The sequence below is a fragment of the Equus asinus genome, chromosome 8, assembly GCF_041296235.1.
Source record: "Equus asinus isolate D_3611 breed Donkey chromosome 8, EquAss-T2T_v2, whole genome shotgun sequence".
Lineage (NCBI taxonomy): Eukaryota > Metazoa > Chordata > Mammalia > Perissodactyla > Equidae > Equus > Equus asinus.
In genome coordinates this window covers 15,412,621-15,484,709 of record NC_091797.1, presented here as the reverse complement: position 1 = coordinate 15,484,709, position 72,089 = coordinate 15,412,621, and positions in this window count along the sequence as shown.

Sequence of the window (72,089 nt, the reverse complement as noted above, 5' to 3'; positions counted from 1 at the left end):
CTCAGCTATAGGACCCTTGCCACTGACACCTGAAAGAAAACGTCATGCCATCTCGTGTCATGTCATGCCCTCATTTTAACAAACATTTATTTATTGATAGAAATTTTGCTGGTGGACTTTTCTTCTGCTGTGTTATCTCTTCTCTGTACATGAATATGGTTTCGTTTGGGCAGTGTGTTCTTCCAAATGTGTAGGTGCTTTAGACAGTGCCAGTTTGAACTTAGAAGCATGTAAGCTGTTGCTGGGTCTAGATAATTTGTTTTATGTGGGATCTTGAATGGGTCCTAATTGCATATGAGTGGTTGCCAAATAATATTTGATGATTTTCAGATATTAATTAATTTTTAAAGTATCTAAAGGTTGAATGGATTCTTACTGGGTTCTAGAATAAGACTGTAGCATGAGATAGTTGTATTAGATCAGTGGTTGTCAGATCTGCATTTCTTATGTCCCACTGAAGCCACTGAAAGCACATTTATTCATGTGCACATTTATAAGTGTTCTATTAATTTCTTCTAAATTTACAATAACATCGCAGTATTGTTGTGGAGTATTACTTCTGACTGCCCCTATTCATACACATGCCTCTGAACCAGGTAAGCTGATTATTTCAGTACAAGTTAAATTTTTTTCCGTGATCTAAATCATTGTCATATGTATAGATATATCAGAGGATATAGCTCCATGGGATGCAAATAAGGTCAGCTGGAATGTAGGGAGCACCTATTCATTAGATAAGAATTAATTTAGAATCCAACATGGGTTTAATATCTCTTACTAGGTGCCAAGGAGGATAAAAGATGGTAGATAGTGGTAAGATAAGCATATATTATTTACTGCCAAATTGAACAATATGTTAATAAGTACTGTAGAAGCTCAGAGAAGTGAGAGATTAATGGTTCCATAAAAACGTAAGATGTGAGTACAATTTGGTAAAACAGAAGGAAGGGAGAACGGGGTGCAACAGATGCAATGTTTGCTGTTGAAACTGAAAGTGGTGTGTTTGAAAGACCCCCGAGGAGATCAGCTTGATTGGAGCTCCTGGGGCTGGAGAGATGGGAGATACTGTTGTTCAAGTGGGTTTTGAAGAAATATGACTGTAGAGGAAATACCAAGGAGGCTGGATTTATCCTGGAAACCATAGTGAACCAAAGATCCACTTGCCCTGATGATAGTGTGTGTGTGTGTGTGTGTGTGTGTGTGTGTATAGGGGAAGGGAATTAATGTTTGTTGAGTGCTAATATGTGCTAAGTATCCTTCTAAGTGTTTTAAGTATATTTTCTCATTAAACCTCGGAATGATGAGGATAAAGTAGATATAATTATTTTAAGTGGATATAATTATTCCAGTTTTCCTGTGAAAGCTGAGGCTGAGAGAAAACATATACCTTCTCTAAAGGCTGTTCAGCAAGAAGGTTATAGAACCAAAAGCTGAATCTTGGACCACTTGGCACCAGTCTCCAGGGTCTTTGGGGAGATTCTATGGAGAGATTGCAACTCATCATTCAAATATTATGGCTCACTAGTTTGTAGAACAGCCCAGTTAGAACACACTGGGCAGATAATAGATTTCCCACATAACCTAGTGAGGGCCACTTGACATCTGCTTGCCAGTTTTAATGTAGCCATAGCTGATTAAAATGATAGATCAAGGAAAGGAGCATGGTTCTTTAGTTCCAAATAATGTTTCATTTATACTCTTATCTCTTGACTTTAAACACTTTTGAAATTTTTCCTTCAATGCTTCATTATTACTTTCTAGTTACTACGAAACATTCAGGATAGGCAGACTGATTTTGAAGTATTGTTGTATGGGTAATTTTCTTTAAACTGTGGTTGGACACCACAACGGCCCTGAGAATGTGCCTGGCAGACCTCCTGTTAGAGGGAGGTAATTGACCAAGGGCCCCAGATGCTGAGCTTTGAAATCCAGAGCCATGTTTGCCCCGAGGCCACACTCCTGGGCTACTCCTGCCAAAGATGGAGTGCTGCAGGCATACTAAGGTTCCTGGAAGACACCAGACTTGTCAGCTGATTTTGCCTGAAGGACTTGCCCAGGGTTTTGCCCTTCTTTTCTGAGATGCAGGGCAGTCTAGGTCACTTCCATCCAAGAATCTCTCACTCTCTCCTTCCCTCACGGTCTGATGGCTCCCCTGACCTTTTCTGACTCCCTCCCTATTTCCTTTCACACAAGCATTTCCCCTAATAAAATTCTTACACATTTAATCTCGTTTTGAGTCTGCTTCTCAAAGGACACAGACTAACAGAGACATATTAACACAACTGTTCATTTTCTCAAACATCTGAAATGTGGGAAATAAGATAAAATAAATGAAAGATATAAGAAATCAATAAAAGGATTAGAATGAAGTTTACACAAGAATATTTTAAGAGGGAAATTTTAGATTTTTTTCTTGGTTTGCACATGGGTCTCTTATTTTTGGAAAAAAATTATGTAAAACTATAAAAAATATTTTGAAAGAAAGGAAAATGTCTATGATCTCATAACTATAAAATCTATTCTTGTTTTTGCATGTAACTTATTAGCTCTTGACTTTCTATATATTGTATGCCTATGTAATTGGCTAATATATGCATGTCATTTTATTGTCTGCTTTTTTACTTAATAAACATTTTCTTTGTGTCCACATGGTTTAAATATGTTTAATGACTGCATGATACCAGAATAATTCCAAATTCCAAATTTGTTATTGAACTTTTATATTGTTTCCACCTTTTTCGTTCCTATTATAAATATTCTGCTAGATCTTATTTATGTACGAGGCAGGAATCACTTGGGGCTGGCTTAGAGGCTTCCTACTGCTAGGAAACTGAAGCACAGAGAGGGAAGTGACTTGTGACTAAATCACACAGTGGGTATATCTGACTCTAGGGGAACCCAGAAAAAGTCTTACAAATTCAGGCTATTGCTGGGAATATTAAATAGTACAGTAAATCCCAGAAAAGTTTTTTTTTTTTGTAACAGAGTCCTTTTAGGGGGCATAAAGATCATACCAGGCCAGTAGCTTGCTTTTATAGATAATGTTATCTCTTAACTGAGGAGCCACCTTTGGAGTAGAGAAATTATGTAAAGAGATAAAAATTGGACCTTTTGATGACCCTTTAAATCTTATGATTGTATCATTACAAAAATTTATTGTAAAATTTTAGCCAACTCTGATAGCATCAGCTATGAAAGAAGCATTTTAAAACATGAATTCGAGTCTTGTACGTTAGCTCAGAGAGCAGTTAATTTTTATGAACGTGATATTGCTTCAAGCTTTCTTTTAAGCTTGATGTCTTTAAGTATATACTATAAGAGAACCTCCTCAAACATGTACTTTTACAAAATCTATTTTACCTGCAAATCTTGCCAAATATCTATCACTTCTGTAAATTGCTCTATTTTTGTACTCAGAAAGGTATTTGGCTCCATCTCAAAATTTGAAAATCATTAAAGGAAAATAGTAAGTGATTACAATAATTCTTTAAGCTTTCAATTAATGTGTGGTTCGATTTGACAGAATGCGATAGAGGAATTTCGTTTTGTAGATTTGCTTGTTGGAGAGAAGTTAATGTTGTACAAATGGTAAAAGATGGTTTAAAAGGATTAAATAAAACAAGAACCGTTTGAGGATGCAGTTCATACTTTTATGTGTAGAAAGATTTTCTAGTTCCTATGATATTTTAAAAGAATTTGCCTTCCATGGAGAAGTACCAAATAAATGGCATAATTCTGTAAATTACTTATAGGAAAAGACAGTACATAGAGAATCAGCACACTAGTGTTGGTTTTGGCGTATATCTGTAACTAAATATTTTAGATCCCCGTTTTTTCAACTATAATGTAAGAGAAGTTGAACTGGATCTTTTCTCCAAGATATATTTTGACATTAATATTCTCTGCTGTATATTTTTTCCAGCATAGACAGATGATTGTTTCAAAGCCTGAATTAACTGCAGTTAACAAAAGTCCTGAGAACTAGACTAGATGAAGCCAAGAGTTAGCAATATCTGAGGAAGTCCAACCTAATTAGAAGGTGTCCCTTTGGTCCCCTTGGGTCACCACAGCTCCTCCACAGTGTTGCCTCATACAATGGGGTCCAGGTACTCCTGTTGCAGTGATATATGTTCTATTACTGTGGTGTCTGGGGATTCAGACCTGGATAGTTCTGATGTTGTTTTAGACTGGAGAGGGAGGCCCAGAAATAAGCCAGCTAGTGACAGATCTAATGAGGTCAATTGCATGACTTTATGTGAGGCTAAGCAAAGGCAAGTTTGTGAAACACTGGGTTTGCACTGCTGTCTCCATCTTTCACTTCCATATGAATTCAATAATAAGCTGTAAGCACTAGAAAAAACAGTGCTCTGAACAAAATCCTTTCAAAGAGATCATCTCTGGAAAAATTTCATGAAGCAGCAACAGCTATTTGAAGCAGCATATATGTCATTTTCCTGAGAAAACTGAGCCAAAGAAATATACTTTTCCAATGCTGTTATCTTCCAAAATTCTAGAGATCTTTATAGATGTACTCTAGCTAGATCCCGAATATTCATATTCCAAATGAGGTTTTAAGAGATTCTATCCTTGTTATCCCAAACCCAGATTTCAATAAAAACAGTTTGGACTAGCTAGCGTAATTTTATGGTTCATATCATCAGAGACCAAATATAAAACTTGAGGAATGTGTTTTCCAGGAGAATTATATCTCTTTCCACATATTACCATTTTAAAAGCCTAGCACTTCAATATTTTTTCTCAGTCATCATGATGGCAAATTGCTTACATGAATAACTGTCCAACTGAAATTAATGATCACTAGCAACGAGAATACGAATAGTCAATTTGGAATATATGAGCATGTCTCTTTCTGTTTGGTGCCGTAGAACAAGAAGGACAATTAAGAAAACAACAACACCACCTGGTTTCCATTTAAAAAAGAAAAATCGGACTGGAGATTTGCAATGCTGACCTCCTGGGACGGAAAGGTGAATAAGAGGTATTGGTTTGTGAATGATGCAACCAATTTTCAGAGAAATGCAATGTTTGCTAATAAGGGCAAATTGTGTTTTAACCTCTTCTTAGGCTGTACTTGGAAGTTTTGAAGTGCCATTTGTCATGTACCGATGTGATATAGAGCAGAGAGGCTTGTGGCCCCCACGCAGGCCCAAGGACATAGGGATGAGTTCCAGCCCTGCCTCCGTTCAGCAAACAGTCATTCAGGGAACATGTTAGGATGCTTTGGGCTTTTCAGGAATTGGCAATGCCCATCTCAGGTGGCTTGAAATTTTCCCAGAGGATTTGTAAAAGAAAGACTGATGTACACTCAGAAATAACATTCTGAAAAGTGCAGTCAACATAGCAGCACCACTTTTCTCTTTGAAGGAATTTATCATTTTTGAAGATGGCATATTCCCCTGGATTAGAGCTATGTATCGTGTATTACTAGTGAGAACTTTGAAACTAAACTATCAGTCATTCTACTTTGAAATTCACTTAAATACAACACCTGCCTAAGTGTCAGGTATGTGCTCAGTGAGTGGCCTTGTGAGGCGGCATCTTTGTCCATCCTCTGTCTTAACCTGTCAGCTCCCTGGGGGCAGACACATCATCTTTAACTTCCCTCGTTACCAGATAAGTAGATAGCAAATGCTAAAAAGCTTGGCTGACTGACATGTGTTGGCCATTAAGAAAATGAAAATAAAAAGGTATTGTTTAATGAGTACAAAGTTTCAGTTTTGCAAGATGAAAAAGTCCTGGAGATGGATGGTGGTGATGGTTGCACAACAGTGTGAAACTCCCTAGTGCCTCAGAACTGTGCGTTAAACAGTGGTTACAACGGTAGATTTTATTCTGTATATTTGAACACAAAAATGATGGAGTTATTAAAGGGGAGGGAAAATGGAAAAAGGGGAAACTCAGACTTATTTTAATGTTTCAGTTCATAATCATAGACTCTTTTCTGTATTTTTCTTTGCTAACATCAAAGTGACTGATCACTAAGCAATGGGGCTGTTAAGATTGTCATCATATATAGCCTGAAAATGTTTCAAGTGTTCTTGATTGAATTGGAAGTTTCTTATTTTCTTATCTGATCTGATACAGTCAAAGAAAAAGAGAGAAAGACAGAAAAAGTGAGTGAGAGAGAGAACAGAAAAAGAGGAAGATTTTATTAATTGTGGCATTACCACGTGTAAGCCAGAGCATAGACCATTGATGCAGATGCCTGACTTGCTGATCCAGCCTGTGTGTCAGTACTGAGACCAACTTCATCTTTCTGAAATCACTCCGGGGTCATGTCCAGCTCTTAGTATTCTTTTTCTGATGTGGAGGCAGATGCCAAGAAGTTCTGAATTAACAAGAAAATCGTGACTAAAGGATGGGGAGCAGAACCAGTAAAGTTTACAAATGGATATTCTTAGACCCAGAAGAAAGAAAGGAGAAAAAAAACCCTTTAATATCTCCAGTGATGAATCCTTCTGATATGATTAATCTGTCATAGTTTAACTGTTCTGGCAAAACTACTCTGCACATGTTAACATTTTCCTCTGTGTGATTTAAGGCAATAGTTATATACATTTAATTTGCATAAGTGAATGTATTCATATAACTGTTTATGGAATGATAGATTAATATTCAAATACGTTCTTTTCGAAGTTTCTTTGGTATTCTTAAGATATAAAATTTTGACATGTTAAAATATAAAAGATGATTTTATGCTTTGTTGAAACTATTGGAATGAAATAAAAAAGCAATAACAAGTCATAGTTCTTGGCTTATAATGAAGAAAGTAAAGCTGGTTTTGAATAATTTACATTTTTACATAAAAGTCAAATGTTGTAATAATTATATTTGTTTCTTTTGTGAAAAATGCAACTAAATGAATATCCTCATTCAATTAGAACCCATCAAACACGTGAACTAAACTTGATGGCCTATTACTTGGTGTTCAAGTTTGTGGAATGCCTGAAGTTTGTCCTTGTGTAAACCAGCTATTAAATGCAAATTTAGGTCAGATTTATGAGAATACGTATTTCCTATAAAAAATAAAATATTTTAAAAATAGGGTATTTTATAAAACAAGAGAACTAGAATGAATGGATAGAAACTGGACATTCTTCTTTGAAAGCAGTTTTTGACCTGAACGTGTCCTATGGCAGGTGACAGGCACTGTCCTGATAGCCTGGCTTATTTGACAGTCCCTTTAATCAAAAGTTTAGTGCAGAATAGAGCATATGTACTGTTTCCTAGATGCAAGAACAGACATGCTGAGCTCCCTTCATAACCACTTGCTTATCACGGCTGTTAGGTAATAGGGTTAATGCGGTGAGGTTTTCTTCTCTCTCTCTGTTTGTGTTTACCTTTTAAAAAGTTTTAAAACATATTTATTGCCAAAAAGCTGTGGGCCCACTTATAACAATATCAAAATAGCAGATTTGTGTCATAGTTGAGTGGCAGTTACCCCCAAAATAGGAGTGGAATCTAGGCCCTTCCAATCTAGTCATAGAAAACCAGAAAACTACAGTCTGTGCTGTCTAATTTATATTTATGGGCGAGAGAAGAGAGAAATTTGGGATTGTGACCATGGATGTAAATTTCTACCCCTTGGCAAGAAATGGAATTGACATCTTACAAAACTGAGAGTGAATTATAGAAAGACAACGCCCTAAAGACACCTAGATTAAAGGAAATACTGTAGAGTCTATTCCCAGTTCTGCCAGTAATTATCTGCAACATCCATTATGTTAAGCATGTCATAATTAAGCAGTAGTGCCCAAGGTACTGTTATCTGGGAGATGTTGACACAGGAAATTTTATGATGAGGTACACATAAAGGCAACAGTTTTTTATTTTAAGATGTAATAGCTAAAATTTTGAGGCCTCAAACTGTGTTCAAAGCACTGTTCTTGTATTATTTCATTTAATCTTCACAACATGTCCATGGGGTTGCTATTGTAATTATCATCCCCTTTTGACAGAAAATAAAGGAATCAGAGGTTCACTGAGTTAGTTGCCTTAGTCCCTTGGTTAGCATGGCAGGGCTGGGATTTGAACCCAGGCAATGTGGCTCTGGAGCCACTCCTCTTAACCACTGCAGCTGTTCTTTCTACTTCTAGTCTGCCTATCTCAAGTGCCTTCTCATAACCATGGCACCAAAAGACATCAGCTTTCAGAAAAGCTTCAATCCTCAAAGAAAGAACTCAGATGCAGTATGCTCAGGTTAGAATGCCATCCTGAAGGCTAAAATGCTAAGGCAACTCATCACCAGGAGTCTGAATTGAAGGCCGGGCAGCAGGTAATGACCATCCCAGTTCAGGCCCCATGTATCTCCTCTTTCCAGTGAGAAGGCACTTGAGACCAACTTAGAACTTGTTGTTCTTCCATTGTGTTAAATATGGTTAGGGAGTTTATATAGTTCTTCCTAAGGAGCGTGGGCTCAGTTGGTTCCCACAAATCCTCCACTTCATAAGCTTGGTAATATCAATGTCAAGGTTTTGTTGTCCAAAATAACTAAAACTAGCTAGACACCATCTTTTAGATATTTGAATATTTTCTGTGTCATGTTAAATATGTCATGTCTCTGAGTGTCAGCTTCTTAACCCCTCTGATGAAGGAGTTCAAGCAGATAAGCCCTAAAAACCTCCTTTAACCATAAAAATTGTGAATTCCAAGGCATAATGGGGATTATAGCCTCTTCTGGTGGCCTGAAATGGCTCTTCTCGTCTTGGACATAGATAGTCACTTAGAGTTCTTTACCTGAAGCCCACAAAATGAGGTTCAGGTACATATGTGTACACATGCTCCATATTTGATGGCCATGGGAACATGGGCTAATTTTCCTGGCCAGTCTCCTCTCTATACCCTCTGCAGCTGGTGGTGTGGGAGGCTAGACTCTCTGTTGAGGAGGAAGACTCCCAGGTTTCTGGCTTTATCTTCCTTCCCCCAGCCCCACCCTTCACCCCAGGAAGAGAAGGTACACAGACGCCCGCATTGTCTCTAAACCACAGTAATAGCAGGAGTTAAGTGCCTGTAAGTTCTGTTGGACAGTATAGTACTTGTATGTTATGGCTTTTTGTCAATGCTAAGTAGCTGTGGCAGTAGTAATTGAAGATGACATGAAACCTGAGGAGTGCTGAGAAAGGTGCCATTTCTATATGATAATAGATAATTGAATATTGCTCCTTTCTGTTTTACAGTCTTGTGAACACCAGATCTGGCAGATTTGAGCCAAGGCCTGTAAGTTGAGTTGCCAATTTATTTCACTACAAGTGGCCCCTGCTGGGCTGATCTGTTCTTCCACTTGTTCCTCTGGCACCTGCCCACGAGGAGGGGACTCTTCAACATGGCACATCTGTTGTAGCCTCATAGATTCTTCTGCTGTTTCAGATCTGTGTGTGATGAAGAGTCCTTTTGTGTAGAAATCATCCAGCCTCGACCACACAGTTCAGCAATTTTGCTGAAAGGAGAACAGTCTTGGCTTCACTTGGTGAATCAGGATGTTATTAGCAATCTTGCCTTGTTTCTGCTTCGCAGAAGGAGTAATCACAGCATCTATCCTTAGCTGGTACTGTGGCCTTACGGATAAGTCATATGGTTTTTATGCTTGAGCTACATTGGGCCTTATCTATTTGACAACACCTTCTTTGTACAGTGTGACCTTTTTCTACATGGAAAGATCGTGCGAGTCTTATCTACAGCAATGCAAAACCCTTAAACTGTGTTGCTATAAATTTCCCATGTAGTCACTGATTGCAGTTAAAGTAAGGAGAATGTTTTTGTTGAATAGAACAAAACGTTGCTTGTTTGGTCCCTCAGTTTTTTGAGTTACTTGTTACCTCAGCTGCTGCTTCTTCTTTTTTTTTTTTTTTTGAGGAAGATTAGCCCTGAGCTAACTGCTGCCAATCCTCCTCTTTTTGCTGAGGAAGACTGACCGTGAGCTAACATCCATGCCCATCTTCCTCTACTTTTTATATATGGGATGCCTCCCACAGCATGAAGTGCCAAGTGGTGCCATGTCTGCACCGGGATCTGAACCAGCAGCCCTGGGCCGCTGGAGCAGAACATGCAAATTTAACTGCTGCACCACTGGGCCAGCCCCCCTCAGCTTCTTTTATTCAGGTTCTCTATCCTCTATTTGTTTACATTTGTCCATTGCTATTTGGCATATGTACAGGGGGACTAATAACTTGTCTTGGTGGAGCTGCCTCTGATTTTCACTGTACTGGGGATGAGTCAACATTTTGCAGGCTTTGTTGGCACCATTAACAAGCCCTAAGCCTGGAACTAGAGGGAATTCCATTTTCTCCTTTGAACTTCCTTTGTCCCTGGTGACTGTGCTATAGCAACTGAAGACTTTGGGGCTCTTTATTTGTATTTCTGACTCATATTGACAGGCTGAAAGCATTTTGAAGATGGAGACCACAAATCATTCTTGTTTTGAATTCCTGCTACTGGGCATTGTGCTTGTTTGAGTGGGTGAAATTGATGAATGAATGAATAGGAAATTTAGGCCTAATATTTAATGTTGATGTTGTTCATAAATGACATTTTATGTAGATAGCCTAATAATCTGAAGGGGTTTCCTTCATCTTGGGATGCTAAAAAAATGTACTTGTGATAGGTTTTATCCATGATGCAGCTCCAAGTTTTCCCCTCCATCACACCTGTGTTACCTTTATTTGCCTCTCCACCGAGGCTGGATGTCATGGATGCCCATACTCTCATGGGCACCATAAAACCTCTGATGTCTCCAACAGCTCCAACCCAACTGACCATCTCTTCTTCCTTGAAAGTCCCTCCTTCCTTGAAAGTTTCTCCTTCTTCTAAGTTACTCCTCTGAACTGCTTCTCTTCACTGCTTCTTTCAAAGGACTCTGTTCTTTCACCTCCCAAAATACTGTTTTTTTTCTAAATATTCTCTCTCTGCCTCTTTTCTCTTAATTTCTTTTCTCTCTCTTTTGGGCATGATCTGTCATCCATCATCTCTAGACACACCATGAATGTTGCCTTGCCATCTTCTTTCTTTTTTGGTTCGGGTCCACATTTCTAATTGCTTGTTTCACATCCCTAGTTTGGTATCCTACCAGCTCCTTAAACTGGATTTATTTGATTGAACCAGTTTTCAAAAACTGGCTGCTTCTCACTTGACTAGTTCTGTTGAGAGCATGTCTCTTTTCCTGATCCCTCAGCTCAAGGCCTTGATATCACCTTTGATTCTTATGTTCTCATTCCTTCTTTACTGGTGGGAAAGTCCTGCAGATTCTGTTCCCTACCTAAGTCTGTCCAATTTGCTCTGCCAATTTCATACCACGACAATGACTTTAGTTCCAGTTTTCGCACTCCCCTCAACAATTTTCAGACTTTACAGCTGTTCTTCCCACATCCAGCCCCTATGCCAATCTGTAAGTTGGGTTTCTCTGACTTCTGCCATAATCTGTTATTCCACAACACCCAGCCCCAGATAAATTGTAACCTTCATTTTCTGTCATGCGTCCACATTCTCCTAATGATGGAGACATTCTAAATTATTTTCTGTTATTTACGTCATCTTTCTACGGTTACCTGTCTTTGTACATGCTGTTCTCTTTGATTGGAATACCCTTTCTAACATATTTGCCTACCAAACTTACATTCATTTTTCAAGATTCAATTCAAGCATCGCTTCCTCTAAAAAAATTTTCATTACTCTTCTGGGGGAAGTTGTAACCAGACCAATAATTAGAGTTTTAAGGAAAAATGTCCAGGGCTGGCCCTGTGGCCAAGTGGTTAAGTTCACTCTCTCTGCTTCGGTGGCCCGGGGTTTCACCGGTTTGGATCTTGGGCGCAGACACGGCACCGCTCATCAGGCCACACTGAGGTGGTGTTCCACATGCCACAACTGGAAGGACCCACAGCTGAGATATACAGCTATGTACTGGGGGGATTTGGGGAGAAAAAGCAGAAAAGAAAAAAAAAAAAGAAGGTCGGCAACAGTTGTTAGCTCAGGTGCCGATCTTTAGAAAATAAAAAAAAAAAGAAAAGAAAACATCCTTTAAAAAAATGTCCACCATTCTCTCCTCTGCTTTCAGGGTACAGTAGTCCCCGCGATTCTCCCCCCACCCCCATTATCTGTGTTTTCAGTTACTTGCCATCAACCGTGGTCTGAAAATATTAAGTGGAAAATTCCAGAAATAAACAATTCATAAATTTTAAATTGTAGACCATTCTGAGTAGTATGATGAAATCTCATGCTCCATGCCACCATCCCTCCTGGGACATGAATCATCCCTTAGTCCAACGTGTCCACGGTGTATATGCTACCTACCCATTAGTCGCTTAGTAGATGTCTCGGTTATCAGATCAACTGTCACAGTATGGCAGTGCTTATGTTCAAGTAATCCATATTTTACTTAATAATGGCCCCAAAGTGCAAGAGTATTGATGCTGCCAATTTGGATATGCCAAAGAGAAGCCATAGAATGCTTCCTCTAAGTGAAAAGTTAAAAGTTCTCGACAATAAGGAAAGAAAAAATTCATATGCTGAGGTTGCTAACATCTATAAGTAAGAATGAATCTTCTATCTGTGAAATTATGAAGCAGGAAAAAGAACTTCATGCTAGTTTTGCTGTTGCACCTCAAACCGCAAAAATTACAGCCACAGTGCTTGATAAGTGTTTAGTTAAGGTGGACATGGCATTAAATTTGTGAGTGGAAGACATGAACAGAAAATATGTTCCAACTGATGGCAAAGTGTTGTGCTACAAAGCGTTGAGCCTATACAAAGACTTCAGTAAGGGGTTCTCTGAAATGAGTGACACCAAGGTATTTACTGCACATAAGAGATGGTTACACAGATTCAGGAATAGGTTTGGATTGAAAATTATAAAAATTACTGGAGAGGCTGTGTCTGCCAATGAAGAAGCTGCTGCCACATTTCCTGTAGAATTGAAGAAGTTGGTTAAAGAGATAGGATACCACCCAAAGCAAGTCTTCAATTACAATGAAACTGGGCTCTTCCAGAAGAAGATACCCAATAGAAGCTACATTCATAAAAGTGCAAAGGAGGTACCAGGGCATACAACATGGAAGGACAGATTAACTCTAGTACTATGTGGCAACGCTGCAGAGCATAAGATAAAGCCAGGCATAGAGTACAGTGAGAAGAACCCATGTGGTCTCAAAAACAAAAACAAAATTATCCGCCTGTGTTCTGGCAACATAATCAGAAAGCGTGAGTAACAGTCATCTTGGTTATGTAATGGTTCCACCAATGCTTCATCTCAGAAGTGAAAAAATAAGGAAGTGTTGGAATTTAAAGTCCTGTTAATAATAGACAGTGCTTCTAGCCATCCTGAATCTGTTTGCTATGAAAATGAAAATATTGAGTTTGTATTTTTGCCTCCAAATACAACCTTACTGCTTCAGCCCCTTGACCAGGGCATCGTTCAGTTTGTCAAGGCCACATACACCCACCTGGTATTTGATCGCATTCCATCAGCAATTGATGCAGACCCTAATCTGGACATAAGGCAGTGCTGGGAATCATTCACTATTGCTGTTGCAATAACATTCATCAAAGCTGCAATGGATGAGTTAAAACCAGAAACTGTAAATGCTTGCTGGAAGAACTTATGGAGTGAAGTCATGAATGATTTTAAAGGCTTCCTGGAGATTAAGGGAGAAGTTAGGAAAATCATTCATGCAGCAAGACAAGTTGGTGGAGAAGGATTGCCAACATGCTTGATGAAGAAGTGAAAGAGCATATTGAAGGCCATGGGGAAATGTTAACGAATGAAGAATTGGAAGAACTTATTGAGTCATCTATGGAGGAAGAGGAGCATGACGAGAAGACTGAATCAGAACCAGCACTGTGGATATCACCAAAATTTGCCAAAGTGTTTCAAATTGCGCAGATATTTAAGGACAAAATTATGGAATATTATCCTCAGATGGAATGCAGCACTATAGTCACCTGTATGACCAACAAGGGGTAACAACCTCCACAGCAACATTTTGATGAGTTAAAAAGAAAGAGACAACAACTTCTGATTGCAATGTTCTTCCAAAAGTTTTCAGCAGAAAACCTTCAACTCTTGAGGATCTCCAACCATTGATATCATCTGCTCCTGATATCCAATCATTGACATCGTAATGGCTCTATGATCCTCCTTCTGACGTATCATCAGGTCAGTAGTAGCTTAATGCTGTGTCACAATGCCCACATCATTCACCTAACTTCACCTCATCATGCAGGCATTGTATCATCTCACATCATCACAAGAAGAAGGGTGTACACAGCATAAGAAGATATTTTGAGAAAGAGAGAAAGAGACTACAGTCACATAAATTTTATTAGAGTATATTGTTATAATTGTTCTTTTTTATTGTTAGTTATTGTTATTTATCTCTTACTGTGCCTAATTTATAAATTAAACTTTATCATAGGTATGTATAGGAAAAAACATAGTATATATAGAATTTGCTAGTATAGGTGGTTTGAGGCATCCACTGGGGGTCTTGGAAGATATCCCGCTGTGGATAAGGGGGAACTACTATATTATAAATAAGTGACAATGATATAATTTAATATGGTATATTTAAATATTGGTTTATGTCTATCCTCCCATGCAACTGTGAGTGTCGTGAGGGTGAGGACTGCCTTATTTATCTTTGTTTCTCTAATACTTCACATGACTCATAGTAGGCATTTTATAAACACTTGTTCAATAATCTATTGAAAATTTAGCTTCAATCATTGTTAGATATATGGAAGATTCTAATTGTTGCTTTCCCTGTGAGTTCTATCCAGTTGAGTAATAGACACAATGAAGCAGTGTACACCATCTGTTTCATTGTTGGCAAAATCAAATAAAAGAACTTGGCCAAACCTCCTTACTCCCAACCCTCTTTGAACCTATACCCCCAGGCACAGGTGAATAGATTGGAACTGAGCAAGCAGAAGCCTGATTCCTGAGTGGATGGTGGAAGTGTGAGATGAGCCCCTCCATGTCCAAGAACAGGTGGCCCAAGTTAGTGAAAGAGAGCCTGTTTGTTTTTGTGGCATCCTTTGGAGATGTGAACCAATCAGTCTGACCATTCTTCCTCCTGAAGGGAGAAATGAGTATGGGAGCAGAGTAGGATGACCAGTGGTTCCAGGTTGACCAGGATCTTCCTCATTTTGACACTGAAAGTCCCATGTCCCACAAAACCCCTTAGTTCAGGCAAAGTGGGACAGTTGGTCACCCTAAATTAGAAACAAGTAAGGAAACTTTCTTATCAGCACTCTTAAGAAAACAGAAGAATTAGTGGGAAAGGGTAATATTAGAGTGAAGAATAATTCTCTCCAACTGTTATGCTTTTTAATGCTCCAAGCATGAGTCCTTCCACCTTGCCCATTAAATTAAGTATAAAGTACTCAGCCAGGCATTCTAGGGCCTCCTCAGTTTAGCCCAAACCCACTTTTTTGATTTATCACCTATTACTCTGCAAATAATTGTTGAGAACTTGCCATAGGTTAGTAACTTTTTAAAGGCATGGGGCAACCTAGTAAAAAGTCGACATAAAAAGGCTCTAAGTTTCCCCTAGGCAAGATCTGTTGTGATAGGCAGGCTTTAAGATGGCTCCCCATGACTCCTCCCTCCAGAACCCACCACTTTGTTATTCTATCCCCTTGAATGTGGGCTAGACTTATTGACTTGCTTCTAATGAATAGGATAATGCAGATGTGATACCAAGGTGGGATGTCACTTCTGAGATTAGGTTGTAAAAAGATGATGGCATCTGTTTGGGATGTTCTGTTTTAGATTGCTCTCCTTGAAGGAAGCCAGCTGCCCTGTCATAAGGCAGCCAGGTGGAGAGGCCCACATGGCAAGGGACTGGAGCATATCAATAACCATGTGAATGAGCTTGGAAACAGTTCCTTTCCCATTCCACTCATCCACAGTTGAGCTTTCAGATGAGACAGCAGCTCCTGTTGGCAGCTTAACTTGAACTCATGAGAGATTCTGAGCCAGAGGCAAGCCTCCTGAGTCATGCCTAGATTCCAAACCCACAAAAACTGGGATGATACATTTTTGTTGTTTAAAGTCACTAAATTTTAGAGTTATTTGTATGCTACAACACATAATTAATCCAGCTACACCTGTGCTTCTTTTGTTTGCTTGTTTTTGCTGATAGTCTCCTTAACACAGTGCTCACATGTCATAGATGCTCAATAAGTAACTTGACCAGGAAGGAATGAATGAATGACATGACATGACATGATTCTTTTCTTAAAGGAAATTTATCTATTTTTATAAAAAGACTGTAATGATTTTTAAGATCTGCGACTGTGTCTTGGAAACATTTTATTTCCTGTACTGCCTATGATAATGTCTTGTGCATATAGGAACTTAACCATTCTTGACTGAATTTGATGCCTTACTTTTTTTTTTTTTAACTAATACTGTATTCAATAGCAATTTAAATTTATTACTCAGCTCATGTTTTTTTGAAGATTGGCACCTGAACTAACATCTGTTGCCAATCTTCTTTTTTTTTTTTTCTTCTTCTTCTTCCCAAAGCCCCCCAGTACATAGTTGTGTATTCTAGTTGTAGATCCTTCTGGTTGTACTATGTTGGATGCTGCCTCAGCATGGCCTGATGAACGGTGCCATGTCTGCACCCAGGATCTGAACCAGCGAAACCCTGGGCCGCTGAACCAGAGTTCAGTGAACTCAACCACTTGGCCATGGGGCCAGCCGCTACTTTTTTCTTTTTTTGATGCATAAAACCTGTGAAGCTACCACTCTGCTGAGTTAGAATGTAGAGTTAGAGCTCATTTGGATAAAATCCAAGTTTGTATGAATAATTATAATGAAGACCAGTGAATTGATCTCAAGCCAACTCATAACCTCATAATGTTTATTTCATTATTTTTCCTTTTTTGATGTTCATTACGTCAGTGACATCTTTTATCACTTGTTTAATTAGAGAATGACTATGAGAATAAGCAGAGTATTTTGTGACTCTCATACCAGTAATCAGAGCTATAAATTGAAAAGACTTCCCTATTTGAGGAATTGACTCAATTACAAATGAGCAGGGACACAGAATTGTAAATAATGCCAGCCAGGAAGTTAGGGGACTTGAGTTTTTGTCTTAGTTCTGCTGGTAACTAGTCATGAGAATATGAAAATAAAGCCATCTCTCTGTGCCTTAATGTCCTTATCAGTAAAATGTCTGGGTTGGGCTCGTGTTCTCTTAAGTTCCTTTCTAGGAAAAAAAAATAAAACAACTCTGTGACTGCCTACTGCGAACTAGGTACTGTATAACTCTTACAAAAGATACAAGAGTGTGCCTATAAGTTTTTTAAAGAAAAACCAAATCATTTGAATTTTTAAAAATTGGTAGTTTGCAGGTTATATGTAAATTGTGATGAAAAAAGTCAAGGAAGTCAGAATAAGCCCAGAAACCAGCGTTCTGAGGATAAACAGATATATCCTTGAGAATCATAAGTCCCCAGTAATGTGATGTGTCCAGTCCTAGTGCAGAAACCCTTCTGGGAAACTAACCAACAGGATTCGGTAAGATTCAGTCATTGTCAGTAGTTGACTAATGTTTGTCTTTTATTCCATGTCAACATATCCAGGTAGGAACTTCTCCTCTGTCTGGCACAGAGTAAGTACCTAATAAATATGTGTGGAATGAATGAATTAAAAAAAAAGTTATTTGTGTTCCAAGTTCCTGTTCCATGACTCTGTGGTTAAGCATCTGGCATATAACTAGTGCACCATAAGAGCCTTGTGAAATGCGTCCTCTCTTTAGCATAGTAGAGTAGGATGATCAGGGAGTTTGCAGTTGGACTTCCATGAGTTTAAAGCTGTGGACTTGCAAAGGGCATGTTCCTTAATATCTCTAAGTCTCAATTTCGTCTTGTGTAGAATGGGAGAAATAATACAAAATTAGTTTCCTACCTCAAAGGACTATTGTGAGAACTATGTGAGAACAAATAAAACAGTTAAGTATAATGTTTTACCCAGCATGTAAGTTCAATACATTTTAGTTCCATTTTCCGGCCTTTTTTTTTTGCTTTGCTTGTTTGTAGTCACCTTTTCTCTATCATTACATTCATGCAAAACAAAACAAGATGAAATGAAGTAGTAATGTTAGGATCAAAGTCCACAGTGGAATTGAAGAACTCTGTGTGTGTGCACATGTGCGATTTACCCTGTGTGTTCCATTGGCCAGATAAGGTCTGGTTATGTTATGCATGATTATATTGAAATTTTATTAGATTTTAAACCCTTAGGAATTAAAAGCATATCTTTATTTTTGTGATAATTTTGTAGTCTACATGCAATGCCATGGGTTTGAAGGTGATTTGTTAGTATTGGCTAATAATGATCTAAGTTATTAAAAGTGTAAAGTATTTTTTCATCACTGAAATCCATGTAGGGGAAATTGTTTTTGTTTTATAATTTAATCTCTCTCTTCTAAGAGCTGTTCATTGATCAAATTATTTTCCTAATGTGTATGATAGAGGGTGAGAATAAGGATGGGGCTGAGAGTTAATAGGGGAGAAATAAAATGGTTTAAGTATTTATAAATGAGATTTTTTTAGATAAGTAAATTTTACCAGTCAATACAGCTAAGAAAAAAAAAAATCACAGCTAATGCTTCTCACCTGTCCTCTCGTTCTTTGTATACATGGAGCAGAATCACATGGGTGGTGGGACAGGCAGAGCTAGTCTTTGTAAACTATAACCCATAGGAGATTCACTCCCTTCACAGATTATGGGCCCTTAGCAGTCAGTATTACTGATCGGCATTTTTTGTGTTTTTTATGATGGAAAAGAACAATACTTGAAAATATCTATGTCTGTTGTTTCACGGCTTATGAATATACAAATGGAAAGTTTTCACTCAAATCATTTGGTTGGCAGTCATAAATTCAAATACAATGTTATCTATCTCCACTTCCTTTACTGACTTGGTTATCAATCTCATGCCTTGAGTTACTGGGTCTAGTTTCAACTGGTAATTGTCATGGTGCTAATTCCTGAGAATTTAGATTGGGGCTGAGGGAAGGGAGAAGTAAATATAGACGACTATGCATTATGAACAACAAGATTACTGTGATTTCTTACAACATAATTCTCTTACCCTGTAATGGAATCTGTGAAACAAAGGCTGAACTGGACAGGGCTCCACATCAGGATTCAAACTGCTGTGGCTTGTTTGCAAAGTCCTACTCAATGTAGGCCTCTTCACTGTTGTTATTTTGGGCAGGAACTTTTGCAAGGGCCATTAGACTAAGGAGATAGTACTTTGAGGAAAAAGCGCAAAGACTGGAATAGATTTTATTGAATCCCTGAGTTGAAGGGTTCTGTAGCAGAGATTCCCATCAGTCTGTCAACAGAGGCTGGTCTATAACCAAGCCTTTACTGGTTTGCCGCAAAATCAGAAAAATACAGACATCATTGTAAGTTTTCCTTAAAGCTAAAATATTTCAATTCAAATTGCTGTCCATTGTTCTGAAATTATAAATTTCCCTGCCTTTTGATTGAGAGAAGAGTATTTATTTTATGAAATAATGGTAAAAATGAATTTAAAAAATTATGATCTGTGAAAAACACTAGGAAAACATTGCACTGAGTCAGCTATTCTAATGATTTTAAAAAAATGTAGCTGAACAACCCCTCCTTCTTTCCCCCCAAATGAAATATTATATGGAAACTTACATGCAAAGTGAAATTTCTCTGATGAAAGTGGAATAAGGGGTGGCCTCCTCACCTTCCCCTCAGGTTCTGAGATAACCTTTCCATAGAATCCTTGGGCTCCCTAAAACCTAGTTTTATGTGTGTATGTATATATACATTTAATTTATTTTCTCAGCTTTACTGAGATATAATTGACATATAAAATTGAAAGATATTTAAAGTGTGCATTGTGGTGATTTGACATACATATGCATTGTGAAAGGATTCCCCCAGTCTAGTTCATTAATACATCCATCACCTCACATATTTATCTGTTTTGTGTGTGTGTGAGAACATTTAAGTTCTACTCTCTTAGCTAATTTCTATCATATAATACAGTGTTATCAACTGTATTCACCATGGTTTCCATTAGATTCTCAGACCTTATCATCTTCTAGCTGAAAGTTTGTGCCCTTTAGTTTTAAAAGCATTGGTTTAGACCAGGATTTCTCAACCTTGGCACTATTTGACATTTCAGGCTGGAAAGTCCTTTGCTGTGGGGGCTGTCCTGAGCTTTGTAGGTTGTTTAGCAGCATTTCACGTCTTTCTCTACCTACCAGATGCAAGTGGTATCCACCTTCTCCACCTGTGAAAACCGAAAATGTCTCCAGACATTACTGAATGTCCCCTGGGGGGTGAAATAACCCTTGGTTAAGAACCAATGCTCCAACGACAGCTTGACCCACACAGTACAGGTGTGAAGAGATGAGCTTAGGAGTATTAAGTGATTGTTTTTATTTGTTTATTTTTTTAAATCTGAAATCTCACCACTTTTCCTCTGTTCAAACTATGCTTTGGCTTCCATGCACCAGGGAAATGGAGGTCATAGCTGAAATGCAAAGAGCATGAAGTAAGGTAATGCTAAGCTTCTGATCTCCCAAGGACTAGATCTTAGATTAAGAAATAAATTTGAAAGAATACTTTGCTATCCTGTTTTACCTGGCACAGGGAATGAATATAAAACCCTCTGGGCTGGAGTAGACAGGCTAGACATTTTGGAAAGGAAGCAAGAGTATTAGGTGAAGTGTGAAAATACTGTGTGTATGCTGAGGAGGCATAATAGAACTTTCTTTAAAAGTGAGGATCTGAGATTAAAGGCACTCTGCCTCTCCCTGTGGGTGAGGCCAAAAAAAATCAGAGGACTCCCCATACTACCATGAGCCAGATCCCAGAGGGTAGAAATGGCAATGTGGTCTGTCTAGGTGTGAGAGGACCAAAGAAAGACTGCCGAATTTCCTGCAGCACAGACATAGATAAGAGAACATCCAAAAGTTCTTGTACCTTATTCCCTCTCCAAGAATGAAGGAAAATTAGCTAAGAAAGATGTCAATGGGGATACATGGGGATGCTGCACTGGAGATGTGGAGCAGATCAACTCTCTAGGGACTGGATGAGCCCCTAATTATGTGTTAACTACAAGGGGCACAGAAAGGGATATGTCTGAGGACCAGACAGGACGTGATGCATCTGAGATGATTCCATCACAGGAGAGATCCTGACCAAGATTTGGGCTAGATTCACCTCCTCTCTCCACCAATGTCTCGGTTCCTAAGTGTCAACCTTAGAGAGGAGGAGAGGGGCGGGATTGGAGGGGATCTTGAATGTTACTGAATTTAAAACTGAAATGTCTAAGGAAAATCGCGATCATGAAAGCAGCCAGATTTACCTTAGTGTGGTTAGATTACATTTTCTGGGCTGTGCTAAAAGGAGCCTGAGATAGAAATTTATGCCTCTTCATCCCCACTTTGCATAGTCCTCGTAATATTGCTAGTCAAGTGCTCTAATAAGAAAACCCCTTCATTCAAATCAACAGATTCAACACCAAAAAAATATATCTTTAGAATAAGCGCTAAAAGTACCAATGTAATCATTTAGTGGCTAGAATAGCATCAGGATGAAAGAGAAAAATAAAAAACACTCAGATTCAGAAGTACTGAGGTCTGTAGCCCCCTTTGAAATGCTTCAAAAAAATAAGGTGGATGGATAGCAGGATAGATATATGGATAAATAAGTGATAAAGCAAATATAACAAAATGTTAAAGTAAATTCTGAGTGGTGCGTATGTGGACAGTCACCACAGAGTTCATTCAACTTTTCTGCATGTTTGAAAAGATTCATTATAACATGTCATCAAAGCAATAAGGATAAAACCACTGTATGTGCTAATACTTTAGCTAATAGTTAGATTATGCTTATTATGTAATAGTAGAAATGTTAGGGATGTTTTTAACTCTTTAAATAATGTATGTTTACATGGAGGTTTTATGTCTACATGAATGTGAATGAGAGCAAGCGAGGGCCAGATGCACGCTCTTCCGGCCTCCAGAGCAATCCCAGCTGCTGCCCTGAACTCTTCAGGAGCCTTATTAGGATTAGCTGGCATTATCCCCACTTGCCCTTGCTTCTCATGTTTCACAGCTCCTCCTGGAATTTTCTAATAATTGCACAGTAGTGTGTTGTGGTTCACCATCTTGACTTGACACTTTTTTGGAGGGGGATGTAAATAAAAATATTTCTCACTGCTCTTGAGGCCTTTGAAACATAAATTAGAATTCCTTGTCCTAATTTGCCTTTGACAAGTCTTCGAGGCGGAGGTAAAACAAAATTCTTGAACCAGCAAACTTGCTTCCACAAGTACAAAGGAATTTCAATAGTGGCCTCAGGAAAAAATGGATGAAACTGTCAGTCACATAAAAGAATTTAAGGGGGGGAAAAGAATTGATGCTTCATCAAATGGGAGAATTCAAATGTTTCAGCATGTCACTGACCCCAGTACTGAATCTTACATTCTTTGAATCCCTAAAGATAAAGAAGATCGTTAGGTGCCACCATTAAGACCTACTGGAAAGTGCTCATATCCCACTTATTAATTATATGGGGCATTATCCTGCATAACGATATCAAGTCTTAAGAACTTCTGGTGTGTAACCATTTTGAATATTTGTGAATATTTCTTTTAAAATTTAGGTATAACTCATATGTAATAAAATGCTTTGATCTTAACTATTGAGTTTGATGAATTTTGACAGTGTAAATGCTATCCAAAATATTTCTGATATTTTTAAATTGAGTCAAAACTTCCAAATATTTTCAAGTATTTCACTGCTGACTAGCAGTGGTATGAAAGCAATAGTGAGTATTGTTCTAAGTAATAATCTGAATAGTTCATGACTATACTTGAAATAGTGTACAATAATGAACTTTCTTAAAGTTCAACTTGATAAATTTTCTGGGGAAGAAGAAATCTAACTGGTTGACTATAACTGTTTGGTTTTTATAGGCTTTAAAAATCTTAATGACCAAACCTGGGAGTTTTGACTGGCGTAATTAATTTCACAGAAATTAAACTTTATTATGGCTGGGGAAAAATGAATTCCCAGGAAAACAGTAAATTTGTGTTTGATTGTTTTCAAAGCTACCATGTACAAGGGCACTGTGCCCCCCAGAAAGAAGCTGACTGCTCTCATGCCCACTAGTAGCCATTGGCAGTGGGACCCCATCCTCTCAGCACTGTTTGTGTGAGCCTGTCTTCTACAGAGCCACCCTTATGGCTGTTATAAGGCCATATGCACTGCAGATCTTTCTGGGTATGCAGTGCTGGAATCTTAAACCCTGGTCAAAAGATTCTCCACTCCAGTAAGAACATTAAATATGCCTCTACTCTGTGGTAGATACTAGGTAGGCACACTACCTCCCTTATATCCTTGTATCCTCTTTATCATACTATCCTCATTTTCAGGATGAGGCATCTGAGGCTCAGGAAAATTAAGAATCTTTCCAAAGTCATCCAGCTGCTAAAGTGGTAAAGCTCTTAAGTAGTGTTTATTGACACTATTGTACAGTAAATCAAAATAAAATTAAATTAAGTCAAAAAATTTTTTATTAAAACACAGTTTCCTTTGAGGTGTTCAAAACACATAGTTAATAAACATTTAGCACCATAAAAACTATTTATCACCAATTCTAGTGGTTTCTGATCTGCGTTCCTGCTTAGGAAAGAGAGAAAGGGGACAGCTCATGAATTCAGCCAAAACTTCTCTATTTCTATCTGTTTAGTTTGTTTATGCTCATTGACTTACTCTATTCAGGCTGCTATGGCAAAATAACATAAACTAGGTGGCTTTATAACAACAAATACCTATTTCTCACAGTTCTAGAGGCTGGGATATCCAAGATTATGATGCTGGTAGATTTGGTGCCTGGTGAGTGCTGCTTCCTCATAGACAGCCATCTTTTTACTGTAACCTCACATGATGGAAGAAGCAAGCTAGCTCTGTGGGGTCTCTTTTATAAGAGTAGTAATCCCACTCGTGAGAGTTCCACCCTCATGACCTAAGAACCTCTCGAAAGCCCCACCTGCTAACACGATTGAATTGGGCATTAAGTGTTAACATGTTAATTTTTGGGAGGTGGGACAGGAGTATTCAGTCCTTAGCACTCATGATCACTATTTCATTTGAATACAAGTTTCCATGGAAAAGAAGTCTGAAGACCACTGATCTAGCCTAAATCTCCCATTATACGGGTAAGAAAACTGAGACCTACAGTGTGGCTTGTATAAGACTTTACCAAAGTAAGTGGGAAAGCCCAAACTGATTCCATCCAGTTCAACAAACATATATAGAGTTTATGCTATGCCCGTAGCTCTGAGCTAGATGAATATGTTAAGATACATAACCCTGGTCCTCTAGCAGCTCACCATCCATGGGAGAACTCAGGTTTCCTGACAACAAGAACATCGATGTTTTGCCCTCTCATATTGCTGCTTCTTAATATTGGCAGTTCATATGCACTTTCTGTTATTACCCAGTCCTTAAAGAAAAGAACTATACTATACCAATTTCACACAAAGTATGAACAGTGTTGCTGGAGACTCACTTATTAGATCTGTTTCTCTACTCTTAAGAGGATAGCCACAGAGAACTGTGTACTTTGGGAAAGAAGATTAAGAAGAGGGAGAAGAGGATTGTTTGAAAGACAAAGAAGTAAGTGCTGAGGTGGCGTGGGTGGGTGGTAGGCCTGGGACTGTAGGAGACAAACTTTGCCTACATTACTATCTTACCCACATCCTTTGCTAGGCTCTAAAGTCTTGTGCATGTTACTGCTGGGTCTTGGGAAACCAGATAGCCCAAATAAAAGCATAAGCATTGACTTTGGCAAGTAATAATCTTTAACAATGTAATAATAATTGTAATAATCCTTAAAATCAGTTTTCTCATCTCTAAAATAGGAATTATAATAGTATCTACTTCATAGAATTTAATTGAGGTAATGCACACAAAGTACTTGGGACAGTGCTCAATAAATGTGCCTCATAGCAATCCGAGTATGGAATGGTACCCAGACTAGCTGAAGGGAACTGGCTAAACTTTGAGGATGAATCATGATGACCAAGCCTGGTCTGTTGACCAGTACATTCATTTCATTTGCTTATCATAAAGTTAGAGTTCTGGGAAACTACCTGGAGAGATATTCCTTGCAGGGCATTTTGAATTATTCTGATTTTTCCCTTGCTTTCAGAAGTGGTTAAGTCCCAGAGAGATAACCCAGATCCAGATTATAAACTTGCATGATGGACCTGCTCATGTGGGGAAAACCCGTGGCTTCCTGGCAGTGAACTTGGTTGCACCAACCAAGAAAAGAAAGGCCCTTGAGCAGGATTGGAGCACAATTGCTTCCCCTGATATTATCACTCCATGAACCAATGCTAGACCTCTGCACAGGTGGAGATTCATGTTTGAGGGCCATTGAACACTACCCGTTTCCCTATTGCATCATAATTAAACACCTGTGCTAAATAACTTCTTACTGATCCACTGTGGAAATTTGCCGGGTGTTCAACAGTCCTTGACATTTTCTATCTTGTACTTGGGAGGGTGGTCTCAAGGTTATGCTTTGGTTCTCTTAAAAAAACCAAACCAAAACAAAAAGCAACTTCCTTCTACTCCATGCAAAACTCTTACTGAGATGTGGATTCAGGGCCTTTCAAAGACACTTAGGAAAGAAAACATTTTGTGAATTTGGAAGCCATTCCTGCTTTCTCAAAAGCAGCAGAAATTAAAATGCATTGTCCAACAGTGAGGTGACACGAGAGCTCTCTATTTCTTTTTTTAAGACATCACTGATGCAGTGAAGAGAGTGTCTGGAAATTCAGTGCCTTTTTAAGGCAGTTTGCTGTGCCATTATGAGAAATAAGCATAAACCTGGTGAACCGGTGTTGCTGTGTGTCATAAGGCTCAGCAAAAATGGCCCTTTCAGGTTGTCATGTTCACAATTGCCATGTACATCAATACCACACTGAATATTTTTCTTTCATCCTGAACAGCAGACAGCAAACAGATTGGGCCCTAGGCTAAAACTGTGGCTTAGGTGAAGTCTCCCTTCCGCTTGTGTTACCTCCCTTTCTTGGTGGTTACCTCGCATTTTGCGTATTATGTTTCTTTGCTCTTAGTTTAAGTTGTTCCCTATGTCAAAACAAGAAATAGTATTACCTAATCGATACTGTTTATTATCTATCTATCTATCATCTATCTTACCTGTGTTCTTCATGTAAACTGAGTTAAGGTATGTTTTTTAACTCCAAAGTTATAGGTGAGAGAATTAGTACTGAGAGAGGTTAAGACATGTTTATCGTGTTCTATAGCACTTAAGTGTTACAGTTGGGAATTGAACCTACAGTCTGTGGGAAACCAAAGTATATGAACCTTCCACTCAAGAGGAGGATCTGTATCCACGATTTGTGTTTGGTGATTGTTTCAATAATTAATCTTTAGACAATATGTTTTCTCAATGAGGTATTTTAATTTTAAGCTTTTAATTTCTAATACTGTATTAAAATGCATGTTAAGGGGAATTTTGTGCATTATCAAGAAGGTAGGAGGAAATTGGGAAGTTCCTTCTGATATATTATTCATCAAGGCAATCCTCCACATTTTCTTGATTTTTGTCACTTTAAGTGATGAATCAGGGGAGAGATCTGTACCCTCAATTCTCTTTCCCCCCGTCCTCTTTCCTCACCTTCGCAGAAAAATCCACAGCCCTGCATTGACTCCCGGTCTACAGAATGAGTGAGAAAGTCCCCTGAGGAAAATACTGTCACTGTGGGTTTGGGAATCTATGCTACAATTTTATATTTTCAGAATCAAATGGACCCTCAGTTCTTCTCAGTGATTCTTTCCTATGTCCCAAGTCTACCGTTCCTAAGAATTGCTACTCCACATTTTTATCATGTTCCTCAGGATTCAGCCTGCTCTCAGATGATGACCTTATTGTTAATTCATAGAGAATATCGAAGTTCTCAGGTGAGAATTCCATATGCTCTTTGGAGTTCAAATGGATATTAAAACCACATCTGTTGATTTTCTCCTTTCTTCTCTTTTTAGAAAAAGACAAGTCTATGCTTTTATTCAGTGACAATCATTTCACTTCTCTTCTGGATCCTCTTCACTTTTCTGCCTTGCTTTATCATTTCTTCCTTCTCTCTTCTGCAGCTTTTATGGTATTTCTGTTTCCCCTGATTCCTTCCTCTTCCTTATCTATAAATAGGCTCTAATTTCTTCTGTCTTTAAAAAACAAACAAAATAATAATTTCGAAAATAACCAGGCTTCTCTTGATCTTCAATCTCCTGTATCTATTGTTCTGTCTCTATATTTTTCTTTGAGGTTTGTTGATGCTCTCTCCCAGCCTTATTTCACTCTCCCACTGCCCACTGACTCTTCCATCCCTGACAACCTGGCTTCTCCATGAAGGCTAATGACTTCTTAACCACCCAACTCCATGGGCAATGTTCAGTCCTGATTTCACTGCGCATGTTTGTGTAGTTGTTATATGCTTGTCTTTCTTGCCCAAGGCCTTTTATTCTTCCTTTCTTCTTGATTCCTAGAGTCTTTTCAATCAGCTTCATGGATTTCTCTCTTCCTTCTCTTAGACCTTAAATATGGGGTAGGTTCTTTGCTCATTTGTCTTCTCTCAGTTTACACTTTGTCCTCCGGCGACTTTATCTAGGCAGTAACTTCAACTACCTACACTCTGATGATGTAAAATTCTATATCTCTATCTCAAATCTCTATTCTGCATTCTAGAACAACAGAGCCAACTGCTTGTTGATGTTATCAGTTGGATGCACCCTGGGATCCTCAAACTCATCATGCATTAATTCATCATCTCCCCTTACACACCTCATTCTGTGTCTTCTTACTGATCCTTGTTAAGGATGTAGCCATTCATCCAGATTCCAAAGTCAGAAATTGGGGAGTTTTTCTGTATTCTTCCAATTCCCTCCTCCTTGCCACTTGCAATTTACATCACTTCTTCCCCCTAAATATGTCTTAAACTTATCTCTTCATTTTTATCTTATGACCAGGGCTTCAGTTCAGGCTTCCATCACTGTTGCCTGGACCACTTCAAGAGCCTCCTGACTGTTGTGATTATTACTACTGGAAGCAGGGAAATCAATTAAAAGCTTTTATAGTGGTTTAGGATCAAGATGAAGGATACTTTAACTAGGATAATAGCTTTGAGGATGGAGGCTGAGGGAAGCAATGGCAGGGTGACCAATTTGAAGAAAACAGAGAAAGTATGAAATAGTTGTGAAACACTAGAAAGATTACATTAGCACCCCCAAATGAAATGCTTAGGTATAAACCTAAGAAAAGAAATATAAGATCTATCTGAGGAAAATTACAAAACTCTGATGAAAGATATCCAAGAAGAACAAAGAAATGGAGAGATATTCCAAGTTTACAGGTTGGAAGACTCAGTATTGTGAAGATATCAGATTTTCTGAACTTGATCTATAGATTCAGTGCAATCCCAGGAAATTAAAATCCCAGGAAATTATTTTGTGAATATCGACAAACTGATTCTAAAGTATATATGGAGAGGCAAAAAATGCAAAATAGACAACACAATATTAAAGGAGGAGGACGAAGTTGGAAGACTGACATGACCTGACTTCAAGACTTACTAGACAGCTACAGTAATCAATAGAATGTGGTACTGGTGAAAGAATAGACAGATAAGTGGAATGGAATAGACAGGCCAGAAATAGGCCCACATAAATATAGTCAACTGATCTTTGACAGAAGAGCAAAGGCAATACAATGGAGCTTAGATAGTCTTTTCAATACCTGGTGCCCAAACAACTGGACATCTACATGCAAGAAATGAATTTAGACACAGACATTACACCCTTCACAAAAATTAAGGCAAAAGAGATCACAGACCTAAATGTAAAATACAAAACTGTAAACCTTATAGATGGTAACTTAGAAGAAAACCTAGATGACCTTGGGTTTGGCGGTGGCTTTTTAGATACAATGCAAAAGGCATGATACAAGTAAAAAAGAGTTGATAAGCTAGACTTCATTTAAATAAAAAAAAAATCTCTGCTCTGTGAAAGATAATAACAAGAGAATTAGAAGACAAGTCACAGACGGGGAATAAATATTTACAAAAGGCATATTTGATAAGGGACTGTTATCCAAAATATACAAAGAACTCTTAAAACTCAATAAGAAAACAACCCAATTAAAAATGGGCTAAAGATTTGCCAAAGAAGATGTACAGATGGCAAATAAGCATATAAAAAGATGCTCGACATCATATGTCATCAGGTAAGTGCAAATTAAAACAACAATGAGATACCACTGCATACCTATTAGAATGGTCAGAATCTGGAACACTGACAACACCAAATGCAGATGAGGATATGGAGTAACAGGAACTCTTATATATTGCTGGTGGGAATGCAAATGGTACAGCCCCTTTGGAAGACAGTTTAGCAGTTTCTTACACTAAACATATTTTTCCCATGACATTTTTCTACATGGTGAATGGATAAACTTATGTACATCCAGACAATGGACTATTTTTCAGTGTAAAAAGACATGAGCTGTCAAGCCATGAAAAGACATGGAGAAAACTTAAATGCATATTACTAAGTGAAAGAAGCTAATCTGAAAAGCTTCATCATCATAATGTATGATTCCAACTATATGACATTCTGGAAAAGGCAAACGTATGGAGACAGTAAAAATATCATTGGTTGCCAGGCTGAGGGTGGAAGAAGAGATGAAAGGTGGAGCACAGAGTATTTTTAGGGCAGTGAAAATACTCTGTATGATACTATAATGATGGATATGTGCCATTATACCTTTGTCCAAACCCATAGAATGTACACCACCAAGAGTGAAGCCTAATGTAAACTATGGACTTTGGCTGATTATGATGTGTCAATGTAGGTTCCTCAGTTGTAACAAATGTGCCACTCTTGGGGGAATGTTAATAATAGACGCAGCCATGAATGTGTAGGGGAGGGAGAATAGGGGAAATCAGTATACTTTCCACTCAATTTTTTCTGTGAACCTGAAACGCTTCTAAAAAAGTTAAGTCTTAATAATAAGAAAAAGAAACTAGACAGAGAGCTGACTAGAGAAATGCAGGAGATCTCTTAGGCAGGCTGAGACCCACTTGAAAAACTCTGACTCTCTAGTGGCCCCATTCTGCACACCTGTGTGATACCTCCAGCAGCCCCTATACAAGTGAAGAGAAACTGGGCATTAGGCTTTGTGATGGGTTGAGACTTTTGTGGATGTTGGGATGGGGCAAAGATATTTTGCGTGTGGGATGGATATGAGTCTTTGAGGGCCAGCAGACACTGTGTACTAGGCATAATGGTACCTCTCTAAAGTAAACAGGTCCTAATCCTTGGAATATGTGAATGTTACATAATATAGCTAAAGGGACTTTACAGGTGAGAGTAAGTTAAAGAGCTTGAAATGGAGAGATTATGCTGGATTATTAGGGCAGACCCTAAGTATAATCAAGAGTGACCTGATAAGAGGGAGACAGAGGGAGATTTGACAAAAGGATAAGATGATGTGATCACTGGAAACAGAGATTGGAAAGATATACTTTAAAGATGGAGGAAGGGAGCCATGAACCAATGAAGGTAGGCAACCACCAGAAGTTGAAAAAGGCAGGGAAATAAATTCTCCTCTGAGAGCCCCCAGAAAGAACCTGTTCTGCTGACACTTTGCCTTTAGCCCAATGAAACTGATTTTGGACTTCTGATCTCAAGAACTATAAGAGAATATATTTGCTGTCTTAAGCCACTGAGTTTTTGGTAATTTGTTCAGCAGCAATAGGAAACTAATACAGGCTTCAGTCAGAGTTGTGGTTTGGCATAGAGATGGGCAGAAGGGAAAGAGGCAAGATAGGAAATATCTGGAACAGAGTAATTGAAGTGATAATCCAAGTATTCAGCTTATTAGGGTGGAAGTGGAGATATACAGATACTGGTAGGGAGAAAGTAGATGGCTCAAGAGATTGCAAAGTCCAGTGTAGGACCAATAGATTTCTACTTCTATTGAATTAGTTGGGCAAATTACTTATAAATTATGCAAATTTGCCTGAGTTTAACAATATTCCAATACTGCTGTGACTCTTAATAGAAAAGACCATTAACAATGGGGCTGTAAATCCATAGGAAAATCTTAGTTAGCTTGTGAAGCCAACAAATATTGGATTGAAAGGTAAATGGGTTTAAAAATAGGAGATTATACTTTCTTGGATATTGTGAATTTTTCCAATAGGCATAACAGTGTCATAAATTATCCCTCTCATCTTCAAATATGGATTGATAAAGTTGTTAACAAATATTAATGCTTCAGTAAAATTCTTGGAAAATAGTAGCTCACTCTGTATTGGGATATAAATGAAAAAGAAAACAGCTAACAAACCTGAAAATTTGCTCTTTGATAAAAACAAACAAAATAATGAGATTTTGTGATATATCTATCCAAGTTCAAAGAAATTTCACAAGAAATCCACATTGACAAATGCACACACCCATAAATAGTCAATTATGTGACAGGTAGAAGAGCATAGCAAGTTTGGGAACTTAAATGTGTCAAAGCCCATCGCAAAATTATATTAGCAAAATGATGTATTTTAATTATTTGAATACCCACAGAACAGGAAGCTAATATTATTTGGAAACTATTCAAAAGGATGTAATTCTTCTAGGTATTAGTTATCTCACCAGAAAATGTCTGTCTGTGCCAAGACACACACTTGACCATAAGGCCATACTATTACAATGTTCATATTGATTCATGAGAGTAATGCAGGTGCATTGTATTTGATGCTTCCCTTGGTACTTCTGTTACCTACAAAAGCCTGTCTTCCTTTCTCACAGTTGGGTGACTTAATTTATAGAGAAAGTGGCTGTCACTTTTTTTGCATTCTCCTCTCCTCTGGGTTGTTATGTCCTTCTATTGCTGTGAACTTCATGTAGACTGACTATAAACCCGTCCAAAGGAAAACTTTAACAGCTTCATTGTCAGTTGGACTCTGTGCCTTTGTTCTGTAAGCAATAAAACTATATGTCCCTGGCTAAATGTAAATAGATGAGGTTTAGTGTTATCTCTCTAGAGATAAACTACAATGGTTGATTTTTCCACATTGAATCATTTAATGTATTTTTTCCACGTGATGGTTTTTTATATGCTAATGAAACATGTAAAGTGTGACATTAAATAGCATAAGAGTCTAAGTAGCACTAACATGGTAAAATTGGAAAATTCTTTTCTAAGTTCTGATCCTTTGAAATTAAGTACAGCAAAGTTGTCTTGGGCGATAATTCATTTCAATCATCAATTCCAACAATCATAGGAAAAATATGATGCTGACGAGTTGCATCAAAGTGTATAATATATTAGGCCATGAATCAGCAAATTGTAGTCCATGGGCCAAACCTAGCCACTTGCCTGTATTTGAAAATAAAGTTTTATTGGAATGTAGTCACACCCATTCATTTACATATTGTCTATGGCTTCTTCAGCTCTACAAGGCCAGGGCTCAGTAGTTGTACCAGAAACGTGATGGTTTGCAAAGCATAAAATATTTACGATCAGGCCTTTTAAGAAAAAGCTCTCCAACTTCTGTATTAGACAGTTAAATATACATATAATATTTATATAGTGCCTTATTTTGCCATTTATCTTGAATGTTCTGTAGGGGAGAAAGACATTTCCTCTACCTTCTCTGGGTTCGTCTGGCCGAAGAACGAATTAAATTCACATGAGACAGAATAGCAAGAGAAAATTAAACAAAGCTTTATGAGGACCATGGCCCGGGGCCTTTCTTCCCAAAGGAATAAAGGGCACCGAAGAAGTGGGGTGCACAGAGTGGTTATATACCCCCAAACAGTATATTTCACATATGATTGAAATGTCCCTCCCACAATAGTCACAAGATTGCCCTGTTGGCACAGCGCTTGATGGACACAGCAGGTAGTGGGTCTGCTATCTTGGAGGGCGCAGCAGGAGGCAAGTCTATTGTCTTGAGCTGGGTGGTCACAGGTGAGCGCAGCAATCAGTTCCTAGCCTAAGGAAAGATGCTTAATCCTTAAGGAAATGCCAACGTTGGGAGGGGGAGGGAAGTTGCACCTTTATCTCGAGGGCCTTTGTTCTTGCCATAGTAAATGTTTTAAAGCAGATATACAATGCGTGCTCAATGGCCACAGTCAGGCCCTTTTGGAAAAAATAGCAAAGTCAGGCCGAATTAGGTTTACATCAAATGGCTTCCTCATGTACTCCAATATATCCTATTGCTTGCCATTTCTATTTGTCAATGTATAGATGGGAGAGGCTCAGGCAAGCTGAGCAACTTGCCAAAATGGCCGAAACCGCCACCCCAAATATCATATCCCTAAAGACAAAGGAGGATGCTGGGGGTGGGGGTAACAGGAGGTTACCAGACAAGCACAATTAACAAATGCAGATTTAACTCCTTGCCTTCCCCATTGATTAAGAGTTTCTAGAGACAAGGTCATCTCCCCTTCTTCCTGGTAGAGAGGGAGATATCTTTACAGATGGAGAATTCCTTTACAATGTAAATGTCTCTTACAAAGAGTAAGTAAATTCTACTTTTCAGTTGCTTTCCTGTCTGCAAAGTAATGAGCAACAAATAATCTTCATGCCAAAGAGACATATCTTGGAGTGGCCAATTCCAGGCCCCCACAGTTCTGAGATAATTTTTATTTCCAATTTTCTCTTGTCTTCATAAAATATTTAAAAGTCTTAGGAATTCTAGTTTCAGCACCCAAACATTGTTTATGCCTTTTTGACAAAATACGTGTTCTGACCTTTTTTCTAAAACATGGTGCCTATTTCTATAGTATACTTCTTATATTTCAGAAAGTACATGAATATTGAATTGCCTCTTACAGTTGTGTTGTAATGAGGTTTTATCTTATGTGTGATTTCCAATCCAAATTCAAATCCTTTGAGTTGTAAATCCGTAAATAATGGAGCCCATTCTGTGGTGTTTTATTAACAATGATAACCTTTCCAATGCTATTTTTGTGAACAGTCTGACTTTGGACTCCTCATTTAGTTGCAATGTAAGCTAACTTAACCTATCTGTAAAATGGGTCTAATAACTGCTTATCTGCAGGGAGATGAAGCCCTTTGGGCTTCAGAGTCTGTGTTCTTGATTGCTACGTCATGCTCCATGTTCAGTTGATGGCTATGTTTCTTAATTACCTAAAATATTATCAATGGTCTTCTTTCCCCAAGAGTGACATATTTTTAAAATGAGAGCCCTAGTCATCTGCTTTTGTGTGTTGGTCTGCAGATTGCCATTAACTTATGGAAGGAAGACTGCATTAGCCTATGCATACAGATGGCACTGTATGGGCCCACTTGTCTTTACACAATACATTTTTGGTATGTAGTGAGGAAAAGTGAGGTAAGGGGATCCCTGAAGACAGGAAACAAAAGGGAGATCTCTTAAAAGGATGCCGCCATATGGTAAATATGCTGCTTTTTGCACTCCTGGAAAAGGTGTTTTTTCTCTGGAGTCACAAGGAGCAACCACCTTGAATATGCATTACATAGACATGGTTCTTACAAGTATTCAGTGGACTTCCTCTCCCAGGGCACCATGTATTCGGCAAAGCGTCTCCTATAGGTAGTGTTTTAAATTCTGGGATATTTTTGCACCCCTTGTGTGCAGATGATTTTGTGTTGAAATCTCCTTTTTTTTTCTAGAACAGAACTAATGGAAATTTAATTCTGTGAAATAAAACATATATACATATATATATATATATAAAAATTAAAGGCATTCAAATTCTCAACTATTTCCATCTCATTGGGTTTGGAGGATATGTAGCAACACTGCCCACAGGCAGAACACAAGTAAATTCAGAGATGATATGAAACTGCTTGTAGAGATGATTTTGTAATAGTTGGAATACCTCATTATATTTACCAAGGAAAGGGTTTAATTAGGATTAAAATTGCAAAACTTCCTATTTTAGTGAAGACTGAAAAGGAAAGACCCAAACAGGGCCTTGTGATGCCTCAGGAGTGCTGGGGAATTCTGAGGTGCTCATAGAGGGGAGCTCTAAGAGGTTTAGCCTTCTCTTTCTACATTTTTATTGATGAGGCTTTTTAATCATTGAGCCTCTTCTCCTACTCACACCTTTCTCTAGCTAACTGTCAAGCACCAAACCAGGTTAATGGAACTTCTGCTCTTTCTGAGAATGGCCCAAAAGACCTGGATTAGGAATTCTATGAATCTCTCATCAGGTTCGTTTTGTGCTTTAGTTGGAAATGTCTCTTCCATTAAACCAGTCGGCAGGTGATATTACCCCATGCACACAAAATGGTCCTTGTGACCTTGCTAGAAATGGCGTAAGATGAGAGAGGCTCTTATAAGCAGCCTAATTCTTAGTGTGCCTGCCTTCCTGGAGATTCAGGTTGCAGTCTGAGCACCTTTCTGTCACCCATGAAAGGTGTGTGGCCACCTTCAGCTTTGCCTTATTTGCTTTCAGCTCTCACCTCTGGTCCCTTAAGCAGACAGGGAGCGATCCAACCAAAGTTTAAATTCTTGGTTCATTCCTAACCAGGCAGGTTATTTAAATTCATCTGTAAAACAGAAATTATAATAACAGTATTGACTTCATAGAGTTATACAATGAATAAATATTTCTAAAGGGCTTAGAAGAGTATCTGGCACATAGTGCCATATAGCATACCTCCAGAGAGTTAGTCCTATGTGATAAAATGAAAGTGCCCTCTGAAATGTGCAAAACAGTGGCTGTGCAAAAATAAGTAATGATATTAATGTTAGTTATTATTATTAAGGTGAACATCAATTTAGCTATATTTTAAACCTCACTCTGGTCTTAGTCTTCCTTTTCTTCTCTTCTTGTTTCCTTTTTTCCTTTTGTCCGTCAATCTTCCTTAGAATCCTTTCCCAACTGGTCTTCCAAGGGTCTATGTCTGGTGTATTCCTATTCTATGATATCCTTATTCATGTGTCACTCATTGTGCACATTGTCACCTCATTCCCTAATTATACCTCCATACTGGCCATAGTCTTCTTCTTGGCAATATAAAGCAATGGTACTGTTGTTCTTATTGATTTTTCCAGAATGGTATACGTGTGTATGTGTGATGAGTTAATTAGAACGAGGGCAAACTCCAAGCAATAAGGTACTTATGGGATTTGTCATTTGTGCTTTTCCAATTCCTTTTAGATTTATATTTTTCTTAAATGAGGACATAGCCAATCAAGCTGGCTGTTATATGAAAATTCTGATTAGCCAACTCAATTTCTCTTCTTACTTTGTACATGCATCCTCCCCAGATATATTTATAGACATATCTCTAGCCTCATCTTGGCACTGGCCAGGTGTCTGACTCCTTTAACAACCAAAAGTTATATCTCAAGTACCGTATTCCTCTATCAGAGAAGTAGCCTGGGGCCTGACTGTGGAGGCTTCATTTGTCATTTTGAGTTTTGTTGATTTTAGCGATTGAGAGAGTGATTCCTGAGGCATAAACCTGACTGTAGGTCAGAGCATATAACTTTCTCCAATTCTAGCATTGGCTCTGGTTCTTTAATGTGCAGGTCATCGTTACGCCCCTCCACATTGAAAATCTCAGGCAAGTAGTTGATCTTTTCCTGATCTCAAGGATGTCCCAGAATCATTGTCTCTTTGGCTCATGAGCTAACCCTTTTGGCTCATAATGGGCTATTGGCTTCTGTGCCCAAGAGAACACCAATCGAATATGAAGTCTAGATGTTCTCCCTAACATGTATCATGATTTTATCAAGAAGGGTGCATTGCTTGAAAGGAAGAAATACTGGATGCCAAGCAGTGGCTGTATAGTTGGAAATGCATTTTTCTTTGTTGTAACATAAACATTGAAGATATTCAGAAAGAGATAGGTGGCTAATAGGCAGTTGTAATTAATGTATTTAAAATGGCTGCATTTGTGTAGTGCTGTGCGTTTGATTCATACATTATCTCAACTGACTTTTGCTACAACCATGAAATGAAGCATCAAGGATTGTTATTCCTATGGCATGTTTTATCTGGGTTCATGTAGCTGTCTTTTGACTCCTGGTTTAATGGTTTTATATTTCCCACATCTACACAAATAACATTGCTACCAACTCCTTTTCTACTACTCTAGCTTTTTGGGAAGAATATATTCCTGGTGTCACAATGTTTGGTCTAGACACCTCCATGCTCCATGAATAAAAGATAACTTTTTTCTCTGAAATAATTTAAAGAATGTTTAAATAATACTAACTAATCAAATTTATAAATTTTCTTCTGGAAGAAATGACAAATCAAGAAAAGAAGGATATTCTCAAGGGATACCAGGAAAGAAGAAATAGAGAGATGTGGCTTCAGTTAGAAGGAAAAAGCTTTGCTCTTCCCTGGGGTCTTCATTGACATCATCCGTCATATCCAAGCATCTAAAGTAGGTTGGAAAATATTACTGCGTTCTTGAGTCCCCCTCTCCCACCAGGCCCAAGTTTGCCTTGCATAAGACGTTTTTCTAGAAATGAATTCTGCCACATATTATCTCAAACTTGACCTTACGAGTTATTCTTCAAAGAAAGGAAGTTGTCTTCAGATTGAAGATCATAGATTTATTTTGGTAAAATAAAGCTTCAACGAAATACTATGATTCTTCAAACTAATATTCATTCTTCAAGAATTTGGATTTGTCTACATATTTCCAAAAATGTATCTTATGCATTTGAATGACTTTGGTTCACACTTTGCCTCCCAAACACACCTCTATTTATGTGTTTTAAAAATAAGCCAGTTTAAAAAATAGACAAAAGATCTGAACAGAGATTTCTCCAAAGAAGATATATGGATGGCCAACAGTCACATAAAAGATGCTCAACATCATTAGCTATCAGGGAAATGCAAATCAAAACTACAATGAGGTATCACCTCGCTCCAGTCAGAATGGCTATAATTAACAAGACAGGAAACAACAAATGTTGGAAAGAATGTGGAGAGAAGGGAACCCTTATACATTGCTGGTGGGAGTGCAAACTGGTGCAGCCACTATGGAAAGCAGTATGGAGTATCCTCAGAAAATTAAGAATAGATCTACCATATGATGCAGCTATCCCACTGCTGGGTATTTATCCAAAGAACTTGAAAACGCAAAGACATAAAGATACATGCTCCCCTATGTTCATTGCAGCATATACGCAACAGCCAAGACTTAGAAGCAACCTGGGTGCCCATCGAGGGATGAATGGAAAAGGAAGATGTGGTATATATACACAATGGAATACTACTCAGCCATAAGAAATGATGAAATCTGGCCATTTGTGACAACATGGATGGACCTTGAGGGTATTATGCTGAGTGAAATTAGTCAGAGGGAGAAAGTCAAATACCGTATGATCTCACTCATAAGTAGAAGATAAAAACAACAACAAATAAACACATAGCAATGGGAGATTGGATTGGTGGTTACCATAGGGGAAGGGGGGGAAGGGCAAAGGGATGATTAGGTTCACATGTGAGGGGATGGACTATAATTAGTTTTTGGGTGGTAAACATGATGTAATCTACACAAAATTTAAAGTATATTACGATGTACTTCCGAAAGCTATATAATGTTACAATCCAATCTCACTGCAATTAAAAAAATTAAAAATGAATAAAAAGCAAATACATATGATAAAAAAAAATAAGCCAGAATTGGTGGGAGGACGACTGGTATTCAACACCAAATCACTTTAACGCATATCGTTTAGTGATTGCTGGTTATTGACTTACTTGTGTGTTACTTTACATAAAGTTTTCAGGTTTAAGATGATATGGGGAGGTATACATACTTGGGCATATGAAACATGAACTTTTGCAGAATTCCAAATTGGGGAAGAATACAAAGCCTTGTGTCTCCTAATGAGGTTGGTGAAATTATGCTCTGTTTTACCCTTCTCCTCAACCAAGTGAATCTTACTCTGATTTTTCTTATTGAAACACTTGGACATTCAAATGCACTATAATCCAATGTAAGAGCCATCCTTTGACAAGATTGTTACATACATCATCCCCAGATACACAGGACATTCAGAAGGGTGGATTTTTCTGCAATGTAAATTTGGCTGTTGAAGTCAAACTGAATCAGCAAAAATTAAGTATAGAGTGGAAAAATTGATGGATGAGCAAAGAAATGGGAGATAGTTGCTATGTACTAGTTGCTAATACTAGTTTCTGTATATTTTCTTAGAGATTTTTTTAAGGCCTATCAATAAGTATTTCTGAGTATGCATTCAGAACCTGGGACTGTGCCAGTTATAGTTAGTGCTATGCAGAGGAAGTCCTCTCCTCTTACTCTTGGGGAGCTTCAAAACTGGCCGGAGTTAATATTTCTATCAGATCTAGTTTGATATCTTAGCTCATGCATCACTGTCCCATCTACAGCTGGTTCTACCCAATTCCCTATCCATATGCTCCTCCTTATCCTGTTCCTCAGAATACCTTCCCTAGAATACCTTTCTTTCTTTAAGGAAGGAAATTCTTAAGCGTGCCTAGCTCCACTTTCTACGGTTCAACACCTTTCATACTTGCTGGTAGACTTGGGCCTCATCTTATGCCCCAGTTTTAATACACAGGTTTCTGCCTTAACTTCTATTCTCTAATTCCTGACCCAATAAGTTGAAGAATACCCCAGTCTTCTCCCAAAGAGAGAATCTAACTTCCCTTTTCTAGTTCTGCTTCTAGAGAATGGAGGCCTGATCTTGAATCCTACTTCTGCGACTGGGAAACTTGCTGTTTGGTCTCCATTTCTTTGCCTGACCATCCTCATCTCAGAGCTCTATTTCTAACTGCTGGCCTGGATGGAGACTATGGTTCCTGTAAACCTCGGGTACTGTGCTTTCTGCAATAGGCAGACCCTTCTTTATTCACAGACATCTTCCTTCTCAGCACCTTCTAGATCATTCTGAATCAGCTCCAAGGCCCTGCCTGCTTTAAATAACTAGGCCAGATTAGGCCAGGTTTCAGGTTGTGACATATTACAACAATTATAGGATAATACGTCATTGAATATTAGCCTGTGTATTGTGGTTCTGTTTGTGTATATATGGTTCTGAGGGGATAATTTGGATCAAAATTCTTCGATTCAATCATTCATTATTTATTGGAAAGTGCTTTGGAAGATACACAGAAAATAGAAAGCAGCATAGCGTAGTGGACAGGAATTGGGTTCTAGGGTTAAACAAATTTGGGCACAATCCTGGCATTGTCATTTAGTAGGCTATTTGCTTAACTTCTTTGTGCCTCTTTGTGCCTCAGTGTTCTTATCTGAAGAATTAAAATGATGAAGCACCTAGCTCTCAAAGTTGTTCTGAGAATTAAATGAATTAGTGCATGTAAAGAATTTAGTGTTGTGTCTAGCACAAACGAGTGTTCAAAAGGTATTGGCTATGATTTTTTAAAGTTAACAAACATATTACTTGCCCTCATTGAAATCATGATCTAATAGTAGAGAAGTAATTTCAGCTCAAAGCATTAGCATGAATCAGAGGTTGGCGAACCTGTGGGCCAAATCCTGTTATCTGCTTGTTTTTTAAAATAAAGTTTTATTGGAACAGAGCTAGACCCGTTTTTACATGTTGTCTATGACTGCTATTGCGCTAAAATGGCAGAGTCGAGTAGTTGCAACAGATACCCTATTACCTGGAAAATCTAAAATATTCACTATCTGACGTTTTATAGAAAAAGGTTGTCAAACCCTATTATAAATAATAAGAGATGGAAAAAGTACTATGTAAGAGTTCAAAGGGGGGAGATCATTTTTAACTGTGAGACCAGGATTTGGTTTCCATTAAGTAACTCTCAGAGATGAAATTTACGACTGAGCAGAGGGAGATAATTATTCCAAAGATGTCTTTCAGAAGGTAAATTGGAGACAAGAGGTCTGTTTTCGTAAATAATACAGAAAATAATATTTTAGGCTGAAAATTAATTTTGGTTCAGGAGGAAGCTACTTCAGAATGTTATAGTGCGTGACTGTTCTGCAATGAGGAAGTAGAGATCACCTTAGTATATTCTTGCCTCTGTAGCGCTTACATTATATCATCTGGGTATAAATAGGATTTGTTTAAAGATGAGCTGCGAGTAGTCCATAAAAATCAAATTTTAAAAAGTGACAAATTATACTGCTTCAACTACTTTAATCATTGTTGTACTATTTTAGGATTTTTTTTTATTTCTTAAGTCACTTTTGTTCAAATATATTTTCTAGGAATCTGTCTTTTGAGTTTAAATTTTCAGAATTATTGGCATAAAGTGTTTATACTATGCTTGTATTAAGTTTTTAAAGTCTGGGTTTTTACCATATCCCACTTTTAAATCTTGATGTTGATTATTTGTGACTTCTTTCTGTTTTTCTCATTGAGTCTTGCCAGAGGTGTGGGAATTTTTATTAATTAGACTTTTGAAAAACCAGTTTTTGGCTTTATTGTTAATCTCTGTTGAATGCTTTTCATTCCTATTTCCTTAATTTGCTTTTATCTTTTATTATTTCTTCCACTTTCTTTCTTGCCTGTTTTTTTCTTGTACCTAGCGGATATTATTAGCTCATTAATTTTCAGACTTTCTTCTTTTCTAATATGTGCATTAAATGCTGTAATTTTCTCTTTAATTTCACCTTAGCTGAATCTCACAAGTTCGGATATGTGGTAATTTCATTATCATTCATTTCAAAATATATTCTAATTTACATTATGATTTCTTCTTTGATCTATGAGTTATTTAGAAGTGTTTATTAATTTCCAAATATATGAGGATTTCTTAGTTATTATTCATTATTAATTTGTAATTTAATTGAACTTTGATTAAAGATCATGCACTGTATGATTTCAATCCTTTGAAATTTTCTGTTTTGCTTAATGGCCCAGGATAGTCCAATAATTGGAAATGTTTCGTATATACTAGAAAAGAGCATGTTTTCTCCAGTTTTGGTGGCAGCATTTTATGTATGTTCATAGTTCATATTTGTTCTTTGCAATGTTCTTATCTTCTAGATCTCTACCTACTTGTTTGTCACTTGGTCTATTGATTAATGAGAGTTATTTAAAAATCTTCCACATGATTTTGAATTTTCCTATGTCAACTTGTAATCATAATAATTTTTACTTTATGTATCTTGCGGTCATGTTATTATATGAAACCAAGTTAAAAATTGTTATACATTCCTAATGAATTGAACATTTTTTTGGTATGTTGTGATTGATCTTTCTCTCTCTAATAATGCAAAGTATATTTTGCTTATTACTAATATGGTTACAGTGGCTTTCTTATGGGTACTAGTTACATGGTTTACCTTTAAAAATTTCTGTATAGATATGTATTAGATGTGTGAATATACCTGTGTGTAAAGTGAGCCCTATGCTTTTTGTCTTTAACTAGAGCATTTAGTCTACTTTATTTAATACTATTACTAATACATTTTAATATAATTTGGGTTTATATCTATAATTTATCTGTGTTATCTCTCCTGCCTGTTCTATATTTTTCTTTTCTTCCTTTCTTTGTGTTAATTCCATTTATTCTTTCTGCTGGCTTATAGTTTATACTTCTTTTAGTGCTTATTGTGGAAATGACAACATACATTCTTAACTCGTCAAAGTCAAGAGTTAATCATTGCCTTTGCCTTCTATCCTGACAACGTAGGGTCCTTAGAACATTTACCTTCATTTATGCCTCTCTGACTTGGGTGATTATTGTTATGTGTTTTACTTCTGTGTTTGAGTTTTTAAACTGACATTATTATTGTTTTATTTAGTAAGTATTTATTTAGAATTACCCCCACATGTTTTTCCATCTTTGCTATTTGTTTATTATCACATCTCATTCTTTCTAAGATTACTTTTCTTCTGTCATTTTCTTCTGTCCATTAGATTTTCCTTTAATTGGGGTTGCTGGTGCTGAACTCTGTCATTTTTCTGGAGTTAGGAGATGTCTGAAAATATGTTTAAGTCTCTTCCATTCTTAAAAGATACTTTTGGTAGGCACAGGATTCAGTGTTGTCAATTATTTCTTTAAGCGCATTAAAAGTGTTATTCCACTGGCTTATATAAGCTTTTGTTACTTTAAAGATAATTCTCAGTCTGGCACTCCTTTTTTTTTCATTGAGGTAACAATAGTTTATAACATTATATAAATTTGAGGTGTGCATCATTATATTTTGATTTCTGTGTAGACTACATCATGTTCAATCCCCAAAGACTAATTACCATCAGTCACCGTACACGTGTATCCTGTCAAACCTTTCACCCTCCTCCCTCCACCCTTCCCCTCTAGTAACCACCAACCTAATCTCTGTATCTATGTCTTTGTTTGTTGTTGTTGTTTTTATCTTTCACTTTTGAGTGAAATCGTACAGTATTTGACTTTCTCTGTCTGACTTATTTTGCTTAGCATAATACCTTCAAAGTCTATCCCTGTTGTTGCAAATGGCAAGATTTCATCCTTTTTATGGCTGAGTAGTATTCCATTGTGTATATATAAACATCTTCTTTGTCCATGTATACATTGATGGGCACTTAGCTTGTTTACAAATCTTGCCTATTGTGAATAATGCTGCAATGAACATGGGGTTCATATATCTTTAGACATTCATGTTTTCATATTTTTGGGATAAATGCCCAGCAGTGGAATAGCTGGATTGTATGGTATTTCTATTCTTAATTTTTTGAGGAATCTCCATACTGTTTTCCATAGTGGTTGAACCAGTTTACATTCCCACCAGCAGGGTATGAGAGTTCCCTTTTGTCCACATCCTCTCCAACACTTGTTATTTCTTATCTTGGTAATTATAGCTATTCTGATAGGCATGAGGTGATATTTCGTTCTAATTTTGATTTGCATTTCCCTAATAATTAGTGATGTTGAACATCTTTTTAGTGTCTCTTGGCCATCTCTATGTCTTCTTTGGAAAAATGTCTGTGCAGATCTTTTTCCCATCTTTAAATTGGGTTGTTTTTTGTTGTTGTTGAGTTGTATGAGTTCTTTATATATTTTGGATATTAACCCCCTTATCATATATATGTTTTGTAAATATCTTCTCCCAATTGTTAGATTGTCTTTTAGTTTTGTTGATGGTCTCCTTTGCTGTGCAGAAGTTTTTAGTTTGATGCAGTCCCATTTGTTAATTTTTGTTTCCCTTGCCTGGTGAGACATGATATTCAAAAGGGATGCTGCTAAAACTGATGTTGAAGAGCATATTGCCTATGTTTTCTTCTAGAAGTTTTATGGTTTCAGGTCTTACATTCAAGTCTTTAGTCCATTTTGAGTTGATTGTTGTGTATGGTGTAAGATCGTGGTCTACTTTCATTCTTTTGTATGTGGCTGTCAAGTTTTCCCAACACCATGTATTGAAGAGACTTTCCTTTCTCCATTGTATGTTCTTGGCTCCCTTGTCGAATATTAGCTATATATAGACGTGTGGACTTTTATTTCTGGGCTCTCCATTCTTGATCTGTGTGTCTATTTTTGTGTCACTCCTTTTAAGGCAACCTATCTATTTTTTTTGGTTGTTGTCAATTGATTTTAGTACTTTTTATCTTTTTTGTGTTTTTCAGTTTTACAAAGTGTCTAGGTGTGGATTTATTTTATTTATTTATTTATTTATTTTAGGAAGATTAGCCCTGAGCTAACTGCTGCCAAATCCTCCTCTTTTTGCTGAGGAAGACTGACCCTGAGCTAACATCCATGCCCATCTTCCTCTACTTTATATGTGAGGTGCCTACTACAGCATGGCTTGCCAAGAAATGCCATGTCTGCACCTGGGATCCGAAACGGTGCACCCTGGGCCACTGAAGCAGAACTTGAAAACTTAACTGCTGTGCCACTGGGCCAGCCCCAAGATTTATTTTATTTAGCCTGCTTCAGATACCCTGTGCTTCCTGAATCTGTGGATTAGTGTCTGTCATTATATCTGGGAAATTCTCTGGCATCGTTTCTTTGGACATTGCCTCTGCCATTTGTTCACTCTCATGTCTTTCTGAGATTCCAATTAAATGTATGTCAGATCTTTTCATTCTTTATATTCTCCATATCTTTTAACTTCTTTTTCATTTTTTTTCCTCTCTCCCACATTCTGGATAATTGCTTTTGACCTATCCTCTAGTTCCTTAATTCTCTCTTCAGTTATGTCTAATCTGTGATTATACTCATTTTTCAGTTTTAAATTTTAGTTATTCTACTTTTCTTTTCTTGATTTCGTTCTTTTCCACATGTGCTGTATACTTTTAAAAATAGATATTTGTTCCCAGCAGATAATTTAAGCTTATCTTTTATTTCTTTAAACATAATAAACACAGTTGTTTATAATCTTTGTCTGATAATCCTAGTGTCTCATTTCAATAATTCCAATATCGAATGTTTTTATGGGCCTGTTTCTGTTTTCTCTCATTACTACTATTTCTTGCTTATGCCACTTATTGCTATGCTTTTTTATTTCTATTACATGTGTCATATTTTTCTTATAATATTATTCATGAGAATTTTTCCCACACTAAAATTAATAGTTATATTCAACCAGGGAGGGTTTCCATTATCGTCTATCAGATACCTAATAAATTAATTTAATTTAATGGCATAAGGCTTTCCTTTTTTAAAAATAATTTTTTTGAGAGGGTGTGTGTGCATAAAATTTTTGTATGGCAACTCCTACTGATGGCAGGTTTGTGGTTACTCACAACCATGACTGCTCTCTTCCGAACAGAGCTAAGCTAACTTTAACAAGGGGTGGAGAATTGAGATAGCTTTATTTTTGGTTCATCTGTATCCTAAGGGTGTAGCTCTGTGAAGTCCTAGCTCCATGAGTGGGAGAGTTTCCTATTAGCCTATTAGATTGTGGCTTTTGACCATCTTGTGAACCAGACAGACTAGAAAGCCAGAGTTTTTCAAATCCTGCAAATGCCTTAAGGCAAGAGTGGCTTCCCTTAATTCTCTGAGAAAGAGGTTTGAGTTAGATTTTGGCTTGCTAATTTTCTATAACTCACCCATTCTTTGGAATTTTAAGATGACTAAAAAGTATATTATCCCTTTTTACCATTTTATTTAGGGGGGTGCAAAGGATGCTTTTAACAACTTAGCTCACCATATTCCGGAAACTGCTCTCTTCTGATTGTTTTATATTCATATTTTATTTATATATAACCTGCTTTATTCTAAAATGCATTTAAGATAGTTTTAGTTAGTTTTATTTTTGTGCAGAAAAAGCATTTCACAAAACCCAATATCCTTCCATGATAAAACTCTCAACAAAGTGGGTATAGAGAGATTGTACTTCAACATAATAAAGGCCATATATGACGTTTCCACAACTAACATCATACTCAACAGTGAAAAGCTAAAACCTTTTCCTCTAACACCAGGAACAAGACAAGGAGACCCCCTCTCACCACTTTTATTCAATATGGTCCTAACCAGAGCATCTGGCAAGAAAAAAGAATGAGAAGGCACCCAGATCAGAAAGGAAGAAGTAAAACTGTTCTTATCTGCAGATGATATCATATTATATACAGAAAACTCTAAAGACCCCACCAAAACACTGTTAGAACGAATAAACGAATTCAGTAAAGTTGCAGGATACAAAATCAGTATACAGAAATCAGTTGTGTTTCTATATACTAACAATGGACTGATAGAAAAAGAAATTGAGAAGATAATCCCATTACAATCACATCAAAGAGAATAAAGTACTTAAGGATAGGTTTTTGTGCATCTTCTCTGATTTATTTTATTAACAGGCTTGCATTTATTTTTAAATAGCTTTTAAAAATTCCCTAGTTTTTTAGCAGATTTTTTTTCTGGTCTTTATTATTTGAAAATCCTAAGAGTTAAACCTGTACACCTTTGTTGTTTTTCTACCATAATGAGTTTCCTACCATAGGAAAAGCATCAAAAGGGAGGTTGTAACAGGTCCTTCCAGGGTTTGAGTTATCTCACAATCATGGGTGGAAATTTGATATCAAAGCAAATGAAAGGAAACTCATGGAAAAGTATTGAAGAACCTGGCTGAATAATCTCTATAGTGTCAGCCATGGGATAACAGCTCAGAGAGACTCAGGGGTCCTTGCACAGAGGGTGGGTGAAGACATCTTCCTAAACCCATTTCCCCAACCCTTTTAATGGCAGTATTCTCCCAGTTAGTGTTCATGGGTTCTGTTAAAAAAAAACCTTATATCTTTCTGTGGGTTTTAATGATGCAAGATGACATTTCGAAACTGCACAATCAAAGACAACAGTGGAAGTGTGAGAGTCTCTCTCTTCTGTAGCTTTAGAGGTAAGAACACAGGCTGTCAAATCAGAATGCCTGGGTTCACCTTAGCAGAGTCACCCATCCACTGTATAACTCAATTTCCTCATTTGTAAAATAGGAGTAATAAGGGTATTTGTCTCAGAGTTGATGTGAATATTAAATGAGTTCATACATGGAATGTGTTTAGAACTACGTCTGACACTTATTGAGTGCTGTCTGAATGTTTAAAGGGAATGGAGCTTTTCATGCAAATGGAGACTGAGTGAAAATACAAATACCAGTTTTAGGGAATGAGGTGGAACAGGGATGGAGGGCATTGGATGCCTAAGGGATGGGAATGAGGAAAGAGTTTAGGGCAAATGTACCGAGGTGCTGTTCTTAGGCTAATTCACATTTAGCCCAGGGCTAGTACTTTTTTTTTTCCATTGCCGTATCCCTCAGTCACATAGGCCTGGTTCTCTTCTAGAAACCAATGAGTATACAGACTGATTTTTCTGTTAACCAAGGAATATATTAAGTAAGGTTGAACACGAATTGTTATTGTGCCACAAGGGGAAAAAAAAACCTGATTCAATTTGATTCTCAAGTGTATTCCTACACTGAATAATAATGACATTATCATTTAATTATTTAGACATTAGCTTCATTCACGTGTAGTTTGGGACAATGTAGAAAAAAGCCTAGAAAGAACAATCTTCTGTTTTTATTGTAGAACCCCACTGTTAAATATCTCACAGGCTAATGTTTAATCGCATTCTTAGGCTTGCACAGTTCTTGATAATAATTAACCTGAAATAACTACTTCCATACGTGAGTTGGGGACACATTTGCTGTTGTTGTTTCAATTTCCTTTCTCAGGAAGTTAAATGGTTAAAACTTGCAGATCTAAATTGTCTGTGAATAACCATAAGAGGAAAAAAGCCCATGAAATAAGCAGATTGGGAAGTTTGTATGTATTTGCTAATGTAAACCCAAGCATTTATTAAACATTTAAAGATGATATTTAAATGAATGTTTCTTTTCAATATCATGTGACTAGAATATTAGTAGGTTTGAAAGTCTTAGACTCCACTATGGAGAGCTTTTCTCTTGTTTCTGGTGAAAGTCCAGAGAATCTAATTATTAAGCCTCTCATTAAAGGTAACTTAGGGGTTACAGGTCTGCAGGGGTTATATATATGTCTTGTTTTCCCTCTATTTCTTTTCCTTTATTCCCTCTACCATACTTCAGACACACAGTCTAGTCTATTCACTTATCTAAGAGGTGATCTACTAATTTTCTAATTAGCTGTGACAAAAAAATCAATAATAACATGTTTTAGAATTTAAAAAAATTGATGAATCAGCAAATACATGCATTTATTGTGGTAGACTATATCATTTTTCAAACTTTTTGATCCCTTCGCAAAGTCCCTCCTTGTTTCCATCATCTTCTTGTAGGCAGAGTTTGCTTCCCTACCTCATTATCAGTTGGCCACATAATTTGCTGGACCAATGCAATGTGAGAAGAAGTGACAGAGTGCCAGACCCAAGCAGAAGTTTTAAGAGGCGTCGCATGTTTCTGCCATCTCTCAGACTCTTCCTGCTGCCGCAAGAAGGCATCTCCCAACTAAGAGCTAGCTCTTCAACCAGAATGAGAAAACGGGTGACATAGAGCCACTGCAGGTAAACTTAAGCCTCTGACTCATAACAAAAACCAGACATAAATGTGTTTGTTCTAAACCACTGAGATTTGGAGTTGTTTCTTACTGCAGCAAAGCTGACTAACACATATGTTAAAATGACCTCCGGTGTTCATAATGAACTAGAAACCTGCTGAAGCTACACTGAGTGACGTTGTATACATGGCAGTGGCTCTCAGTGAGTCATATAGTTTTATTATTTAATTACTGGTCTTTGAAAGCAGACCACTAAAAATGAAGTCATATTCTTATTAATAGTTAGATAAAAATGGGAGTTCATGGTCCTAGGTACTTCAAGGCTGCAGATTTTACCAACTCACTATTTTAAACCCAAATTCTATAGACTATGCACAGAATGCAAATGTTTTCTTTTTTGTATGTGATTCTTTTGTATGTAATTGAAATAATTACATTTCAATTCTTACATTTGGGGAGAATGTCCCTATTTTTCTTGTGTACATTCTTCTCCTGTTTTCAGTTTGCTTTTTGGAATTTTTTTAAAGCACTTACAGAACTATCTATTTTTAAATAAAGACTTAAGTTAAAGGATAGAAAAGAGTATGTTGCCATGAAAGTAAAATATGTAAAAGCATGCAAAATGTCCTTTGCACATGAGAGTTTCTATTGTCAACAGAATTAAGTATTTCTCTTGAGTAATGTGAAATTACTTTTCAATTTTAGTTGTTTTCCCACACTTTTGAACCTGTCGTTGGTTACTCTTTTTAGATTAGTATCTCAGAGAAGGCACATAGTGATGTCTTTATAAACACCTGTCGCTCGTAGCAATATAGTAGCTGATTATTGAGTCATGAATAGAACCTCACCAGATTCTGCCCCAAAATACATTCCTGGAAGACAATATAAATGTTCCCTGTACTTCAGGTGCTATTCTAAGTCAACTGCACCACATCTTTGAAGCTGCCCTGATCACACCTGCCAGCACCAGTTTCTCCCACTGTATTACTTGTCCATATTGTACTCTGGTGCCATTACATTGGGAGTGCCTTGAGGGTGGGGAATGGCGCCTCAAGCACCTACATGTTCACAGAATACCTGAGTCTGTCAGAGAAGGAGCGTGATGAATAAACTTGATCGTGTGAAGTTTAGTATGTGGGTATCAGCTGGCTTTTATTAGGCTCTTATTAACTCTTTTCCCCTCATAGTAAACTCTTTGATGGCTGTCTTCATGTCACACCATTGTTGTTTCCCACAGCACTAGACAAACAGTCATGACTCAGCCAGTACTCACTGAATGTAATTGAAGTGAATTCAATGGATAGGAAAGAACAAAGACATGTCTGAGTCAGGCTTCATTCATTTGGAATTGAAACACAAATCTTTGGCCACTAATCTAGTCCTCCTCACCTCACTGTTTGGGACAACTTGCACTACAGAAATCCACCGTGAGCTGCTGAAACTATTTTTATTTTGCACACAAATTTTAAGCAGTGGAGAAAGAGAGGGATTTAGGCATTTTTGTTATTCATTCACACTAACAGCATGCATGGCTGGAGTTGCCCTGAGAGATTCTCCCATTATTATTGGGTATTGTGGCCATTATCACCCCATTCTGTAGCACAGATGTTTTCTAACTCCTATAATGGTACCTGGGTATGCAGGTGTTTTGATGTGTATTTCTAGCATGGACCCAGAACTAGAGAAGGCTGTTAGGGTCAGTGGAACAGAGCAGGGTATCTTCTACCAGAGAGAGATGAATTTGAATCTCTGTTGTAGTGGTTATTCTTGTTAGCTTAGTGTCTTAGATAAATCGTGTAAGCTTTCTGAATTTCACTTGCCTTGTTTATCAAATGGGAATAGATGTCTACTTCACACTCTTCTGGGAATGTTAGAGATGAGGTGATGAGGTGCCTGCCATGGTGACTGACACAGAGCTGGACTGTAATACATGTTAGCCTCTGTTATTATTTACATCTTCAGTTCCTAACACAATGTCTGGTATATAAGAAGTGCTAAATCAAATTAAGTTCAGTAAATGAAATCTGTTGGACCATTAACCAATTTCTGTTGTGATGACAGGAAAAGGAAGCTTGGTAAAACCATAGAGAGGTTCATTAAATGTGAGTTTTTATGAATTAGAAGAGGTGGAGAAGACTTTGTCCTCATAGCTATGTATGGAACATGTAGTACAACTTGTGTGTCAATAGTTTATTAAGTATCTACCTTGTGATTAGCACTGAGAGCACTTTTTCATGTGCTAATCCAACCACGGAGGATTTAAAAACAGGAAATATAGAGCTGGTGTTGAGCATTGGTGAAGAATTTGCCACCTCTGTTGTGGAATTAGAGAGATGATGGACAAGCATCTGAACCAGAAGTACCTGCTGTCACCATGCTTGAAATTCCATTCTTAGAAACCCATCCCTTTGTTCTTAATTACTGCTTACCATGACAATGCCATGTATTTGTGTAGCACTTTAGAGTTTATGAAGCACTTTAGCAGGAACTACCTTATTTTATTATTTTTGTACCAAACCACTGAAGTAAGAGGAAATTATTATCCCTATTTTGTAGATGATCATATAATTGGAAATTTATGAAGCCAGGAAACCTCGCTCCTGGTCCAGAGCTCTTTCCTCTATGGGCTTCCTAAGTCCTCTGCTAAAAAAAGAAATCTAGAGACGAAGATGTAACTTCTTATGGTGATAGCTGAGAGCCAAGTCCCCGAAGAATGTTAGGACAGTGACTTCATAATGTCAGGGGTTCTGGGAGGGGAGAGAGTACACTAAGGCATGTTCTTCAACCTGAGCACACTGACATTCTGCCTGGATAAGTTTTTGTTGTAAGGGCTGTCCTGTGCACTGTAGGATACTTAGCAGCATTTTGGGCCTTTATCCATTAGATGCCAATAAGACCCTCTCAGTTGAGACAACAGAAAATGTCTCCAGACATTACCAAATGTTCCTTGGGCGGGGGGGTGGTATCACCCCAGTTGGGACCCAGTGCTCCAGAAAAGAGAGAAAAAATAAACACCTGTTTTAGTTTTCATCACAGCCAAATCTAAGTAGAAGTCATAGTCTCTGAACCAAAGCACTTAACTATTTTTCACGGATATAGGTACAATTCTGCTTCTTTGAGACAGTTTAGTTGGTGCTGAAAGCTGGGAATACAGTGGGGATGGTGAGACATTTGCGCCCCAGGAGAAGATATGGCTGTTCTCATAGGGAGAAATTTTCTGCTAGTATTCCAGGGCATAAGCCAAGTAAGACTATTCATTGAAACATAAAGAGGGAGAGGAGGGGAATGGTCCAGCTGAAATATTTCCAGGGTGTAACTAACGACACATTTTTCTCTTTTGTAGTATGCTATATAATAACCACGGGTGGCACTGCTGTTTCTGATTCTAAAACACCTTGGAAACTTTCTTGACATCTGCAGCACTCTGCTACTCAAAAGGGTGCATTGGGGGAGCATACAAGGTGATGAGTCTGGAGACCTAAGATTTCACGCTTTTTCAGGCATTAGTCACTATGGTGTAACCTTAGGCAAGGTACTTCACGTCCCTGGATCTACGTTTCTATATCTGAAAATGAGATTAACCTCAATATCTCCAAGCTTTAAAATTGTATGGTTTCCCTACTCTTACAACCACAACTAAATCACTATTATTACTGCCAGCAAGTAGGAATGTATGATTATACTGCCATGCACATCACCAGAAGTAATATGGTAATATTGGTGGTATCATTCTTGTAAAGTTAAAAAAAATGTTCTAATGAAGCAGATTAAGGCTACTTATAATATATGCATCCTTGGGCTCAGGAGGACTAGGGAGGAAATGATCTACTTGGATATGAGAAATGAAGTAGCCAGGGCATTGAAATCCATAACTCACCATGGTTAATGAATCTTCCTCTCCCTAACCCAACACCCCAGGCAAAAGATAGGCATTGGTACCTATTAAATAAGAGCTAGGAGAAAAGGAATTACAGTCAAAACCCTCTTAAGACATTTTCAAAGGAGCAGCCATTAAAACTTCTAAACCAGGAAATCATCCTTGGAGAGAAATGGAAAATCACAGGTACGGTGCCATGCAAATGTGGCCATTTAATAAATACTATTGGATGAGGAGGATGATAAGAGTAAATGCATGCTGGAGGGAAAAGTGGGAAGCAGGAACCTTTTAAGAGGTGGTTAATTTTTTTTTTACTAACTGCAAGTTTGTACTAGTGGAAATGTCATGTGACCTGAAGATGGAGATTCTTAATGGACTGATTTCTCTCACCCCAGATTTGGGCTTCGGCGGTCATTGTAGACACAGAGACGTAAAAGGCACATTTTTTGTTTTGGTGGGGGTAGGGAGGTGAGGGGGGACAATCACTTTCTTAGTCGGATGCAGTCTTTGAAATGGAAAAGTCTGGGTTTCCCTTTCCTCATCTATCACTATTCCCCAATGGATACCAGCCCCTCTACTTCCCTCTGCAACAGCAACAATGAAGACATACAGACATGCAACAATTAAATTACTGATTTATTGATTAAGGAATCAATGATTGATGGTGCTACAAGAGAAAAGTTAGCTTTTAAAGTAATTATTGTAGTTACATCTAAGCCATCCCTCAGGAGAATCTGGAATGGGTGGAATTGGTTTGGGGACCCTTGTTACCCTCTCAGTGGAAGCATAGATACGGACAAACACTGGCATTCTCTGCCACATCTTACCCTTCCGTTCATGAGGTCTCCATTTGCTTCCTCCAGCCTAAAGCCCCATCAGTCACTGCATCCATCTTCACATCCAGGACCTCCAGGTGATGCTCAGACATCCAGTCAGGATATGGTGATCGAAGAACAATAAAGGCAAATTATCTACACCCCATCTCCACTTAATAGAACATGGAGGAGCAAGGACAAGTTAATTGGAATATACTTTCTGTCATAGTATGGCTCCCCAGGAAGCAGACTTTGAGACAGAATTTACCATGCAGGAGGTTTGTCAGGAAGGGCCCTTCCTGTGGAAGTAAAGGGAAGAAAGCAGTCTCAACACAGTCCTCAGCCAACGCCATGATGAAGCTGGGGAGCCTTTCAGAATTGCCCCAAGGTAGGGCGAGGAGGCTGGACCTTTATACCTGAGGTTGACCCATTATTGAATTTGGATACTCTGGAAAGGGGCATGACCTTGGACAAAGTGTGAAGCAACTCTCTTGGGCTGAGACAGTTATTAAAAAGTATTGTCTGAAGGCTGCATTCAGCATTCCCAAGAGCTGGGGAATTAAATTCTTCAGTCCTGTAGTGGAATCCAGAAGGTGCATCACAGTGACTGCTACAAATTGCTGTTTAGGAAAGGGTGTGACACCACAGTAATTGGTCTGTAACAGCACTGGGAATTCTGGAAGTTTCTTTTCCCTATAGGAGGAGAAGTTATTTGATGAGGTCTCTTGGAGGAACTTCTTTCCATTTTTCTCCATGGTTCTGCCCTTTGGGGAAGTTTTCCTTGTTTATTATCTTCTATGTGTGTATCTGAAGTGGGTGGTGTGGAGACTTCCCTCCTTGGGGCTGTGTACGTTTTGAAGACATCTTCCTGTTCCTAAAATGTTGGGGGGACCAGAGGGGTTATTTTAAATCTTGAGCGGTCAGGTACTTTTAAAATCTAGGTAAACAGTTTCTTTGACAATGCAGTTCCTTAAAAATTTAATAAACCTCTGATCTATTTGTTTCCAATCGGTTCCATATGGCAGAAATCATATCCAAATTTCTTTTCTGGACATTATCCCCAAATATACTTTATTTATTTGCTTCTTTACTCCCATGCATCTATTTTCTCTCAATCTAATGCTGGTTATCGTAAAGATAACTGGCTTTAGTGGAAAGGCCAATCCTTTGCCCAAGGCTGGCTTTTAAGGGGCCTTTGTCAAAAGCTTTATCAATCTTACTTTTCTACTTGTTGGAGTGTAGAAAAAGTTGGTTATTCTAAAGCTTTAAAATATCGAATTTTGTTCTGTATTTAGTTTCATTTTTGCTTACCAACCAAATTTCTCATGAGCTCATCTTTCTTGAAATGCCTTGCAAACGGAGCCATCAGTTGCCACCACACACTCTCACTGCCTTTCCTTCAACCGCTTCCCATAGAGTTGCCAATTCAGTAGGCACATGGTCTCCTTCTTACATTTTTCAAGTGACAGTTTTACCAAACACTTCACCACTGCATAATACAGATCAACAATCTGCCATATCTGTTTCTTTGACATATAGTTTATATATTTGAGATATTTGTTTTTGCAGCATCTCACTTCAAGCTACCAATTTCTATGTTTGTTATAGTATGTTAACCGCTATTATAAACAACCCTCAAATCCCAGTGGCTTAACACTATGAAAGAGTCTTTCTCATTCATATTGCATCCAATGCATGTCAGCTAGTTCTCCTTCAAGCGCTGATTCAGATCTTTTGAATCAGCCTTCCATCTTTTGCTACCACCGTCTTCAATATATGGTACCTGAGATTCTCTAGGAGGAGAAAGAAAACAGAGGATGGAGCATAGGGGTTTGGGAAGGGCTGTTAAGCTTGTAAATGTCAGACATCACTTCTGCCCACATTCCATGTGTGACTCAGTCAAATGCTTCATTAACTCCAAGGAGGCTTGGAAATATAGTTTAGTGTATGTCCAGGATAAAGAGCAGAAAGTGTTGATAGGCAGCCATACTTTGCTCCAGATAGGTTCAAGCAAGAATTAAGAACCAAACTATGAAAGGCCTCATAGTCTCCTACTATGGAAACTGGGTAATAACATTGAAAAATAATTTAAGAGAAGTGACTGGAAGAAAGGGGAAAATAAAGATGAGTAGTGATGTACAAGAGAAGAGGATCTAAAAACTGACAGAAAATAGTCAGAATGGTACTGAAGAGTTTTATGAGAGAATGATGTTCTAGAAGCCAAGGGAGGAGAGTTTTTTCAGAAGTCTAGAATGTCAGATACTACAGAGTGATCAAAATGGTGGGACAGTGAAAGGGTAGACAATACCAAGTTAGAAAGGTTGGGGTACAGCTAGAATTTTGATACACACACTTTGGAAAACTGTGTCTACTTGCCGGAGTCCAGCTCCAGCAGAGTCCAGGTTTCCTGAGGGATGGACGGTGTCGAAGAATGAGAGGTGGTGAGACTGGAAGTGAGGTTTCCAAGTCTGATTTTTTCGAAGCATTCAAGCACTTATATAGGGTCCAAGTCACGTGTTTATGATTTCATGGAATTATCCCAGTACATAATTTGGGCAAACAAAATGGGTACGTAAGCATATCTTGTTATAATATTAGCACAGTATGTCTATGAGAATCAAGCAACCTTTATTAAATATAGATATTGACCTTTTCTATATGTCTACTAGGCGTCTAGATGTCTAAGACTGATTGCAAAACAGGGTGCAACGTCTAGACTCAGTTCCCCATGGGTTGAATGGCCCTAAGCCTCTATCTTTATTCCTGTAATAATGAAAGCAGAGGAATTGCAAAGTATAAGGGGACCAAGTACACACAGGCCCCTAGCTCCGTCTTATCAAAAGCCATACAGGCACAGTGCTTGGGGTTTCTCTTTTACCATTAACCATTTTATAGGGTTCCCAATCCTCATCATAATCGCAGTTCCTCTGTGTCAATATATTATGACATTTTTCTGCAACTTTATCAGGATCATGAGTTGTCTTAGGAAGGGGTAGTTTTTGCGTGCCTTTGCTCCTGGGTGGGTGCCACCATTTACCTCCTGTCCTAACAGTCCTAGGATAATATCTACCTCCTAGAAGGACCTGAGGAGGGAATGTTCTCTTTTGAGGCTGGTTATTAGAAGGCTTCCTCCTTGAGGGCTCCCTTTTCCGCCTCTCCAGGAGGGGGTCAGAAAGTTTTTTCCCTTCAGGCTGTTCCCCTGAACCCTCTCTAGAAGGCCAGGTTACATCAGCTTCTTTCCCCTGCGTGGAGAGATTTCCCCCAAAATAACCCCATGTACAGAAAAAGAACAGCAAGAGCAATATTGCTAAGATTAGCAGCATGAGTAGGATCAGGAGCGGCCGACCGCCATCTTCTGAGGGTCCGCCGTGCGTTCCCTCATCTCTCTCCTTGGGTAGAGGCTTAGAGGACTGGTGGGCAGCTCCTGGCATCTACTAAAGATGAAAGAGAAATGTATTTATATGTGATCCGAAAGACATGTTTGGATGTTAATAGCAACACTATTTGCAATAGCCAAGAACTGGAAATGACTCAAATGTTTGTCAGTAGTAGAATGGTTAATAAGTTGTGGTGTATTCATATATTGAAATACCATATTGCAGTAGAAATAAACATTATGGATAAATGTCACAAACAATTTTGACCAAAAGAAGCCAGACACAAAAAGTGTCTCTCGCATTATTCCTCTTATTAAAATTTAAAACAGGCAAATCTAATCTATGGTGTTAGATAGATGGTGTTAGATAGGATAGTGGTTACCCATGGTGGGAGGTATAATCGGAAGGGGACCTGAGAGGTCTTTTAGGTTCTGGTAATGTTTGAGATTTGGGTAATGGTTACATGGTGTGCTAGACAGAATAACACCACCCCAGAAGTATCCATGTCCTGATCTGGAATCTGTGAATATGTTACCTTACGTGGCAAAAAGGATTTTGCATATATGATTAAGTTAAGCATCTTGAGATCAGAACATTAGCCTGAATTGTATATTTGTACACACACACACACACACAAATATGTAGAGAGTGTATATACGTAGAGAGTGAAGATATGTGTATATACATGCACATTTGTATACTATGCTTCAGTAAAAATTCATATTAAGAAAAGGATGGGACAGGAGAATTATCATTGGATTTGACAATTAGCAAGTCATTTATAACCATATTGAAAGTTTCAATAGAGTGGTGGAGGTAGGAGCCAGATCCCAGTTCCTTGGAAGGTAAAAGGAAGTTGAGGGAGTAGAAAAATGGATGTGGACTCTTCCTTTAAAAGCTTATCAGTTATGGAAAAGAAAAGGTTATGGTTGTAGTTGGGAAGGGGAGGTGGGGTGCATTGGGGTAGGATTTTAAGGGTAGAGTTCTATTTTGGTTGAGAGAGCCTTGAGCAATGGCTGAGGGGAAGAAACTAGAGAATATTCTTTCCAAGCCATGGAGTTAGGGCCAAGGATAGCATTTGGGAGATATGTTGCCATGTTGATTTAGCTCTAGTTTTGTTGTTACTCTGACATCATCTCTTCAGGGTCTGCCTTCTAGTCCACAGAACAGACTGTTTGGGCCACTGGACAGTCACGATTTGGGGTGACTGGTGGCAGAGTATTTGATTGTCTGAGGTGGCCAGAAACTACTGACCCAGTGTTCCGTAAGATCATGCTTTTGTACCTCTCTCAGATTTGGAAGGAGGGAACTTTGCTCATTAGTAGCAGAGATAATGTAGTAAATACAATACTCAGGTTTAGATGTATCAGAAGATAATTCAAATTATCTCACTTAACAGATTCCGGATCTGTTTAAATTCACTGAAAACCTGGATCAAATATTAGCTTTTCTATTACAGGGATATCAAATTTCAGATATGCTTCATTATGACTCAATTTCTTGGCACATGCTTAAAAAGCACCCCAGTGATCTAGTGCAAATGAATGTGGAACATATCCCAGACCATGCTTTGGTCAAAATATCCCCACCTCCCCTCTACCTTCTCACTCTGTTTTTTTTTTTTTTTTTTCTGAGTAAGATATGCTCCATATTGATATTCAATACAGATACCAAGAATGCAATTTATTATGTCAAACCGAAAAATGCCTGTGGTAATACAGGTTTTTATAGCTGTGGTTTTCTCCAGCTCGAATTGCTTTGAGTATCTGTGTGTCGGCAGAAAGTTCGAAGCAGGATGAATGCAGAAACCATGAGTGGACAAAAGACACCTTTAGAAACTACAAACCAGCAACCAGAAAGCCTTTTAGCTGTAAGTCAGCAGACTTTTATGTCAAGCTTGGCTGACTAATTATTGCTTATAATTTGCATTAGGATTAATTAACTAATTAGAGAGGAATGTCTGAAGGCAAAGTTATGGCTCTGCTTGTCAAGCTGAGAACTTTAATTATTCTGATATTTTTAATTATAATCAGCTGCTGAATGAGTATTACATTGTCAGCTACTATCGTTGAAACTACGCTGGGCAGGGGAGCCCGAGGAATTGTGGGTCGCTGCCGTTCCTCCCACCAGCAAGGGAAAGGAAGACCTAGGCACCCATAGGAAGAAAACTTTCCACCTGCCGCAGTCTTTAAAACTGCACATAGAGCTGGGCAGACCTCAACAGTTCAGGTTGGTTTGCACAGGAAAGACTCAAGGAGAAACTGCTCCTGAGCAGAATGAGGAAAGCAGGCTGTGCCCATGTCTGGATGTGGTTGGCAAGGAGCTTTGTGAAGTGATTCTATTCATGGACTGCGCTTGGCCAACTTGACGTTCTCTTATGACTCACGGTGTCAGCTTCCCTGACCTCTATGTAAATTGTTTGATGTAAAATTGAGTTTCTGTGACTTTCTTCTTTTCCTCTGAATGGCAAATTAGGAGACATAGCATGCACATCCTGGACACTTCTTTGATTGTTCCAAAGAAAGTTGTTAAATAGTGTGCCTAGCATACAGTACTTGCTCAAGTGTAAAAATTTATGAATGAATTGTAACAAATGGGTATGTAATACACAGGAACTGGCAAATACAGACATGCTGGAACAGCAGCTTATTTCACAAGATATCTGGTAATTTCTGCTAGAATATCAGAAATCAGAATTAAACCCTTTATCCTGGACATTACAGTTAAACAATGGTCAGAAACACAATGGGCAAAACTGCCTCCAAACGATTCGTCAAAAGATGAGACATGGTAAATTTTTCATGATGGTTGAAGGGCTTATCTCTTCTCCTCAGATAATTACAACAAAGAAACTCTAAGCTTAAGTGATATGAAGGTTCTGAATGACTTACAGACCGGCAAAGGCCTGCAGATTTAATGTCAAACTGCAACATAAATGTTGTGCCAATTTCTTTTTCTTTTAAAGATGCCCAGGAGTGAATTCACAGTTCTCAATCACACAGACACTCTCTGAGAATCAGCAGTGTTTGCTTTGAGACCGTGGTTTGGGAATGAGGGCAGTCTATAGCCCTTCATTATGTCATATTCTGCATTTGCCAGTCTCTGTTTTCCACCTTTGTGAAGAGGGGAGCAAAAAGGGGACATGGCCATTCCTAAAATCATAGCCCAACCAGACTGGGAAGAGATCTTTGAGATGGACAGCAGTCTGTGTAGTGTGTAAGAGCATGGGTGTCCCTTTTTATTTATTTAACAAACACCTGCACAGCCTTAACTTGTGCCAGGCACTGTTTGAAGCCTTCACAAATGACCTTATCAGAAGCCCCCATATTCCTGAGGCACAGAGGTTATGGAACTGTTCCAAGGGAACACAGCCATCAGGAGAGGGGGCTGGGAATTGAGCCCTGGCCCCAGAGGCCATGCTCCTCACAGCTCTGATGTGCTGCCTCACTTGTGTGGGTTGAATCCTGGCCTCTCTTTCTCCTCTGTGTCCTCATCTGTCAATGGGGAATAACAACAGACTTACATCATAGACTTCTCGGGAGGATCCAGCAGGTAAGGTCTGTGGAGTATTTCTCACAGATCTGAAATACAGTACATGCTTAAAAATACCTTGTTTAGGTGGGTATTAGGTCCAGCTCCTCAATTTTCCACACAGGGGAACCAAGGATCAGAGGTTAAGTGACTTGCCCAAGGTCACTACATCAGCAGGTAAGAAAAGAATGTTTGGCGCCCAATTCTCAGTCCAGGCTCTTGCCAGGGACTGCACCGTGCTTCTCAGAGTGACTAACTTGTCTCCCGAGTTGTCCAGGTCTTTCCCGGGTTCACCACCAACATTCCTGTATCTCAAGAGGCCCCCTCAGAGTCATGAGACATTGGTCACCCGACTTCTCATGTCATAGAACTCGGCAGTGGACAAGCTGTCCTGCCTCTCTCCCTGACATCGGATTTCTTGGGAAAAAGCTCCCTGTGCTCGAAAGGCACATGCCGCTTTTAATCCCTTTGCACCAAACCTGGGGGAGAAAAAAGTGCTGCATATTCTAATAGCAGGCAGACCTTTTTACTACCTTAAAGAAAATGGAATTGGCTGATTTTGTCACTGCTTTTATCGAGTGTTCTTGTGTTTTGTACAGATAAAATGTCATAGGAGGTCCAGCACCTTGATAATGCTTTAGTGCATACTGCTTTACATTTTCAAAACACTTCAGTGCCATTATCTCACTTGGGCTTCTTTAGTCTTTGCAATGTTCTATCCCCATTTTGCAGATGAGGAAATGGCGGCTTGGATAGTGATGACTTTTGGTTAAGTCACAAACCTGGGCCTCTTACTCAAAGCCTAATGCTCTTTTGTTACCCTGTCCTAGCACGTGGTAGGATTTTATAATAAGGGATAATTCTGCCCACTCAAGCGGAGATAGTACGAGTAAGGCACTGACGTTGGTGCAAAATCTAAGGAGTCACCAAAAAACTCAGTAATCACGATCAATAATATTCCAATGTAATATCTGAAGAAATCAAAGTGCATGGGAAAAACCCATGATGAACAAAATGGCAGCATTTTTTGAAAAGACAGGATCGGACATCCACATGGAAAAAAATGGGGGGGGTGGGTGAAATCGGTATGAGTGGAAGGGGATCCAAAGGTACAAACCTCCAGTTATAAAATAAACAGGTCCCGGGGATGTAATGTACGGCATGGTAACTACAGTTAATAATACTGTACTGTATATTTGAAAGTTGCTAAGAGAGTAGATCTTATAAGTCCTCATCACAAGAAAAAAAGACTTGTAACTATGTAGGATGATGGATATTAACTAGGCTTATTGTGGTGATCATTTTGCAATATATACAAATATCGAATGATTATGTTATGCACCTGAAATTAATATAATGTATGTAAGTTATACCTCAATAAAAATAAATGAAAATTAAAAATATCCTTAAAAAATAAAAATAAAAAGAGAGGATTTGATATCCGCACGTAAAAAAAATGAATCTAGAAGCAGACATTACACTCTTCACAAAAACTATCTCAAAATGGTTCATAGACTTAAATGGAAAACACAAAACTAAGAAACTCCTAGAAGATACCATAGGAGGAAACTTAGATGATCTTGGGTATGGTGATGTCTTTTTAGATGCAACAGCAAAGACAAGATCCATGAAAGAAATCATTGATAAGCTAGACCCCATTGAAACTAAAAACTTCTGCTCTGCAAAAGACATTATCAAGAGAATTAGAAGACAAGCCACAAACTGGGAAAAAATGTTTTCAGAAGACATATCTGAAAAAGGACTGTTATTCAAAATATGCAAAGAACTCTTAAAACTCAATAATAAGAAAAGAATCCAATTAAAAAGTGGACCTAAGACCTTAACAGATACTTCACCAGAGAAGATAGACAGATGGCAAATAAGCATATGAAAAAAAGCTTCACATCATATGTCATCGGTGAAGCGCAAATTAAAACAACAATGAGATACCACTATATACCTATTATATACCTATATAACTGGCCAAAATCCAGAACACTGACAACACCAAATACTGGTGGGGATGTGGAGCAACAGGAACTCTCATACATTGCTGGTGTGAATGCAAATGGTACAGCCACTTTGGAAGGCCGTTTGGCAGTTTCTTACAAAACTAAATATACAGTCATGCACTGCATGAGGATGTTTCTGTCAACAGCGGACCGCATATATGACAATGGTTCCATAAGATTAGTACTATATAGCCTAAGTGTGTAGTAGCTATACCATCTAAGTTTCTGTAAGTATACTCTATGATGTTTACACAAGGACAAAATCAACTAACGACACATTTCTCAGAACATGTCCCCATCATTAAGTGATGCATAACTATACACTTAGCATACAATCCAGCAATCATGCTTCTTGGTATGTGTGCAAAGAAGTTAAAAGCTTATGTCTACACAAAAACTTTGCACAAGGATGTTTGTAGCAGCTTTTTTCCTCATTGTCAAATCTTGGAAACAAACAAGATGTCCTTCAGTAGGCGAATGGATAAATAAACTGTGATACATCCAGACATTGGAATATTATCCAGTGCCAGAAGGAAATGAGCTATCAGGCCATGAAAAGACATGGAGAAGCCTCAAATTCATATTACTAAGTAAAAGAAGCCAATCTGAAAAGCCTACATACTGTATCACCGCAACTATATGGCATTCTAGAAAAGGCAGAACTATAGAGACAATGAAAAGATTAGTGGTTGCTGGTAGGGTGGGGAAAGAGGAAGAGGCGGAGCACAAGGATTTTTAGGGCAGGGAAAATACTCCGTATGATACTATAATGATGGGTATGTGTCATTGTACATTTGTCCAAATCCATAGAATGTACATCACCCAGAGTGAACCTTAAGGTAAACTGTGGACTTCGGGTGATTATGATGTGTCCATGTAGATTCTTCCTTGGTTAAAAAAAAAAAAAGATGTACCATTTTGGTGAGTGATGCTAATAACGGAGACGGTGATGCATGAGTAGGGCAGGGGGGTATAGGGGGAATCTCTGTACCTCCCTATCAATTTTGTTGTAAACCTTAAATTGCTCTAAAAAAGGTCTTTAAAAACCCTATTAGGATCCAACCTTGTACTTGTACAACCTTGTGTCACTCTCATCACCCTAATCCTAGTTTTGCACACAAGTTCCTTTCCCTTGATGAAGGAGCGGCATCAATTCCCTTAGTGCATTGGAATAGAAATTCAATTAATTAACTTCATTTGTTCAGGGTTCAACAAATCTTCTTCATTTGTTTTAATTTTTGTTTATTTTCTAACTTAATTGCCTTCCTGGAGCATTTTTCTCTCTGTCAATACCTTTTTTAATAATACTTATAGAACCCATTTTATTTCTGAGTCATATATGAGTAATTCTCCAGAACCTGGACTTCCCAGGAAAATGTGTTGTCTGTCCTAACTTAGGCCCCTGTAAACACAGCTCACCCAGCATGGGCACGTCTATGTTAAGGGTGCTGGGGACCGTGAATACAGGTGAAAGAGATCATGTGCAAGAGTGGAGGCTGAGTCTTGGAGAAGTATGAACTGTGAGTAGGACAGCGCTTATAGGGCCAGAAGGTTTGGGGGACTGGGAGGGTCATCACGAAGGTGGTGGCAGCAGCTCCTCTGGCTGCAGGTTCTTTCAGATGTTTATGATTTGGAGTCCGCCTTACAAAGAACCCTTCTGCTCCAAAAGGAAGTAGTGTACTCACCAGCAGGGGCTGGCCAACTGTTCTTGATTAGAGAACATCTGTGGCGAGTATTTGAAGTAAACTTCTCTGGAAAAAGTGTACACGTTTATGCTCTGGTATGCCATTTGCATCACACTGGCTCCTCGGCAAAGCACGTTTAAAAAAAATCTCAAGCTGGCTGCTTTATTTCTTCCTCACCAGTCAGCATTCTTTTGCTTGAAAGGGCTTTCATCTACAAGGCTGCCTGTACCCACCCACCTCCCCCACCCCTTAGGAATCAGAAGCCACTTTGTCAAGCTCGGGCATCAGAATGAACAAAACATAATGAGATTGTCAATGTTCATGACTGATGCAGATTTACAGCCCATGATGCAGATGTGGGAGACAAGTGTGGACATACCTGTATTTTTTCCTAATAACAGCAGGCTGATTAGCATTGTTTTTTTGATTATGTGATTAATGAAAATAGAGCAGAAATGAAAATAGGGCAGAAAAACAGCAATATTTTCACCTGAGAGGAAAACAATTCCTTCATTCCTAGAACACCAAAAGAGAGGAAAATAACAGTGTGTGTTTTTTTTTTTTAAGGGGGAAAATAAAACAGAAAAAGATATAAAAGGCAAACACACACACTTGCATACACACAGATAACCCTGACACAAAAGGCACTGAACAAGGACAGTGATTCTCTTTACTTGAATACTGTAGACAGGAAGGTCGTTTAGCCCCTCTGACTTCTTACTGTACTTGCAAGAGAAATGCTTATCAATCCAGGACGACTTTTGTTACCAAGCATGGCTGTGAAGGGAACTATCCTGCAAGAGTAAATATTTTAGGAAATGGGTATTTTTTAAGGTCCTCAACAATCCATTAATCCTTTGGTCATTAAGTGGACCGCCTCATGAGTCTCCTCGCCATCTATAGGGAGTTACCATCCTGTGCTCTCACCCTGCGGTGCCTCCGGGGTCTATGCATGTGAACAGCTATTTGCCTCTATGCTAAGGTGGCCCCAGACACCTTATGTTGATTTCAGTAGTTTTTAAATCTCCTCAGTTGACAGCTGTCACTGTTGTCAACATTTCATTGCCCTCAAATTGTATGTGTCTCTGCAGGTCTTCTAAGCAATCACAAATATCTCTTCTGATTTATTCATTTCTTCTACCATGGGCTGCTACATCAGGCTGCCCAGCTTTTAGATTTCTGTCTAAAACGAGGCGCCAGGAAAGGTCTTTTCTATAGAAAATGTGCATAAGCTTTAAGTCATGAGGTTAAGTCCAAACTGCTTCCTCATTATGTTCCGGATAGCTGAGAATGCCAGAGAACTGAGTTTCAAGTAACTAGGATGTCTTGCATATGTCATCTCTCCAAGATCATCGTAAGCCCCAATGTGGCAGGGACCCATGACTTACAAATTTCTGAATTTCTATGCTCCCCAGAATGGATTTTTACACATAGTTGGACTTTAATGAATGTGTGTTAAATGGACTTTCTATGCCTCAGTTTCCTCACCTGTAAATGCAATGGACTTGGCCTTATGAGCAATTCCCTGGGGAACAGGGACTGATAAAAATAAGTCATTCTAGTGACAGTATAAGGATGGCGAGTCTCTTTTTTGTTCTTCATGAGGGTATATCAGTCCTAATTCTTGGTGCTAAAACAATCTTTCTTTTATGAAATGATGATAGTAGGTGATTCTAAAAATGTCTTTACTGTGATAAAAGACTACATTGACAACCCAATGTTAGTATCTCAAATGAAATGAAACAAAACTGTTATTAGCTTATAAAAACCTGTTAAAAGCGTTGAACTAGAGCAAAAATCCAATCATAACGTTCTACACATTTATACATCTGGTTTTTTAAATAAATTGAACCATGTCAACCTCATCAATTTAGTATAGAATGAATATATAAATAGGCTTAAGAAGGATTAGTTAAATTCCCTAACGCATACTTACAGCCTGCAAATTTCTTGGGGGACAGAGTTTACTTATTGCAGTCGATGTTGTGAAAGTCCCCTGAACTTTCCAGGCTTTTCCTTGAGTTCCTCAGAAAGTCAGAATACAGGCCAGGACAATCAGCTGTCTGACCCTGGAGGACAACTCTTAAGTTTCTGTAAACATTCTGTCTCCCCTCATCCCAATCCCTGCTCCCGCTGCTGGTTCAGAGCAAGGTGAAGAAAAAGATTGAAAAAAGACTGGAGGAAAGGTGCAAGGAAGGACGGAGAAAAGCATTATTTTAACCTTTTGGATATCTGCAAGTACCCTTGCTTAAAACTCTAGTTCAGGCATTTTCCACACTTGCGAACTGTCCTTGGTTTGTAACTTGGCTCTGTTACTCATTGCTCAGTGACAGTTGACACGTGTCGCATGGGAAGTACTTTGTGGGACAGCCATACTCCAAGGTGGGGCAGAACTGCTCAGCAAAGATGATTCATTTCTCTTCAGTTCTCTCTTCTGCCTCCTAGTGCGGAAGAACCACATTTGTCTCTGAGGATGCGTAGAGGCAAACCCTCCGCCTGCCTTCTGTCTTCTCTGCTTTATAGGCTGCGGCTTCCTTAGAATTGCTCACCTGAAACCGGGGGCTTCTGCAACTGCTGGCAAAACACCTTTCTTTCCCTTCAGGAGATTGTGAGGGGCTGGAGCCGGAAAATGAGTGTCAGGGGCAGTTATGGAGCCCAGGTGGCCGCAGCCATAGACACCACTGTGGAGGGGGTTCCTGAGCGGTGCCTGGGACGTTACCCACTCCATCGTAGTTTAGGGCTGCGTGCTCAGAAAGCATTTGAAATCCTTTGGAGGAAAGGCTGTGTCGTCATTAGGGAACATTTTACTGGGCTGATTTTCTTTCATGAACTCTTCCACTCTTCATTTAGAGAGCTACCCAGTCATGACATTGATTCGTTTATTCATTCAAACTGTATTTATTCAGTGTCGAATGTGTGCTTTGTACTATCTGGTAGGACCTAGAGAGAAATGAATACCCAATAACATGAGAATCGGCTAAAGGATAACCAGGACTCCCACACTGTGCTACAAGCATGGGCAGCTGTGAGCGTGTGTGTGAGTTTGTGTGTGCGTGGTAAGTAACTGCTGGGGATGAGAATAAGCAAGCATGGAAGGCTTCTGGGGAGGAAACATGGAGTTAGGTATTATAAAAGTACAGGACTTTGTGCTGGACAAGGAAACGTGGGAGGGAAATTGAGGACTGAGGGAATCACATGCATGGAGCCATAGAAGTATAGGAACATTTGCAACTAAATAGATGCATCTGGCTGGAATATTGGATGTGGGTTTACTTGAGCTGGTAGGAGATGATGCTGGAAAGGGGACATTTAAGGCCCCACATAGTTCTGCAGGTTCTCATCCACATGAATGAGAGATGATAGATTGAGCAGGCCCATTTCACCTCTATTTCCTGCTCTTCATCTGAAGCATGAAGGAGCAGAAAAGAAAGGGGCTGGAGGGAGCTACCCTGGGTTACGTATGTAAAGGTCAGTCACTGAGCTAGCCCCTTTATATGTTGTCTTAGTCAATCCTCACAACAAATCAGACAATTATGAAATATCCACATTTGACAAATGTGGAAACTGGGTCTTGACCACAGCCACACAATCAGCATGATAGTCTTAGAATTCTACTCAGATTGTGTAGATTTAAAAGGCTTTCTCTATTGTTGCTTCTGATGGCTACTTTCAAAACAGATTCATGATCCTCTTACACATGAATATAAAAATTGGATTAATATTATGGACTTGGTGAAAAAATGTGGACTGTATCCCACAGACAACAAAATGGCACTCAACCCACCGGGACAAGGAAGCTGGGAGCTCCCGTGGGACTGCCGAGGACTGCCACCGGCTGTCTGACGGCGCCTGGCAGGAACAGAACTCCATCATGCAGGAGAGAAGAGAGCAGCAGATAGCCGGCTGCAAGCCCCGGAGAAGCATTCCAAACTCAGAGGATTTGCATAGTAAAATTGAAAGCATATTTGCATTCAGGAATCAAACGCATGCATTACCACTGTCCTGGAAATAGGCTGACTCAGACCATACGACTAAATAAAAGAATAATGTTTACTCAGAACTGATGTACTTGTTTAAAAAGTTAATGTTTTAAGCTTTCTGCCTTCTAGCAAAACCTCGCTAATCTAATTAGAGCTTTCCAACCCCACTTGGCCTGCAAACAGGCCTGCAGTGCATTGACTGCTCAGCAGACAGGATGGACCCCGGGCCCTTTCTCCTTACCCCCTCAGCTTAAAAAGTTCATCTCTACCCTCCTTCCCATTGCCAAATGTTTTCTTCTCATTTCTAAGCCAGCCACTAGGCACAATCTGGCACTTTGCACTCGCTAGAAACCCAGGAAGTAAGTTTATTCGGGTGATAGGTCTTCTCTCAAAGACATTCTTCGAACACCATGTGATGAACAGCACATATCTAATTGCAAAGGCAAGAGTTTAGCAGTAGAGGGGTTTTATAACGTTAAGACCACTTACAGGGGGACTCTTAAGACTCCCCCACCTCAGACTTCAGTAAGTTAGTTCATTGGAAATTTTTGCCTGTTCTCAAGTTGCTGGCTAGTTCTTATCGTCCGGGGGACTGGAGGGTGTTGGGCTGGAGAGGTTATGGATGATAAAATTTAAGGTTGAGGTGGAATTAATTAGACATAATCCCATTCTAAACCTAGTTTGCTTTTAATCATTCAAGATCCAGGAAGGAGCGAGCCCAAGGGTGTTATAAAAAATCATGAAATACAAATATAAATGCAAGTCTGTGAAGTTTCCCTGTGATTTACACAGAACAGGAATTAGTCTGGCTGCAGTGGTGTCTGGGGATGCTGGTTGAGAACATGGGTGTGGGGAGCCCTGCGTTATTCCTTCCCAATTCCCATGGCTGCTGACTTTGGAGATGATGAAGGAATGGAGCAGGATTGGTATTAGGGGTAGTAATTATGAAAATTTGTCTTTTGGGCTCCTGCAGTTTCTGACCCCTCTCCTATCCACCTCTTACCTCATGTTTATGAGAGTAGTTAGTGAAGGTGTGATATTCTCGGTTCACAAAGGAGTCACGTGTGACACATAGTAGTTAAGGAGTTTGCTGTGTAGCATCACACAAATATTTCACACCAGAGGTGGGATTAAACAGTGAGCCCCGTTTTCAAAGCCATGGATGTTTGGGCTACTCAATGTAAGGAGTCCCTAAGGGTCTTCCTCTTTCACGATGAGTTCATAGAGGTGACATGGAGGGGAGGCAAGATCATGACCATCTCTTCCTCATCTCAACACCGCTCCCCACCTTTGAAAGGTTGAAGGGTGTGTATTTGGTGTCTCCAGGACAGGACACTGTGGGACCTGATGTTTTGCATATTTCCATCTTTCGATTTCAGAAGTTGGTGCACAACCCTTTGACCCTTTATTAGGGCTGAGTAGCCTTATCCTGTGTCCACATCCATGGGGGCACTTGACACCTGCGTTTACAGACACATAGGGTATCTTTCAGCCTGGTGATCTTATTTCTTCCAAATCTCGCCAAGGTCTGAACCTGACATCGAGTTTTGGGGGGTGAGGAAGGGTTACTCAACAGTGAAACCAGCAGTTTAAAAAGATTAAAATGAAGCAAACGAAACCAGTGTATTGTTCAAAACAAATATAGTGGAGGGAACCAGCTTATTTCCTCAAGCTTTTGCTCAGACTTATTAATGTTGAGTAAATTTTTTGGACGTATTCTGATTTAGCTCATTTCTTCACGGTTTGCTTAAGTCAAATTTTGTTGTGTCTTCCCCTGAGAAAAAAGCTGTGATCCTGTTTCCTACCTGACTTCTTAATTACACTCGGCCTGAACACAGCAGTTAACATTGCTATTATCTCATGGATCACATGCCGTGTTGCACAATACTTTCATTGTAACTGAGAAGTCAGCCATCACCCAGTTACAATATAGAGAGATTATATCAAAAGTAATGTTTACAGTGTACTAACAGCCTCATAAAGATAAACATCGGAAAGTCATTTGAAAACCTAAATCATTGTGTCAGTTCTTAACTTTCCATAAATGGCTTCCTTATGTATTTGTCAGTGCTTTGGTGTGCATATATTTACCAAGACCTTCAGCAGACCCTGCCTCTGACACATTCAGGTAAGGGTGTGGGCGTGGCCTGTGGACACAGGAGAACAGTTGGTTCCACAGGCCATTCCCTCTACTTTCCTTTGGATCCGTGGCCAGACTCATAGGAAAAGAAGACTCTTCCAACTTAGAAGCTAAGCAGATTGTTCAAACATACTCCCCAATGATACGTCTGAAGAGTCTGGTTCTGTCTGTGCTTATCCTACCTGGGAAAGGAGCTTGTGAGGCAACTTTTTGACTCAGTATTTGTGCTCGAATTTCTAAATCAAGAGGAAAAGAAAGTTGATTCAGGACATTGCAAGTGCCCACATTTCCCAGGGGAGCAGTTAAGAGTGCTGGCTTTGGGGTCAGAGAGACTTCAGATTCATTACCAATTCTATCACTTGCTAGCTCTATAACCTTGGATAAGTTACCTAACCTCTCTGAGCTTCTGTTGCCTGGTATTTTAAATGGGAACTATGAGAATATCCCTTGTGTATTTGCTAGGATTGAATAAATGCACATAAAGCACCTATCCCAGAGCTCAGTACCAAGCAAATGATCAATAAAGGTCAATTAGTATTATTATATTTGCCTCCCTGGAGGACCACCTACAGAGTTGTTGCAGAGAATAAATATGATAATACCAGCAAAAGCCCTTAACATAGCCTTTGGTCCACGTTGTTAGATTTTCTGGTATGGCAAGGGGAAAAAAAATCTGTATTCATACTCAATTCATGGCTTTTAATTAGTGAGTAAAATAAACTCTCTCTCTAGTTTCTATCAGGATGCAGGTGTAAGATTCTCTTTTAAACGCCCTTCTCATTTCTGTTTGCCATTCCTTTGTTCTGACACATGCTGGGTAGATGGGCGCGTTTCCAAAGCTGAAATGTCTGGGTTTGGTCAAGAGTCAAAACTTTGTCTGTAGTTTATCTTCTGATGGCTCAGGTTATCCCAGGAGACTAGAGACCACCCCGAGACTTGAGTTTTGGCGTACAAAGTAAACTAGCATCCTCTGTAGATGAGCACCCGAGTACCAGGAATATATGCCTATTGATGCGTAAATATATAAACAGGCAGAAATCCAGGACTCTTAGCTGGTGGTAAGTCAGACTGAGCCTCAAAGGCCAACAGGGCTGAGAGAAATTTCTTATGCAGAGCCCAGAGGCCCTTAGGTTGAACTTTGATAGGATTTCAGATCTAAGCACTCCTTTGCAGGTAATAATGCCACCTGAAATTTCCATAGCATTATGTTCTTTTCAAAGAGCTTTCACATAAAATATCTTATCACAACCATTCTGTGATGTGGGCAATGCAAAGGCTCTCATCCTTGCTTTGCCTTTGGAAGGAAATGTAGGTTCAGAGACATGAAGTGGTTCCAGGCACACAGTGAGTTAGCGACAGCCTGCAACATGAAAAGGAGCTGCTGTGCCTTTGGAGAAATAGTGCTGTTGAAAGAAAGGAGCCTGGAGGAGAGATTTCCTGCTGGAATGGCTAACAGTCAAAGAGAAGTTGCTTCTCCTTTCTGGGTTGGGGCCTCCTGATAAAACCAGGGTTATCTCTGTGCTCTATTGGTTTCTACAAGCTGTGCTGATGTCTACTGATTCCAGCCCTTCTTTCCTACCTCAGGGATCCTCAGTTCACTTGTGGTTCCCATTTCTGATGGGAAATCCTTCCTGTGACTTTACACCTACCAGCTGCTGCCAGTATTGCTACCTCTAT